The sequence below is a fragment of the Argiope bruennichi genome, chromosome 6 (assembly GCF_947563725.1).
Source record: "Argiope bruennichi chromosome 6, qqArgBrue1.1, whole genome shotgun sequence".
Classification (NCBI taxonomy): Eukaryota; Metazoa; Arthropoda; class Arachnida; order Araneae; family Araneidae; genus Argiope; species Argiope bruennichi.
In genome coordinates this window covers 103,561,077-103,633,165 of record NC_079156.1, presented here as the reverse complement: position 1 = coordinate 103,633,165, position 72,089 = coordinate 103,561,077, and the positions used below count along the sequence as shown (strand labels likewise).

The window sequence follows — 72,089 nt, the reverse complement described above, 5'->3', positions numbered from 1 at the left end:
GGTTTCTTTTATTTTGATAAATTTTTTAAAATACTTTAAGTGTGTTTTAAAACTACATTTTTCATTGTATTAATTACTGGATTTATAACCATATGCGTTTCGAAAATATTAAATATATTTTGTGTGTCTGCATCTGCACATTATCGCTAGAATGTAATGAACAGAACATTTTAAGAATAATAAAGAGACGAATCAAATCTAAAACATTACCTGCTAAGATGTTTCGACTTATGGTCTTTAAATTTTTTTAACAACTACAGTTTCGAAGATGTTATTCTTTCAATAAATTGTGCGATTTCAAAACCTTTATTAATTTATCTAATAATGGATGATAGAATCAATTCAGACGAATCAAAACTAAAACCATCATCATATTTTGATATTTCTTACTAAAGTTTGGAATCTCTTTTTTTTTATTCATTAATTCCTAGACACAGGCTTAATACCAAAAAATGCTTTATTTTATATAATAATGAAATAACTTAAAGTAAATACCGAGAAGTAAAAGCAGTATGATTAATTGAATAATAAAATGAATAAATTTATACAAATAAATTTATATAGATATTAAAAATGTTGTAGAATTATTGCAGAAAAGAATAATTAATCGATCTCAAAAAACGTTGAAATCTGCATTTCCTCGGAAATGCATCTTGCCTATTATGTGTGAATTTTTATTTTTAATAAATAAAATTTAAAATCAACCGGGAAATGGCGTGTAGTTAATGAGAAACACACACAAAAGGCACACAAGATTTTTTTAAAAAAAATTTTCAAAAAAATCATAATTATATTGGCATCATCACGAATAATAAGTCCTTGAGTTCTAGAAATCTACTGCGTACAATAATATAATATTTCAAACATAAATAATGCCTCTCATTACATTACAAAACATGAAAATTCAAGAAACAATTATTTTTTGCATTTAAACATAAAGGAACACTGCATTTGCTACAAGACCACTGTGTGGTAAATTACATAGTGTAATTTTATATCTCAATCTGTTTGAAAATATAAACCAGTGATCAGCGCCATCTTTTCGTACATCCATATACGGCAAAGTATGAGATGATCCTCTTGGTTTAGTAAACTTTTGTAGAACCGATTTTGCATATTGATGTATCTTTACATCACAAAAAAAGCTACATTTATCTTGCATAAATTTATCAGTATGCACAAGTATAAATATTCTTCATCACTTTTACCCCATTTCTATCAGAAAACAATTTTTCTTGTTATGTTTTTATTACTTTTTATATAAATAAATCTTAATTCGTAACACCCAACGAAAGGAAATTGTACTCAGATACCACACCAACAATGAAAATTGTCACAGATAAAGAAATAAACTGTCAAAGATTCTAGTAGCGTTTGAGAACGATAAAATAGTTTTGGTAAAATTAAAATTAAAAAAAAAAACTTGGGCAAAAGTTGCTATATAAAAAGATACGGGGTTTTAAACATATGATACATAGCTATGCATCAAAACGTTTACGAAAACGGTTTCATGATCTCATAAGAACCAGATTTTTTAATACGAAACTAACAACTATACTACATAGAAAGTTTCAATATTACTGAGAAATTTTAGATGAAGGAAAATATATGGATAACTCCTGCTGTTTCAAAGAATATGACATTTAACAGGCGGCAGATCGCTTCAAAATCATCCTTGAACTTTGCATTATATTACACTAAGTATCAAGTCACGGAAGATGCTAATGGCGATAATTCGAAAATGAAAAAACCCACAGACGCATACACAGAAATACTGGCTTAAAAACAACTTTCATTTCGACAACTTTCACCATTATGAGCAGAATAATAGGTCTTAAAGTTCAAGAAATCTCTAGAATTTCATCAGAATTTCTGAATTTCTTTCCTGTAGTAAATATTCTTAAAATGAAACATGAATTCGAAGTTCGTAGAAAATTCTAATGTTGCACCTGTCAAATGACGTCATTCTATTGTTAGAAATAAAAGACATATTCCACCTGTTTCATTTCAACGAATGCTTCAAAAACAATTTCCGTTGAAAACATTCCAGTGAAATGGACTGGGAAGTTCCATCCGAAGAAAATCCGACAATGTAACAATTATTCTTTTAGTTCTTATTCGGAAACGTTAATGACTTTGTAAAAATTGTTAAACCATTTGGTAAAGTTTTAATGATGGGCAAAAATTTTTACTATTATTTTTTTTATCTAGAAAAAAAATTACTGGTATCAAACGTATCATTAAATTTGTTAAATTTCTATCATTAAAGTTTTTCCACTGGCGTAGTCTTCATTTTTCATTTTTTTTTTCAATAATTACTGGCACATTATACCAAACTATTTAGAAGTAAAGCAAAAATTGTTTCTTTTCAGACAGACGATTTCCAGATAGATCCAACCAAAAATTATTAAAAGTATAAGCTATGAATTTTAATATTAGATTGTTCATTTTTAAAGAAATGTAATGCATCTAACTCATTTCAAATGAATATTGTATGTAATGCATCGTACTGATAACTACAAAAATAATCCCGTACTACATAAGTTTTTGGAAAGGAAACCAGTAATTACACAACATGTCATTTTAATTATTGACGTTCTATATCATGATCTAAGTCAAATCAGCGAGAAAGTCAAACTCGCTACTTTCTCATTTACTGAAACAATATGGGTGCATTTTACACTTTATATAGCATAATAAAAAAAACCCTAATATGAATTTCAGAGATATTCCTTTCCACTGATATTATGCTGATGACTGACAATATATTGTTACAAGTTTCTAATGTTGTTTCCCTGCGCAATAAGATACGATAACGAAAATAGTTTTACAGATAGCTCTAACGAATGTCGGAAAGATGGCGAGTCAATGAACTCCGCCCTTGACGGCCATTTGGCGACGAATTTTGCAAATTTGGCTACAAAATTGAATATTCTAGATTCTACAAGAATCTTGGAAAATAAAATTAGAACAGGAGTTTCGGCGATTACTCTAGAAACTTCTTCAAGACCAGAGATAGAGAGAGCTTAGAGTCAGTTTCTAATTAGTTGAATTGAGTACAAGTGAGATTTAAGTGAAGTAGTTCCAGCGAGTTCACTCTGAGCCCTTTGTGCTATTATGAATGTTTATTACCGAAAAGCTGCTTGTGTGCTGCTGTTTACTGCAAGTACTGTTTAGTAAAGCTTCATTTGTATTTGCTAGTGTTTATTCATGTAAAATAAAGCGTCTTTACCTGATATTAAACTTGAAGTTTTCACTCTACACCCGTCGGACGGATTCGGAATTTTCGGTATCATTATCAAATTTCATTTATCTACGCCACTGCATTTTTACTTTCTCGTATATGCAATATAGAGAAAGATAACTCAAAATCACTTTGAGCCAAGGGATTGAAATTTGGTATTCGGCCTTTACACCAAATTTGTACATTTCTCTCAAATTTTATCCGGCGTTCAGAGGAAATCCGGTTGTTCGAATATAAATTAATGCGATAATTTAAAAAACGAAGACAGGTCAATAAATAAAATTCGGTACACATATTTAACATCTATAATGTAGACATTTGCAAATTTTGAGCCAAATACAATATAAAATTGACTGTCTGTCGGTCTATACTTTCAAATGTCAACGCGATAGTTTAAAAACCCAATGACTTAAATATATCGAATTTAGTATGGGTTTTTTTGTGATTACAAGTGCAATTTTGTTGTCAAATCTTGTTTTCAATTGATTGAGAAAAACGTATCTAAAACATAAATTCGATTTTTGGATATTATTAACTCATGCCAGGGATTAATCGCGAAGTAACTCGCCAAGTATCACACAATAGATTCAGTAAAAATGCCAAATTCACACCAACAGTTAATATTTCGTAACCATCGTACGCCAATGCTATGTAAGGCGTTTTCTGGCAGGACAAGTTTGTTAGAGAGTATGCGGGAAAGTTTTGGGCAGACCACTCCCAATGGCTGAGTTATGACATTAACATAACTCCCATATGCAGATTGACAGACAATCAACTTTTTGATGGATTAGATTCAAAATTTGATAAAAAAAAAATCTACGATTCTTATGATAAACAAACGCTCATTATCAACTATCTAGTTATTTGTGCTTTTAAGTTGTAGCGGATTGTTATGAGCGAGGATAGAACCAAGGACGTTGCGGTTCACAGCCGAGTAACAAGCCCACAAGACAAAAATAACATGTCTCGTCGCTGTTATCTGGCTTATAAGGTTCACCACTGTACTCTCCCTCCAGTGAGTCGGGAATAAGACGAACGATATGGCTGTTAAGTGGTGATGTATTAGCTGTTGAGTCAAATGCGCCCGTACCCATTTAAGCATTTGAGTAACGCCAAGCATTATTGCGAGCGTGTGTGGTTGCTGTTGCGTCAAGTGAGTCTGACGACTTTGTGTTGCTGCAGGTAGATGACGCCACAAAAGCTGTACGAAGGTTGAAGATTCATAGTCCGAGGTCACCAATGTAGCGGATTGTTATGAGCGAGGATAGAACCTAGGACCTTGCTGTTCGCAGCCGAGTAACATGTCCACAAGACATAAGTAACTATCATGTCTCGTTGCTGTTATCTGGCTTATAATGTTCATCACAAAGATCGTGTTCACTAACATACCAACTTCCCATAGATGAATTTATTCGACAAATTTTATGGAAATACCAACATACCAAATTTCTTGTCGCATATTCCACTCATCAAATTTTCTAAATTTCGTGTCACAGGTCAGTATACAGGGTGATTCAAAATAAAGTATCCCATTTTGAGATGCTCTGGGGAGAGAACCAGTCGACGTAACGCTTTCATATTTGGAAGATATACATTTCAGGCAATAGGAAATCGATTGGTGCAATAAAAAAAATTAGTTCAAAGAGCGACCGCTGGTGTCATGTTTCATATTCATTATCTTAAACCGGCCATAGGGCCACTTTTCACCTAGAAGTCTTTTTCTGAACTAATTTTTTTTTATTGTACCAATCAATTTCCCATTGCTTGAAATGCATATCATCCACATGTGAAGGCGTTACGTCAACTGGTTCTCTCGCCAGATCGTCCCAAACAGGGATACTTTAATTTGAAATACCCTGTATTTACGATTCTTAACGATGTTCTCCACTTTCCTTCCTATTTTGTACGTGCAGTACCGAAATACCCTGCACATATAGGAGAATTCCATTTAAGACCATATCCGATTCTAGAAGGGGGGGGTCATAACGTATTAATAATGTTGCGAGTTATTAATCTTTTCTGTACGATAGCTAGATATAAACGGCATCCATTTGATTATCTGCGTGTATGACCATCCAATATGGACAGCATCCACTCGATCACTTACGTGTACAAGCGGTGAATGCATACAACGTTCACTTGATGACCTGTGCTTACAAGTGCTTCTAATGTTTCGAAATGAATACATTTCGCACTTTTGGACAAGAATCACTATTCAATAGTGTACTCAATAGTGAGGTCGGTATTTAAATTTTAGTGGCTGAAATTCAACTTAAGTAACAATATTGTTACAAATCTGTAATTTTGCTACTCGGCCATGAATAGTGTCATCGTGAGAAAGACCGTTGTAAGATCTGTGCTGAGCAGCTGCCGCGTAAATGACCTGAGAGCTTGGCGACCATTTGGCGACTAAATGGATAATACCGGAAAGTTCGAGAAGTTTCACGATCCATCTAGTAAGACCCGAGGTACAGCCAGGTACGCCCTGATTGGTCTGGAAGAATCTAGCCCCGCCTCCCAGAACTATAAAAGACAGGCACTCGGAAGTCGTGTGGATCGTCAGAAATGGTGTGTGCGAGTGGTCGGAGTCACCGACGAGTAAACAGATTTGAGAGGATCAGACAGCAAGCAAGCTGCTGAACTATTAGAGATTAAATGCGCTGCGTCATTACAATTGAGTGGCGGTATTTGTTGTAGAAGAAAAAATTTTGTAACAATATGCACACTTTTAGAAGCAATGCCATATTCAGTGGCATTATTTCGGCAAAGGGAACTATCGTAACGAAAGGATTAATGACTTTTGTATACTCACATCATCATCATATTTGGCTAGACAGCCCAAAGTGGACCAGTGCCTTCCTCTGAATTCTGTTCCACCGCATTCTATTTTTGACACTTGTGCGCCAGTTTCTTTCCTGGATAGCCAGGAAGTCTGTTTCCACCGACTCTATCCATCTCATTTTGGATCTACCCCTTTTCCTACTTGTTAGAGGTTTATATAAAAGAATTTTTTTTTTAATATGGAATCATCATCTATTCTAGTTCATTCCAGTTCTAGTTCCGCCCAGTTCATTCAATTTATTTTTATGAACTTTATAATATCTGGCTATCTATAGATTTTATATAGCTCAAAGCTATATCTTCTTCTCCAAACAGTGTTGATTTCTATCCCACCAAGAATGGCTTTCCGAACTTTTCTTTCGAAAATGGCTATTTTATTTTCTCCAGCTTTGGTCAGGGTCCAGGTCTCTGAGCCATGAATAAGTATTGGTCTAATTAAGGTTTTATATAGTAAAAATTTTGTATTTCTTGAAAGTAGTGAGGATTTAAAAAATCGTTTTAATCCGTAAAGGCTTTATTTGCATTCATTAGACGACCTTACTGATGACAATAGCCTTGACTATGCTATTGTCATCAGTAACTATAGAACCAAGATAAGTAAAACGTTGGACAACCTGAAATCAATTTCTAGATGGGATTCATAGGAGGTTCTATTACTTAGTACAGACATATATTTGGTCTTTTCGCTGTTTATGATAAGTTTCATGATATTAGCAGCATGCTCTAAAGAAAAAAAAAAGCATCCTTTAATGCGGAAACAGTTCTTGATGTCAATGTCGTCCGCATAGGCCAAAATTTGTGTTGATTTTGAGAATATATTGCATCTGATGTTAATTCCTGAATCTCTTATGATTTTCTCTAAAGCAACATTAAAAGGGAGACAGTATAAAGAATCATCCTGCCCGACTCCATTATGTATACTTATATACAGAATTAAAATATTGTTCAAGGCGTCCATGTGTTACTATTACAATTTTTTACCTTCTAATAGATTTTGTTTTGTTGTTTGTTTATTTTTCTCCCTCAAAGAAATCAGGAAATTTGAATGTATAGTCGAACTGTAGCTTTTTCTATATTTCGACAAAATTAAAATATTTATTGCATTAATTTTGCTAAAATTTGCATTCCGATTAATGAAATGTAATATAATAGGATTTGATAGATTTTTAGTTGCTCATTCAGCCTTTAGATGGACAGTGAATGTTATTGCCATGTCTGTCTCAAAAATATAGACAAAAAATAAATACGATTTTTCAGTAAAAATAAGAATAGGATGAGATTTTTCTTCTTAAAACTATTTAAAACACAAGCCGGGATTAATTTACTAGGAAAAAATAACAAATGCTGAATTTGTTTAGAAAAACAGAAATTAGGGTGTCCCATAACTTCAGACAATATTTGTTTAATGGATTATATTTGAGGTCCAGGAACACAGCTAGAAATGTTAATATAACTAATCGATTTTCCATTAAATTTAATAGCTTCAAATACACAGTTTTCCATCAAAAGTAATACGTTTTTCTTTACATCTGAGGACAATTTATACCATGCTTACTCTATCGTTCTTTTGTTGTTGTTGTTTCTTATGGCACTTGCCATGGACAAGCCCGCTGTTACGAAGACAGCAATTTAAGCCGGTGGGGGTGCGTCTCTTGTTCTTTTAGTAGCGCCAACTAGGGCCAAGAGCACGACTTTGCTACTGACACATCACTCATTCGCTTGCACAACCCCTTTTTACAGGAGAGCACATTCACACATCTCACAGATAGAACAACGGAAGAACAACCATGCTCAAACCGGGACTTCCCAGATAACGGGGAAGACGCGCTACCCCTATGCCAGGACGCCGGCATCGTTCTTTTAAAGTCCTTGGTCGGAAAATATTGGCATCCATTTGCGTACTAGATGACCCTACATGTTCTGCGTTGGGTTTAAGTCCGGACTAAGCCGTGACATTAATATTATTCATGCCAAACCATATATTTATAGTTAGATACACGAATGGGCGCCCTATCTTGCTGAAATACAGTTTTGTCTTGCAAGCAAATCTTATAGTGGAAAAAAATGCAATAAATAGTTAGATTGATAGCCCTAGGAGCTCATTTTCTTGATAGAAATAGCCAAAAATGATTGTTCATTAAATTCAAACCCAAGTCCACCCTCAACTTTGCTGTCTACTAAAGAAATCTTTGTTCTCTTATTAAATCATGTTGTAAAATTTGAATCCAACTAGCCCATCAAGTTTCATTTTTTCTCGTCATTAATTATTGGTGACAGCCATTTATTACCTTAAGATACCATTTTCTTTGGCCAATTTGAACGTCCAGTTTTTGTGGTGTACTTTAAAGCACTGGTTTCTTTAGCATTGCCTTGAAAGTTATTCGTTTAGATTAAAGTATTTTTTGACACTCCGAATTTGGATACAATTTGTCGAAATAACATATTTTTTTTAGATGCAATGGTTAGAATGATTCTACAGCTGCCCATAGATGTTATTCTTTGCCGACCATGTCTTTTCACTGTCATCATTATACAAAATTCTGTATACACTTATACTTTTTGTATTATTATCTTTAAATTAAAAACTTGGATGATCTCTTTTCCTCTAAGCATTTTACCGTAGTTATAAAAATATCAATTTGTTAGTCGAAAATAAGCCGAAGAATTATTCCTATCAATAAAAGCCAGACGATAAATACTTTCAAGAAATGTAAATAAATAAATAAATAGTCTGCCGAAAAAATATTTTAACTAATAATAATTTAAAGTAAAATAAGACAATGTCCATATTAATGAGATTGGTGAATTTTGATTAAAAAAATTTTTTGCACAGTTTATGATTAATTTCTAGTAATTTTTTACAATGAAACAGTATAAATCAATTAAAAAATATACCTGGAACATTTTTCAAAATACATGAAAGCTATCTTAGCTTGGTATGAAATTTTTTTTATTTGTGTCTATATTTTTGAAAGTATATTATTTCAATCTATCTCGATCCTTATATCATGGCGCCATCTACCAGCTCCAACATAAAATTTTGTAACTGACAAGATTCTAATGTGTAGGTAATTGTAACAAATGCCATCCAGAAAATATGTTTTCTTTCACCCTAAATGCCGCTTGTATTTCAGTCATTCTTAAATTTAATGGTCATCTTAAGTTGCTTTTAGGAGTGCAGAACGTGACAATAATATATTGCATCAGAAATCGCTTGAAAAAAAATTATTCCCGTCACTTTACAAAAACGAGTAAATGAATAAAGTGCATTATTGATTGCATTTTGCAAAACAGTAGTGAAATGAGTATATGCGTGGGAAATATTTGTATTCGTTCGTCATAAATAAGAAAAGTTTAGGTTATTTTCAAGATTATAGCTGGGAAAAAAAAAAAAAAAAAAAAAAAAAAAACGTAGATTATTGCTATGAGAAACGTGCAAAATGAGAAGCAGTCTTTACTTAAGTTATGTAACTGATTTTTGACTCGCTGCATATTGCCTCAAAATTTTGTACACATGACAGTTTTTGATGACAAGACACTATTTTGTTATTTCAAACATTAATTTCAATTAAATATTTATTCTGTAGTGCAAGCTAGTGGAATCTGAAAAACTTAATTGCAAGATTGTCCAGTAATTTATAACGAAAAGCAAACTAAAGCTTCAAAGGATAATTAAAAGCAATTTCTATATAGTACATTAATAAAAGAATTTGAACATTTATTTATTTTGATAAATAATTATTACTGAACTAAAAAAATATTCGAAATAAAATTCAACTTCATATTTATTAATTATAATTCCACATTTATATCTAGTAAGTAATCATGTGCTTTGCAGGCACACAAATTAGATGCAAACAATCTCTAATATGCCTTCAAAACGTCCTCTTTATTCAGGGGGGAAAAAAATCAACCCAAACTCAATTTTTATATTCCTAGCTGTACAAACATTTTAAATCCTCTATAAACTTTGAATTTAAAAAATTATTCCACCGCCCTCGAAATTCCATTTTGGTTCTCAATCATATCCATTTCAGTTTTTCACAAATAATTCAAAAATCTAACAACAAACTGTTTTGGTCCCTCTACTATGTCCAGAAACATATATTGGAAGGTAATAAAACAGAAAAAGAAATTTAATTCGTTTTATCATTCTTGATTAATTTGAAAATCCTTTGGAATTAGCAATATGAGACTAACATCTTAATATCCTTTCGATTAAATTATTACTCCGATTTCACTTTTGCATAATAGTCTTTCATTTAATGATACAGCAATTTAACTAACGCCCGAAGGGAGACAAATTCTAATACAAAATGCGAATGCAGTTTCATTTATGCAAGACAAAAATTAACACTGATGATCCACTACCAGTTAATCACCTTATTCATGATATAATATATCCAAGATTTTCCACATGCTTCCGATTAATGCACTTCAATCCCTGAAGAAATGATTCATCTTCTCGATGTAAAGCAACTAATCTTCAAATATCCAGTTTTCCAATCCAAGGCGTGGCCATTCTACTCTGTATGTAGACAATACACGGATGAAAACTACAGTTGATAAATCTTTGCGAAGTGATGCATTTCAAACACTAAGTCTTTTAAGTTGAATTAAGAGGGTTTTCGATTGAACTTATTCAGAATCTTGAATACTGAAGCTATTTGATTTAAAGTGGTTTGAGGAATTGTATTCATTTTGTAGTCTATGGATGTTTCCCAGTTTGTGGTGGACAATATTTTAGCAGCAATTACGTTATTTACGTGGTTGATATTGCAGAAGGAAAATCACATTTGATACGCACGTTTCCAGACTGGATGTTAAAATCAAAGTTCATGACAATTTCAAATGTACCATGGAGAAACATTCTTTTTAATTTTTGATCACAATGATCGGGGTTCACGCCTGCTGAAGGAATAAGGTTTTGGAACTTTTCATTCGATTTCGACAATTCATGAAGATCGCTCTTCAGAAAATTTATCACTGCTTTCCTTCTTTTCCAAGCAAATATGCAAAATTCAAAACATCCCATCAATTATTTGTATTTCCTTAAAATTTAAAATACTTATTATTTATCCGACCTTTATTTTATTTTCTAAATTGTTTCTATCTAATTTTTGGCACTTAAAAATACTGGATCTGATAGTTTAAGATAAGCTTCAAAAACAAAGAATATTTGCAAAGGTATGAAAATGCCACTAAACCTTATTAATCACAAGATTTTACATATCTGAATCCCGGCAGAAATACACTTATTCCCAAAAAGCTGCTATAAAATCCTTCAATTTTATCACAAATTGTTACTATTTCATCAAAAACACCAGCCATTTATATTGCTATTTCATCAAAAACATCAGCCATTCATACCTTACTGTAAGATTGTTCACCATAATAGACAGAAATGAGATTTCAGATTTTACAAAAAAAAAAAAGAGTCAAATACTGTTTCTGAAGCTATATTTCGAACAGAATCGGCCAGCTAATAATGTCTGCCAAGATTATTTTCCATATTCTTACACCATTATAATTATATTACTATATGGTTATCACAAAGCAAAATTTATCAGTAATTTAATATGATGATGTTTTGTAAGACCTCAAACAAGAATCAAAAGCAGGATGTCCCAAAAATTTGGGACGTAGTTGCAAACTTACGATTACATTCACCATTTGCAAATTTCTTCTATTTTTGTACAGCAATAGTTTACTATTTGCTGTTGACATCATATACTCATTTTTAATTATCGTTCTTAGTTTTTATCCTTCCCTATATCCTATTTCTAAATTATCGATTCTGCTTAATAAATGCCATCAAGACGAACGCTTATTTTCTTAAATACTGCATCTATATTTCCAACTAGAATATTTCATTAGCATTGCCTGAAAACACTACAGGGTGTGAAGTATGAAATGGGTGCATCTTGTATAAATTGCGAATAAGTAAATCTTACTAAATACGACAATTAAATCAGAACACCCACCTCAAGACAACTAGCACATAGTAAACAGTAAATAATTTTTTAAAAAATCAAGTACCTACACCAATAATTATTCAAAAATAAAGCTTAATACAGAATTCAGCACTGTGGAAGTAAAAAGAAGCTTATATTCTCAGATTAAAAATTCCTTTTTCGATTTTTTTTTTTTAAATAGAAAAGGAAATACGTTTTATTTCTTTTGAAAAAATAATCAAACAGATGGATTGAATGAAGGGACTGAAATTCATCTACGAAAATTTAGTAAATTGCTTAGATCTAATTAATTTCAAACTAAAATTTTTCCAAAAATTGCTTTTAAAATATTTTTAAAAACAACACCTTGTAGACTATTCATTTTCCTACTATCAAGCACAATATTATTTTGGAAAGAGGAAATACTGTTTTATTTCTTTCTGAATATATGAAAATGAGCATGCTTTGTACATATAACTACAAAGCAAAGTGTATACTAATAATTAATTTTCTAGTTAGTTCATACTAAAGTATGACAAACAAGTTACAAAAATACTTCTAAGCATATAAACAGTATTTACTAAAGTAACTACTATCACAGTTTCATTAGTCAATATACTTTTAAACCCCACTAAGAGACAACAGAGACTGTTAGTAAACACAGGAAGCTCGGGTTTATCAGTTTTTATTTCTCGGTCACAAGAAAACTACACTACTGAACAGGATGAGGGAAATGGTTACAGAGAAAGCTAAAAATTGCAAAAGTTAGATTACACAAGCAAGTTTAAGGATGTATATACTAGAATATCTAGTATGGCAGTTCCTCAGGAAATACAACAGAGACTAACATGAACTTTTCTAGGTAAAAAAATTCACATTATTAAACAGGAAAGAAATAAAAAAGAAAGAAATTTGTAGCAAAAGATAATGCAGACTCGTACTTGATCACATAATCAAAATGTTTTAAGACATGGAATGAAAGTCGCAGTTAATGAGACTGATGTGGATTTACAATTGGCCACAGTCAGCAACGGTGATTGTCTTGGTTGTTTTCCCACTTTGGCTTCCATAGCTTTCAATCTTCTTTACAACGTCCATTCCCTCAACAACTTGGCCAAAAACAACATGCTTTCCATCTAGCCTACAATTCAAAAATGAAATAATCAGTATCTTATCTGAATAATTAGGCTGAAGATAGAGATATTACAAATAGCTTGTATGCTTATTTCTAGATACTCAACCTGATGATTTTATTCATTACCTTTTTTAATCAGTATTCATTAACTGATTATTAACATATTGTTAGGTACAGCACTGCCAAGAATTTAAATCTTAAGACAATATGCTTCCTCCAAGAATATTTCTTTAATAATTTAACAATTTTTTAAAAATTTTACTGAATAAATTCTGTGTAGATAACTGCATAAAAACTTATAAAAACATTTTATTAAGTTAAAAGGTTACAAGTGATTCCTAATACTAAAAAGGTATATATTTATATTTACAACACTGCTACTAATAATTATCTTTGAAGCTTTTGTATCCTCATCTTTTTAAATTTATACTTAATGGCAAAATATGAAATAAGTAAACTTATAAAAGTTCTGCATTTATAACATCTATTTTAATCAAAGGTGGGTGGGGGTGGGTGGGGTATCAACTTAAGTGCAGATATCAGGCAGCATTTTACAATACTTGCCAGATTTGTTAGTTACAGCAAGTCTACCTATTTTTTTTTTTTTTTTTTTTTTTTAATACTTGCATTCACCAAACCAAGGAATTCAAAGACAAATGAGGATTGGAAAGCTGAAAATACTTCCTTCATATATCGGTAAATAATAAAAAAAAATCTACATTTCTTCGGTATAAATTAAAAATTTAAGAGACTACAATATTATCCCACAAAGAGAAATAATCCCTAGATAAAACTTAATTTCCTAATTAAGCTTTATTTATTAATATGAAGTAGCACAGCACATAGCTTTGAAAAGAAAATATAATGACTATGTTCAACTGATGCATTTGAGCTTTAATATTCCAACAAAATGGTTACGAGATAAATTTCAGAAGTAACAAGTACATAATTATATTTAACCTAATAATGCTAAGTGCCTTTTTAGTGAAAGTTAAATATTTCAACTTTAAAATTGCACTCCTTTATACCTAAACTTATTTTATTATTCACAAATAGCAGTCCATAATAATTTAAAGTCTGTTCTAAAATCACTATGTTCTATGTTCAGGAATATACTGTTTGTATTGTCAAGAATTTTTTTTTTTTTTTAAACTATGAATAATGAATAATTGTTATTTTTTATAGCAATTATCCCTTTTTAGGTATGTTTACCCTTCAATTAAATAAAATTAATATTTTTCGATTGATTAGACAATATCTGTAACAAATGCATAAAATATTTTTGAAAATGAAAGGATTAATGGAATAAGAATGGCTAATATAAATATTTAAAAGAAAATTTTCCAGGTTTTCACCTTATGGATTTTAAAAGATTTTTTTTAACTAACAAATATTATTTGAACATCAATACAGAAAAATGGATCAGATTAAGAATTAAGTGTAGCCAATTTAATTTTGCATCACTAAGACAAGACAAAAAAATTAAATTTTATTGGCAATATATATATAAAATAATTAAAAGAGCAAAAGTAGCAAACACAAAATTAATTTTTGTTCTCAAAACCATGAACAAAAATACTAGACAGATAAGTAATTTAAGGACCACTTTTTCTTAAAATAATCCTAGTTCTCTATATGTGTGTGTGTACGTTCGAGTGAGTGAGTGTACACATGTGTGTACCATTGTTATGGCTTACAATAAAAAGATGAAAACTTACCAACTAGTTTTAACTGTTGTAATGAAAAACTGGGATCCATTTGTGTTTGGTCCTGCATTAGCCATAGACAGAACACCTAAAAAAATAGGTACGGATTTATTATACATATTTTTATCAAGTAAACAATACACATAGATCGACCAAACATCTTGAAAAGGAAACTTTCAAAAACAAATTGAAGGAGAAAATTTAATACTTTATCTGGTTAATTATTTACTATATTCAAATAAAAGATGCAATACAAATTATGAATCTAACTTCAAATTTCAATTATAAGTTAGCAATCTTTGATGCACATGGAATTATTTTTATAGAGATATTTATTCTATTAGAAAATCATGTCAATTAAAAATAAATGAAGACAAGACATCTTCATAAAAAATTATATTTTTCAAAAATAAATACCTCGCAGCTGAAATATAAAATTCAAATAAAGCCTTTTGTTTACACTGCAGCAAAGCAGATAAAAAGATACCTAAATATTGTCAAGAACTGTAGTAAAAAGATGAAATGGAAAACTAAATTGAATGGGAGTTTTTACATATGTGTGCAAGATTGGTTCACGTGTAAAGAATATTTTGGTGAATTATAGTTTTTAAAATATTTTTCTGAAAATCCTGTACCTAGAATGACCATTGTACAATAATTATTATACCCGCCAATATTACCTCCGACGCGGAAACATTACTATATCCTCAACGAAACTGACAGGCACATCACCTAAATAGCACTTCCTTTTCCATACATAGTTGCAGTGCCCTATTGTGGGAGTAATCTCGAAACAAAAGGTAAATCTTCCAATATGTTAGAAACTGAACCAATTCAACTTCAGATATAATATGAAAACATTACAAGAGAAACCAACAACAAGAATTTGAATAGTTTAATTTGAGAACTGTAAATAATTTAACTATAATTGCAATCATTATGCATATTTTAAACCTTTGAAGTGCACACACAAATTTTCAGAATTTTAAAAATTATATAATTAATTTCCATACTTAAGGTATAAGGGAAGAGAAAATAACTTAAAAAAATTTTATAGCGGATTGCACATGAGAGGGGGAAGGGGCTTCATTGGAGTGCCACCACACACCTACGACATAGTCTTCTTAACACTTTTTAATTCATTTTGTAACATAATAATTCATTAGTTATGAAAATACTAAAACATATAATATTATGATTGAAACCTACTTGTACAATCTTGCAACATGAAAAAATTATAAAAGAAAAATAAACAATTTTAATAACAAGTAATCCACAAATAAAGCTAACAATGGCAAGTTCTTTATGTGACATTTAGACTTTAAATACAATCAACACTACATTCAAGTTATGAAGAAACATTTAAATTAACCTTTTAAAAATTAAGGAAATTATACTATATTAGAAAATATATTTAACATCTCTATAATATGGTTGCTTGCTAATACAATTGAACACAACTGAAAAGTGAAAATTTCAACCATCTTATTTGTATAAATCTTTCTCAAATGTAAATAAATTCCTCAACCTCAAAACCCATAAATTATTAGCCACTTGACTAAGAAAGTTAGGAGTAGGAAAACAGATCCGTTTCAAGTGGTAGAGAGTCTTGTGCTATAGGTGTTTGGTGGTATGTCTCTGAAACCACCTAAAATGTCAAGTATGAAGAACTTTTCTTTCACGATATGATGTGAGAAAAAAAAAAAAAAGTGCATGTTATAGACAGCTTTCAGACAACCAAGTTATGAATGCATTTTGAGTTTATTTTTTGCTTAATGAAAAAAAAAAAATTAAGTATTGAGAAAAAGCATTAAAAATACTTTTTTTTTAATGTAAAAGGGTATTAACTAGTGTGCTGACATTCACAGGCAATTATTAAAGTTAGAATATAATTTCAGAGCCATTGGTTTTCGATCAGAAACCACAGCACATTTATAAATAATTTTTAAAAAGTGGTGGTTTCACTGTGATACCATCGTGCGTCACAGAGGTTAACAAATAATAAGTTATGACTACTGTGTGTCCACGACAAGAACACTTCCATGTTTACGGCGGGCGTTGTAAATACAGGTTACTGTAGGAAGAATTCATTTCACAGAGGTAGAAATTAATTCAAGTTTCTTACGTTGGCACGTTCAGTGCCAAATTGACGATATTTGGTATTATTGCATTTAATTTTTGAAAACAAATTTTAAAAAAAATTCACTAAGCTGAAAATCATTTGCATACTCGGAATATTGAAAATATATATAAAGAACAAAACAAATCAAATAGAAAAACTGAATAATTATTTGTATGTCTAACAATTGCACAAGAAAAAAAATTAAAAAGTTTCTTTTAAATTTATATAAGTTATTAAAATATCAAATTCTACTCAGCAAACGCGAGGTAATCTGTCTAATTCAACATAAAAACAATAACATAATTAATCGTAATTATTTCATAATTTTTATAAAAGGTTGCTTTTATTTTCCTACAATGTTCATTGTTAAATATGCTTGAAACCTTTCCAAATTTATATTTATTTATTTTTCTGATGCATATCCCAAAACACAAAATTAATAATTACCATACTATCAATTTTCAGATTAAAAAAAAAAATCAAATCAAACTTTGATTTGTAACTTATTTTCAATATGCACAAGCTTTTTACAGCATAATTAATTTCGCAAAGTTTTTATGTAAAAGTATTTGTAAGAATTATGTATTTGTAAATATATGTGAGAATTTGAAGATAATTCAAGTGTTCATTCATGCACATGCCAGATGTCCCGGACTTAAAGGAACCCAACTAAATAAGCCGAACATCGCTTTACATTATTCTACGAAAAATGTGGCAAGTTTGTTTCTGTATTCCAGAGTACCATTTATTCATTTCCCCCAGCTTGAAAAAGAAATACAATTATTTCAAAGAAAATTTTTTTCTCACTAACTGTCAATTCAAATAATAGAGTAATAAATGAGCTTTTCCTTTCAATGTATATCAGTAGTCACGAGTTTGAAGAAATAAAGGATCCAAATTCCTGCATGCATTTTATCATTTCGGGGTTGAAAATTCTTCACTTCCAATGTTCTTCACATTTCTATTAAAAGCCCATCAATGCCATTTGAGAATACTTATGTTACTGTTTTATTATCACAATCAGTGCACTTGAATAGAAAGGAATCACATTAAATTCTTTAATCCTTCTAACTCACATTAACGTGCATAAATTTTTAGATTCTTGGAATCATAGTTAAGAAGGAAAGCTTTTGAAATAACAGGGAGGTGAGAAAACAAGCCTGAATAAATGACTATTTTTTTATTTTATTGAAAAAAAATGCACTACCTATATACGCTATTGTAATGCACTTTATGAGTATATTTTCTTCATACCATTACATAGTTGAATATTCCGCACTAAAAATTTAAATCGTTTTAATCTCTAAATATTTTCATGTATAATAGAATCAGTATTTTTAATTTCAAAGTTATTCTTTTTTATTTTAACTATAAATAAAATTTCTCATAATTATTATTTAACACTAAAAGCAAAAGGTTAAAACAACGTGTTTTTTTTCTCATCTTTCTATCTTCACAATGATTGTGATAGGAGAAATCTGAATTATACTTGCAGATTTAAGAAAATTATTCAATAATTTCGATGAAAATAAAATACTGAATTGTAAAATATACTTTAAAAAATAATGAAATTCGAAGTTCCCAGCAGGAACTTTTTTTTAACAAATTTTCAATACTCTTTTCAAATAAAGAATTCAAAATCAATAATCAATTTTACTAATACAAACAGCTGAGAATAATTTGCTTTAAAAGTTTCAATTGTTTATTTTTTTATAAATATGATCTGAAATTGATTTCTATATTTTCCAGTTCCATATATCGATCAATTCAAAAGGTGATCTTATTTATGTTAAAAAATTATGTCCTAATTTACGACAATTATTTTATTAAATTTCAGTTAATAACATTAAATAAAAGTTTTCGATCCAGAAAAAGCTATATATATGATATTTTAAACTCTAATTTCAATTTACTTAATTTCCAAGGTTTTATCTTAATTTAGCCCATAGTAACTTCATTCTAAAATATTTTTATTTTCTGATCCAATTCCACTGACACTACTTAATTCAAGATAAGCTTTGTAAAATTGCAGAATCGGTTGTATCCCTGTGTTTCCCTTGCCTCGTCAACGCATGTAACAAAAATCCTTATCAAAAATTTAATATATTAGCACTGTAAAGAAATATTTTCCCGATCAATATCTCAGGTTATACAAGACCAGGAATAGAATGTTCAAGGGCTTTTCCCTCATATCTTTCTGTGTTGCTCGTCGCTCCTGCTTGTAAATAATGCGTGCTTCTCCAAGATAAAATAAAACAACGTCACGAAATTGAAAGTCTCTTCACTGTCTTTAAAACTGCATTCTATTTCACATAAAATAATGTTTACACACACATATATATTAAAGAATGGGTCTTCAGTTTTAGTTGAAAATCGTATGAAAAATACTTTTATAATTATATTTTATGTCACTTAATGTAAATCATTAAAAATTCACTAAAAAATAGAAAAACAAGACAGAATTCCCTGAATGTAAATGAAAGAAACAGTTGATTTTGTATTTTTATTATTAAAAGAGCAATAATGATGCTTTAGAAACAGATTTATCTCCTTAACATTTTGATTTAATTATTTGTTATTGTCTATCACACTTCAAATATAAATTATGTTGAGTTTCAGTTATAAATAGAAATAATATAAATCCATATTTTCTAATATATATATATATTAAAAATCTTTTTAAGCAATTCATTTACTTTATGAGAAACCTTCATACTGTGAATATATCAAGTTTTTAAAAGAGATAATTTCAGTAAAAATATTAAAAAAATATTAGAATCTATTGTTTCTTTCTTCATTTCAATTTAAAGTATCATAAGAATTACAAAAATTAATCAGCAATTAACTAACTAAATTTCATGCTTTAAGTTTAGTAAAATCCTAAAATAAAAAACAGAGCTTAAAAAATAAAGACAATCAAAAGTATGTTAAACTGAAATTTTTGGCTATTGACACAAACATGAGAGGTAGAAATCAAGAACACATTAATGAAGAAATAGAAAATAATAAAAATGTATCGGAAACAAAATATATTAAACTAAATAAAATTCCATTCTGCTATAATCTATAATTAAACTAATAGAAATGAAATAAAAAAGCAATTTTAAAATTCACTTTTTATTTATAAAATATATTAATTATGATTAAAAGAATGTAAAATTATCTTATTTTAAAATGTCAAAACTAGCAGAGATCGAGTGACAGTTGTGCAGTTTCTTTAAAAAATTCTGAATCGCTGCCGCAAGATTTCGTTTCTTCTTAATCAGAATCTGATTCAGTACTTCCAATTTGAACTACCAGTTTGTCAACTACTTCCTCTAAAATTCCATCTTTTTCCCAATAAGAATTTTTAAGTTTTTCCGCATGACTGCAATGTGCCTCCCATTCCTTGAAAGACACTCCGCCTATAGCTTCGCACAACAGATTCTGTAAGTTTTCTAAACTTAAATCTCCTGTTACATTTCTCTCTTTGATGAGTTTTTTTTAACTAAAGACCAAATGTATTCAATAGCATTTAAATTGCAATGGCAGGGGGGAGTCGCAAGACATAATGCCCATTTTCTTTTATTATGCTGTCAATTTTATATATGATTTCTTTAGGGCGATTGCTATCAATTAGCGATTACAGTTCTGCTTTCCTCATTTTCACATCGCATTCTATTCCGTTATTAATCAGCACGTCGGTCATTTCTTTCTATGTACTGTAGCTGGTAGGTGTCGGATTTGCAACTTTTGTGCGATATGGAGCATCGTCCATGCACACAACACTTTTTCAGTTCAAATTTGGAATGAGTTTTTCCAACATCCATTTCTCAAAATTTTCATAATTCATTTGGCCATTATAATCACCAGTTTTAGTTGGCGCTTTGTAAATTAATTAAGCGCCAGGAATAAATCCCGTGGACGAGCCAGTATGCACAACGATCAATTGATTTTTTTTAATTTACATTTATTTCGGCTCCTGAAATTGCATCACTTTGCCAGCAATTTCTAAACGTTAGATTACTATCTACCCACGTTTCATCAATAAAAACTATCCGACAATTACTTTTTCTGTACTGCCTCATTTTTCGCATGTAATTATTCCTCCAAAACACAATATCAGGTCTTTCAATGAGAAATTTTCTTTTAGTCATGCATTTCTTCCAGTGAAAATTCCCTAAATATAAAACTTCTAACGATTCCTTATTCCAATGAAAATTTTACTTCTCTCATTGCGGAAAGTAATTTTCTTAAAGAAGGCACTTTCTTTTGCTGGACGTAAAAATCGCGAATTGTTTGCCGAATTACACATTTGTCGAAGTAGTCAATTTCACAATTTCGGTGAATAGGCCTTTTACGGTGCTTTCCAGGAGTACTCAAAACTTCCGTTTTGTCCAGTGTCGAAACTTCATTTTTAATTTTCCTAATAGTGAATTCCGACACTCCAGTCAACTGAGCAGCTCATTTCATGGCTTGTGGAAGAGGAACTTTCAAAGATATTGCTGCAGCTTCATCGGAGGAAAACTCTGCACAATTTTACATGCTTGTGATTCTAGTCTCTCCTTTCTTAAATCAAAAAGGCAAAGGATGTCAAAATTTAAGAGACAAAAAAAAATTATTAAATAATGAAATGCAGTTAATATTAACCAAAGAAAAGATTAATAAAATATAAAAGAAGTAAGCTAAGCGAATATAAAGATATGTGTAACTGCGACTAAAGCGAGAAGACGAATAAGCAACAGGTTTTCTTTTAACGCCAAGAAAAATAATAACCCCCAGATTTCTGTCCAATTCCACCCATTCAAAATGGATTTTTCCTACCGAAACCTGCTTCTACAACACTCGCCATAAACATAGACAATTGTCTGGAAGTGTTCTTGTTGTGGACAGACAATACACAAGTTTCTTAGAAACATCATTGAAATGTAATGGAAAATCATTGGAAATTCAGCAGCATTTTAAAAGAATAACTTTCTGAATTACATTATCTAAATTAATGTCAAATAATCTAAATAAAGTACATGAATTTGCTTTTGATAACAAATACAAGATATAATATAAGAATACCCAACATTTTATAAATACTTGAATATTAACTGCATGTTACTTTTATCATTGAAACATTTCATTCCAGAAATATTGCTGTTTAGCAGAACTTTTATATCTAATTTTTCTTTCATTTGATAAATTACTCAAAGTAACAACAATTAAGCAATTACAATTGGTTGTATTTATACTAATATTTAATCAAGCACAACTTTTCAAATGCATACATTTTGCATCAAAAAGCAAAAGAATGTACATAATTAACTATATACAGCAGTTACAATTGACATGACTGTGTTTGTCCAGAATATGGAGTTGAGCTTAAAATTTGTAATGCTTTGTGATTAAAACACTTATAATTCTTTTAAAAATGAAAAATTTCTTTTCAATAAGACTCCGAAATAAAAGACTTTACAATAAAATTTCATTTATAGGTTTTATTTTTTACATCAACATTAAATGAACAATTTTTGTGGTTTACACAATTTAATAGATGAAAGGTAGATAGTTTTTTTTAAACAAACAGATTGTGTAAGGAGAAAATAGCTTAGAAGCATTAAACACCCATAAAATCATCTTTAACTCTGGACACTACATTTCAACAAAGACATTAGCAATCTTGTATAAGCAATTTTGTACCTTTTTAAGATGAGAAATTCTACTACTTAAATTTAACTTGTACAATATTACAAGAATAACTGCTTTCTTTGTATTTTACAAACTACTTTTTTAAAAAAATTACATTACTGACAAATTAAAGTAATATTTAAAAGTTCATGCAATCTAAACATTGAGAGCTATATCTTTAAAAATTTTATTCCAACATGCATATACAATTCTACAAGATATTATTCTTAGTTATGACAAAAACAGTTTCAACCTAAATATCTGAAAGTATTTTAATTATTCATATGCTATGAATAATATGAAATAGACATTTATAGTATTTAGATTATCATAAGAGGTATTAGTAATCGGGTACAATTCGGTTTTAATGGTGATCAAAATCGGCCAATAAATTTTTTTCTCCAAATTATAAAAATTTACTCAAGTGCAATATTATTCATTATGGAAAATTTTGACCATGTGAATCTAATGCTATATAGTTTGACGATTAAAATCGCAAATTTTTTTCTTGCTCTTTTTGGTTACCATTACTACTGATAAATATCATTTATTGTATGTTAAGTTTTGAACAGATAAAGTAGTTTACCTGGTCCAGTGTGTTTCAGTTCAAAGTTTTCATCTTCAAATCGATCTCCATAAATAGATCGTCCTCCGGTGCCATTATGATGAGTAAAATCACCAGCTTGACACATGAAGTTGGGGATTACCCTGTGGAAAATGCTGCCCTTGTATCCAAATCCCTTTTCGCCAGTACACAAGGCTCTGAAGTTTTCTATAAGATATAATATCCTATATGTTACTAGAAAATATAACAAGAATACAATAAATTTTGATCAAAGATAGTACAACAAATCTTTTAAATCATCACATTTTAAAGAAATGAAAGCATTTATGTGAAAATATAAAATAATACAGATACAGAGGAATTATGAACAATTTTATGAAATATAATGTGCATTAGGAGAAAATGCTCTGGCCTGGACTTCTTTCAGCATGCATTCATCTCAAAGGATTAAGGATTACAGATATAATTTCAATGATAGAATAAAGACTTAAGACAATTTAAAAAAATAAAAAGGCATGTAAAAGAAGCTTGCTTTAATTGTTCCCTAGTAAACAATGGTAAAAATTAAATGATATGCAACTTACCAGCAGTTTTGGGAACAACATCACTTCGAAGCTAAAAAAAATAAATAAAAATATTAAATTTAAGAATCAAGTTATAAATTTTTGCAATCCAAAGACAAACTTATAAGATGGCACTTTCTCAAATTTATGAAGAATTCATTATGATATGTCAACATGGTTCCTATGCTTCAACAGAAATTTCAGGGATGTTTTCATTGACAGTATCAATTGGCACTCGGTTAACACAACTAGGATTTAATTCCTTAAAAAAAAAAAATGATCTAATTTTCTACACATGCTGATCAAGCATATCAGGAAATCCTCAGAAAATAGCAAAGCTATAACATAATGAAAATAGAAATATTTGCCAAATTAAAGAACTAAAGCCAGCAAATTCTTGTTCTTTAATTATCACCAAAGTAAAATATTAACTACTGAAAAATCATTAAAACGCTTATACTAAATAACACTATATAATCAAAAAAATTTTGTAACAACCCCACAGAAAGATCAAAATTTTCCTAACATTACATTTCCATCAAATCTGAATCTCCAATGTCACCAAATACCTCATAGAAGAACCATGTATCCAAAATGAAACCCAAAAATTATAAAATTTATAACTAAAAATAAAGCAGTTTTGGTTTAAAATATTTTAACTTGTCCCTCAGAATAACACACCACAGCTAGGAGTCTTGACTTGACCTTTTATGGCAACATTCCCAGAATTACGCAAGCTGCATGACGGACGGAACTTTTTTGCAACTTTAAAAGATGAACAAATATTCCATTTTGACTTTTCTCTTTCTTAGTTATAATTGTGATCAGCCAATCTAGAGGAAGATATTTTCATTAAAAATTAATAGGAAGAAAATAAACCAATTAAAAAATACTTAAGATTAATACATGAATATTTATTGTATAAAAAATTCGAGATAATTTTAAATACTAATTCTAACTAAAGTAATGGAATTATATGGCCGTCCTATCTTCTACTAATAATTAAACTCATTTTTAGAAATCAATTACCCTATTTACAATGTTTTATTTGCTTCAGAAAAAAAGCAAATTCTAATGAAGCTGATAAGCCAAGTTAAAAAATGATATAGAGAAATTTAAGATTATCCCTGGTTTCCTAGATATTTTACTATAATGGAAATAGAGCTATAAAAGTTATGATTATAAGCTATTTTTAACACAAATTAACAAAATTATCTCTCAATTAGAAGCACATTACTAAATGCATTTCTTTACTGACTGCTTTTCTCAGCCATCTGTTGGCATCAACAAGTCATTTTTCTCTGCAATTTCTAATCATAAAAAATTTTTAAAAAATTAAAAAAAACTATGGCATTATACTGCATTGCTTCTAATTGAGATTCTTGGACTAGTTTATTGTAAAACTACATGAAGCTGCTAAAAGAATTTTATTTATTGAAATACGAATAAATACAGGAATAAAAGCAAACAAATGCCATACTTTTAAAAACTAAAATTAAAATTAGATTATATAAAGTAAAAACTCTTATTTCTGAAAAATAAGAGACAAATTAGTTTTAAATTCAGCACCTCACTTAGAAATGTTTGACTACTTAGGTTCTTGATGCTTTAGAGTCCTATAGTACAGTACACAATACAAACCATAAAAATTTACTAATTTTTAAAAAAATAAAAAACCAGTTGTCAAAATGTCCACAATAATTCAAGGAGATAATCACCTAGCAGTATTAACTCAGAAAACTTCTTTAAAAAATCAAAATAATGGGCTAAAATAAAGCAAGTATTTTTAAATAAAAACTAAAATTAATACTTCATGAGCTATTGAAAATTTTTTAAATATTATCTTCCTGTTATTATTTAAGTTTACCATTCAAATCTCAGAAAAATAAAGAATTCGAATGCAATGACTAATATGTAAAGTTTGGCAAAATACAAAAGCATTCACTAAAGAAAATTTCTTTATAAATTTAGGTCTAATTTTATATATATGATCAAAGGCAGAAACAGCTTCACTTTCTTTTTATTGTAATATTAGAAATTCTTTATTAGTAATTAAATCACAGAAGAATTCTACACAACTTTAATTAGTAAAAAAGATTATTTTAGTGGAAAATGAGCGATTTGATTTTAAACCACGTTAATGAGAAGCTAACAGCACAATTCCAATGAAGTGAGAATTTGAAATGCAAATAAGAATGCAGTTGCAACAGAAATGACTATTTTCTTTACCATTAATAGGATCCAAACTAAGACAACGAACAAAAATAATATCCAATTCTATTTAGGCTGTACAAAAAGAATACAACTGCTCCACTTCAAATAACGGGATATGATATTTTTTCCCTTCCCATTTTAAAATATCCTCTCGGATGAACATACATTAGATATAACAAATTTCGAACAAATAAAAACCGTTTCGGTTTAATTGCTGTGACTATTAAGTTACAAAAGTGTAACGTCGTATCTAATATGACATTAACATTAATAAAAAAACTCAAAGAAAATTTCAAATGTTTATAATAAGGCAATGGACTGTTATAATTTAATAAGCATCCACCGTAGAAATTATAAACCCTAACTACTGATTCACGCACCCGCCATATTGGATACCGGCGAAAATAACCTTGCAATTTAATTCTTCTTCATCTGATTTTAAAACACGTACAAATAGAGAAAAGCATATAAATTAAAATTCAAATAATTTAGCATCTTCAGAACTAATGAATAATCAATATCATTCATAGCTTCATGTTCAAAGCTACTTTCACGCGCTTTAGAAAACCTCACCCAAGCATCAACTTTTCCCGCGAAAAACTAATTCCAAAGAAATAATATCAAAAGAACGATTTTCATTATTAAATAAAGATTAGTAAATTACAAAGAGTTAATTTAAAATCGCAAGAACGGGCTCGCCGATTCAAATGATGATTTCCCATTTAATGCAGATATAATTGATTTACAGACGCTAGAAAATAAGAGGCTGAAAATTTATACTTACTTCAAATACAATTCGTCCCAACGCCTCTCCATCAGCACTCATATCAAAATAGCACCTTGGTAAAGCCATTTTTAAGTCTGAAACAAAAAAGGCGAGAAAAAATTGCTACAAAAAGAAATATTCGAAATTCCAACTGCAACAAACACTGCAACGTCTTCTCGCAGTGAGCTCTCGAGCGGCGAAATAGCGCATGCGTCAGTTATTCGTTCTGCTAGAATTAAATAAAAAAACAAAAAGCGAATTCTAGAATTTTCACGCGTTGCCATTATTTTCGAATTTTTTAAAAAAGTTTGACAAATAAGAGAACGCTAAGATTTTTTTAGAAAAGCAATTTAGAACTTTTTTAAAAATAAGAATGTTTACTCACTTCGAGGCAACATTAAATTTTAATTGTTTTACATTTACTTCCGTATTAGTTTCTATGCCATGAAATTGACGTAATATCGTATAGCTCTAGAGCAAATCGAACAAGTTTTTGTTTTAAAATCTGAAGTAAGAATATTCGAGAGCAGAAAAAGGATCAATAAAGAAAACTTAAATGTATTGGAGACAGTTAGTTCTGTGAATAAGAACACAAAATCATTTTTGTACATTTTTAATGGATATATTTTCAATTACAGTCGCATATGATATAGCTCTAGTGTGATAGAAATAGAAACACGTATTGTAAAAATTAATTTCCTTGTGTATCAATACAATGCTCCTCCCCCGAAATGAATTTATAGGAATAATTTTAAGTTATTATAAAGTGTCACAATTACTTTTTAGCAAATTAGGGAACAAACTTAATTTTAAATCGCGTTCTCCCTCCTTCTCCCAATTATAACATTAAAAAAAATTGAATGAATTAGAAGTTATACATAAAATTTAGTGCAATGTTTTTTACTTTAAATGTATTAAATCTTTTTAAGTGCATATTTTAAACACTTTTAATAGCAATATCCAAATTTTAATTTTCATGAAAGAATTTATAACCTTAGACTTTTTGAAGTAATTGGTGTAAATCTCATTGATTTTTTTTTTTTAATTTTTACTCTTTTTTCAGAAATTAAAAATGAACTTCTTTTTTCAAACAAATCTTAACATAATTAATTCACTTTTTTTTACTTAAATATGGCCTTTAAAATCAAAAAAGTTTAGTAAAGGGAAAAGAAAACCAAAAGAATATAATAATAGGAATAAAAAAATGCAGCCATTTTTTTTGGATATTTTATTTATGGATATTTTTTTTTCTTTTTCTGCTTTTAAGATCATTATGGGTAACTGGAACTTAAATTGTTTCCTTGCGGAATTTATTTAATACAATCAGGAAACTTTTATGAAATATTTAAGGAAAAATCTCATTTATAGTAAGAATTATTTGACCAATTATCGAATAGTTAATTTTTAAAGTAAGTATCAACATCATTAATATTGCTAGCTTTACTGCATTGGAAAAGAATAACTGAGTACCAATGAAATTATATTGTTCAACAGGGTTTACAAAACTAAATATGAACGTTGCAAAAACTATCTAAAAAATAAATCAATTTAAGATATTATTCACTTCTAATTTAAGTAAATATTTAGAAGTAGTTATAAAATAAGTTTTTTTGTTAAGGAATAATTTCATGGGTTCACGGACATCAGTGGAAGAGAAAATTATTTTCATTTGACATCCTCTTTTCACGAAATTCACGAATGTTAATTTGAAAAGTAGAACAATACATCGTTCAAACCATATATTAGAGTTATTATTATGTGTCAATAGAATAGTGCTTTGAATTTATCGACTACCTCAACAAAAATGCATTAAAACAAATGAATTGAGGTATCTTCAAATTAGAGTAACGTTAGACACCTGCCATGAGTACGTTTAGAGGAAATAAAAATTAAATTTTATTATTTATTGCAATTTGAATAAAAGCAAATTATAAAAGAATAGTAATATTAAAAGTAGTATAATTCATAGGAAATTATATGTTCTGTTTGTTAAAAAAAAATTAAAGCTTTACTTTGGACGTTTTCGTTAACAAAAAACATTTTACTAATTTCAGATACTTTTCTCAAAACATGATTTGAGATTATTCTTAATTATTTTTTCATAAATGCTGATTTATTACAATCAACAAAGATAAATTTGAATTCGCAGTTATGGACTTTAAAGGTTTTACATGAATGTGTGACATAATATGAATGTGGCATGATTTGTATGAACATGTGACATGGTATAAATGAAAGCATGGTTTTAGATAAATGTATGACAATCGAAATTAGTACATCTAAAAAATCATTCAGGCATACGCTAATTTGATATTGTTTCAGCCAATTCAATCTTTAAAAAGTTTTAAAATCATAGATTGTACATAAGACTAGTACAAACTATATTCACTTTCAGAAGAATGTGATTAAATAATTGGCAGTAATAAATATTCACATGAGCATATATTTTTTTTTTCAAAACAGTTAATTCATGTCTCTTATTTGCAATTTTTAAAAATTTTTTAAATAATATCAAGAATATTTTAAAAATAGGATCACCATGATCATTGTTATATGATCGTAGCTATGCTCATAGAAAAAAAGTATTAAATAAAACATTGAAGCTCCAAAAATTGTTTATTCTATAATTTTTTAGGTATCATTAATTGTTCGAAATCATACAATCATTTTATCAAATTATTTAAAAATGTATGAAATTGTTATCTATGAGAAATTACATGCATCTGTTCCCAAATATTGCTTCTAACGTATTTGCTGTTTCATATTCTTTTATAGAGCCTTTTATACTTTCAAGTATCCTATGAGTCAGAGTTGACTGATAAATTTATTTTAGACTAGCCACCTTTGGCGATCAGCCGGTTCGCCAATCTTAATGCACGTTAAAATTTTAATAATTAAATATTTTATGGAACCCCCATTTTAATTGCTTCTTTATTAAAATATTTTAAAATTTCAAATTTTAATAGTCATATAATTCATTCATAATATTATAAAGTCCTTCAGCCATAACGTAATATGTATCTCTCTAATTTTCTGTTAGCTCCAGTAGAATTTATGCTTCAAATTAAAGTGGAAATGATTAAACTGCAATAAATATAATATTTTTTTTACTGAAACGAAGCATTTTTTAAAAATATGAGTACTGAAAACAGAGTCGCTGAATATTTAAACCTTATGGGCACTAAAGAATATTTTTCTTAATTTACACAATATCTCAAGAAGTTTTCAACAAAATTTTCTCAGAATCATCATGAACAGATCGATAAATTAACAATGTTTAGTTTTAAATGCATCAAACACTAAATAAATAAACAGAATCGTTTGAAATAATCTGTCGAAAACATATTAAACCTTTAAAACCAAGTCCGTATCCGTTGTCAACAATCAGAACACAATGGGCATGCGTGAATTTTCAACGCCAATTATAGTAACGCAAATGCATGAATTTTCTACGCCAGTTGGGGTAACGCTATACGGATTAGAAATTTTTAATTTCCTTTATTCTGTTTTATTTTAATTCAAAAGTACTTCAGAATGAATCTCAAAGGTCGATTAATCAACAATGTTTAATTTTAAATGCATCAAACATTAAGAAAATAAACAGAATCGTTTGAAATAATCGGCGGAAAAATCTTAAGCCTAGCCTCATTAGAGTGGGGAAAAAAACTGAAGCCTTACTCATTTGGCGGTTGGGAAATGAAAAGATTTTTTGGCGGGAAAGTTAGTTTTTAATCAATAATTAAAATTCTAATTAAAAATTCAAAAAAGGGACCCCAGGTGCACATTCCCGACCTTTAAGGTATACATGTACCAAATTTGGTAGCTGTAGGTCAAACAGTCTGGCCTGTAGAGCGCCAACACACACACACACACACACACAAACACACACACACACACACACACACACACACACACACACACACACACACACACACACACATTGAGCTTTATATAAGTACTAGCCGCCTTTGGCGACCAGCCGGTTCGCCAATCTTAATGTTCGTTTAAATTTTAATAATTAAATAGGTTGAACCGGAGTTTAACCCCCTTCTTCGCCAAGTTGCGATAATGCACCAAAGCTGGCAATCTTTATTATGCACTATAATTGAACATCTGCTTCTTTGCTTTTGAACATTTCGCAAGGCCGTTGTTTGCGATTTTTAAAAATTTCGCCAAGCAGGGGATAAAACTCCGGTCGTACCATTAATAATTTTACTCAATTCCAACTTTAATAGATTCTTCAGCAAAATATTTTAAAACTTCAAATTTTGATAGTCATTTAATTCACTCATAATATTATAAAGGCCTTCAGTTATAGCGTGATATGTATCTCTCTAATTTTCTGTTACCCCTCGTAGAAATTATGCTTTAAATTAAAGTGTAAATGATTAATCTGCAATTAATATAATAATATTTTTTACTGAAACAAAGCATTTTTTTTAATAATATGATTACTGATAATTGAGTCACTGAGCGTTTAAACTTTATGGTCACTAAAGAATATCTTTCTTAATTTATGTAATATCTCAAGAATTTGTCAACAAAAATTTCTCAGATTCATCATGAACAGATCGATTCATTAACAATGTTTAATTTTAAATGCATCAAACACTAAGAAAATAAAAGGAATCGTTTAAAATAATCGGTTGAAAACAGGTTTAAAAATAACTACTTAAAAAACGATGTACTTAAAACTATAAGCATATACAAAAAATATATAACTAACATAAATACATTTTACTTACAAAAGCATGCAACTAACCTAAAAATAATTGAAATCGTCCGTTGGTTGTCATGCCAACAATCAGAACACAGTGCGCATGCGTGAATTTTCTTCGCCAGTTACGTTAACGCAAATGCGTGAATTTTTCTACGCCAGTTGGGGTAACGCTATGCAGATTATACATTTTTAATTTCTTTTATTCTGTGTTATTTTAATTCAAAAGTACTTCAGAATGAATCTGAAACATGGATTAATTAACAATGTTTAATTTTAAATGCATAAAACATTAAGAATATAAACAGAATCGTTTGAAATAATCCGTCGAAAAATGTTAACCCTAGCCTCATTACTGTTGGGAGAAAAAAACAATTGATGCCTTGCTTATTTGGCGGTGGGGAAAATGGAAGATTTTTTTGGCGGGAAAGTTAGTTTTTAATTAATAATTAAAATTCTAATTAAAATTTCAAAAAAAGGGACCGCAGGTGCACATTCCCGACCTCTAAGGTATACATGTACCAAATTTGATAGCTGTATGTCAAATGACCTGACCTGTAGAGCACCAACACACACACACACACACACACATTGAGCTTTATTATAAGTATAGATAGATAAAAATATCTTCGACATGGTTTAAACTATTGCAATTTAACTTTTCTCCTACAAATTTCTTGATGTGCAATGACTTACAAATTAACGAAAGAATATGATTACGAATAAATTTATCAAAAATTATATTCGGATAGTGAACACCTAACAGTATTACGATAGTCAAAAAACAAGCATGTTGTTAAAGATACTTTTTCTCGAAATATATTTCATTATCTTTTTCTTATTGTTGCACCACCGTGGAACAGATGAAAATGAGATGTTAAAGAATTTCCTAAGGCAACAATTAACTGGCTGGAATAACAAATGAAAAGAAAATCGAAACAAATCTGAAAATAATAACTTTTTATGCTGTTATGAACGGTTTCTGCAATGAGATTCTGACAGTTGCCATTATTAACTTTTCTGCATTAATTAGTAGTTTCCATTATCTAAATTTTTTAATGCTTTTTCTAAAATTTTATTAAAACTAAAATAAGAAGGTTGAAAATATTTTGAAGCTTAAATAAAATGGAATAATAATATCAGCTGTCATTTTAGAAATCAGATAAGAAATAAATATTATTGTAATTATATTAAAAAAAAAGACAATAAGAGATTATACGACAATTTGTATGGAAGATTCTCTTAATCTAAAATGACTCCTTTCGATAAGCTTCTCTGTTGAGGCTTCTAGATTCTGCGATTTTACAAGCTTACCACCTTTCTGGAAACTGATATAGCTGTGTAATATAAGATAAAGATATGAAATCAAAAGTACATCTTTTTTGCTATGTTTAGATATACGGACGTTATAATTTTTTTTTCTTTTAGAAATGCAACAAATTTTTGAAATATCAACAACATCATATTAAAGATTGATAAATCCTGATAAGGATAATATTAGACTGAATGGCGTATACTTTTTCACAGGTCATATTATACAATATAGACAAAAATATTTAAATTTAAGAGTAATAAAAAATTCTAAATTTAAATGTTTATAAAGAAGTGAAATATTTTGTTAATTCTAAATCAAATGAAGATTATTAAAAATTGAAACTTAATTTCTATATTTTCTATGCCGCTTTATTTTATATGTTACAATCATTTCAAACTGTTAACAAAAATTGTCTGCAATTTTGTGATTAACTTTATGGGCTATTGTAGAATTTTTCTTTTTGTATTCTTGTTCTTGATGCGTTAAAAATTCGACCAGAATTTTATGTGTCACTGTATTCTTATTCGTATTTATTTACCAATTTAATCTTCATATAAATAAAAATCTATCTACCTATAATTCATATAAATATAAATATAAATCAATCTAAAAAGTATGCTCCATATCTCTTAAATAACGGAGCTAATTTCAACTAAACTTTGCACACTTCTTTATTAAGACAAGAAAAGGAATAATGTAAACTTTCCAAAGTGCAAAAATCAATTAAATATTCAATTAATTAGAAATTACCAGAAATTTTACTTTTTTTTCTACAGTAAATTCAGACTATATAATCTCACAAAAAATTTTAATACTATCTTAAAAGTCAAAAATTTTACTATTTTAATGATATCAAATTCATTTCTTTCAATTGTTATTCCAAAAATTTTATGCTAACTTCGATTTATTCGACTACTACTTTTTAATTTCTATTTTATTTTAATAAGTATCTTTTTGCCAATTTTCCATTTGCTTCAACATATTGGTTGAACATTGTATAAAAGGAAGCATAAATTGAAAGCTGAAATGGAGGCAAGAAATGTAAAAGTCTTCAGAGAAAATAAAACAATTGTATGTCGATAGCAGAAATTTCTGGATATGAGAAATTAATCCGCAAACAATTTAAGCCACAAAAAATTAATTCCCATATTCAATAGCACCAGTTTCATATTTGCCTAATTTTAATTTATATTTTTTTATTAATTTTTTTTAGAAAATTTAACATACATAATTTTGAAACCAGGAAATTTGTAGGTAGGTACTCCTTTGCAGGACAGCGTTAAGACCACAGAGAAAGACTTTGGACTAAACTATTACACCTATTTTTAAAAATTTGCATTTTATTTCTATACATGATCTTAAAAAGTGATTTGAATATTATATTTTATATAAAAAGAGTTCCGCTTTTAGCATTATGCATAAAGGGATTTTAAACCCTAGCAGCACCAGGTATATCAGCTAGTGTGAAAATAAAAATGACGGTTGATCATAAATAAAGAGTTATTACTTGTTGACATCTGTTTCTTAAGCTTAATTTTTTTGCAAATATTATCCGCCGTAATTACAATAGTGATTTAGGATCATTGCAGTAATTCTAGTTTTCAATTAAATCGATTTCGATTAATTTAAGTTTGTATATATATTTATCGGCACCCATTATTTTATTTTAGACTAAGAAGATCGATATCTACTTTAACAGAGATCATTAAATTTTTATCTTGTCCTTTATACATTTTATTTTTATTATTATTCTGCATTTGTAATTTTTAAATTAATACTATTTTGATGATATTTTAGATAGTAATATTCCTTACCTAAAAAAAGCATCTTAGAAGTTTCGTATCTAGACACTTTTATGTTTGGATATTGAGCCCTAAAAAGGTAAACCCATAATACTCTGCATTTTGCCAGTCATCCACTGATTTTTAAGTTTTACTGTAAAATTCTATGCTTAACAGATAATTTTAAATATTATGCATTACAAGTAGTTTTATTACATTACACTGTTCTCATGTAATATAGGAAACTAATGCTTATTAATTACTAGCCGCCTTTGGCGACCAGCCGGTTCGCCAATCTTAATGTTCGTTAAAATTTTAATAATTAAATATTTTATGCAATTTCTACTTTAATAGCTTCTTCATCAAAATATTTTAAAACTTCAAATTTTGATTATCATATAATTCATTCATAATATTATAAAGGCCTTCAGTCATAACGTAATATGTATCTCTCTCATTTTCTGTTAGCACCCGTAGAATTTATGCTTAAAATTAAAGTGGAAAGAATTTATCTTCAATTAATATAATAATATTTTTTACTGAAACAAAGCATTTTTTTATAATCTGATTACTGAAAATAGAGTCACTCAGCGTTTAAACTTTATGGGCACTAAAGAATATCTTTTTTAATTTATGTAATATCTCAAGAGTTGGTCAACAAAATTCTCTTAGATTCATTATGAGCAGATCGATTAATTAACAATGTTTAAATTTAAATGCATCAAACACTAAGAAAATAAAACGAATCGTTTAAAATAAACGGTTGAAAACAGGTTTTAAAAAAACTACTTAAAAAACGATGTACTTAAAACTATAAGCATATACAAAAAATATATAACTAACATAAATACAATTTACTTACAAAAGCATGCAACTAACCCAAAAATAATTTAAATCATCCATTGATAACGTTGTCATGGCAACAATCAGAAAAGAATGCGCATGCGTGAATTTTCTTCGCCGGTTACGTAACGCAAATACGTGATTTTTTCTACGCCAGTTGGGGTAACGCTATGCGGATTAGAAATTTTTAATTTCCTTTATTCTGTGTTATTTTAATTCAAAAGTACTTCAGAATGAATCTGAAAGATTGATTCATTAACAATGTTTAATTTTAAATGCATCAAACATTAAGAAAATAAACAGAACCGATTGAAATAATCCGTCGAAAAATGTTAACCCTAGCCTCATTACTGTTGGGAGAAAAAAAAACTGAAGCCTTTCTCGTTTGGCGCTGGGGATAATGGAAGATTTTTTTGGCGGAAAAGTTGGCGGTGGGGAAAATGGAAGATTTTTTTGGCGGGAAAGTTAGTTTTTAAATAATAATTAAAATTCTAATTAAAAATTCGAAAAAAGAAACCCCAGGTGCACATTCCCAAACTCCAAGGTATACATGTACCAAATTTGGTAGCTGTATGTCAAACGGTCTGGCCTGTAGAGCGCCAACACACACACACACACACACACACACACACACACACACACACACACACAGACACACACACACACACACACACACACACACATTGAGCTTTATTATAAGTATAGATAAAGAATTATAATTTTTTAAATATAATTTACAAAATTCAGGAAATAATTAAGTTCAATTTAATTAGATTTTAATGAATCCAATAGTAACTTAATTAACCATTATCTTCTATTTCAAAAAAAAGTAAATATCGCAATTAGCTCTCCTCATTAATTTTAAATCAGTTTTATTCTGTTAATTAATGCTAGTATAATTAAAAAGAAAATTCGTCATTAGTTAGGGAGATACAAATACAAATTTTATTGAGCAATGTGCCATAATTAAAACACCGCTACATTTCTGAATAATTCATTACTTCCTTATGTAATTCCAAAACGCAAGCTCAAAAAGAAAAATTATCGATTAAAATGTTTTAAAAATATGCCAGTTTAATTTAATGGAATGTGGAAACGATTTTTTTTCTTTCTCTCTAAGCAAGAGCAGAATCGTTTTGCATTTTATTTTTTATATTCATTCTAAAGTTTTAATTTTCTGTTATGATTCTTGTTATTTTAAGCAATTATCTGCAGAATTTTTCTTTTTCTTCTTTCCATTTTTCTTCATGTGGGATCATGCATGATGATACAGTACAGTTTTATTGTTTTGCTGTTAGATTTTTTTATATTCTTTTCTGCGAATCATAAAAAGAAAAATGTTATAATTATTAAAAAAATTCGACCCAGAGATCTGGGCGAAATTTCACGGTCTGAAATAAAAAAAAAAATTGTAGTATATATTTTTGTATGCAACTATGATATCTCATAAACACAGCCAGACATCATGCCAGTCCGAAGGATAAAATTTGATATGCTATTTTAATAGCAATATTCTGTTAAAGTTTGCATGAAATTTGTCTTCGTGAAGCTTATTCGTCTGCATATACGTGTATTTGATAAAACAAATATTGTATACATTGAGTTAGCTAAAATTCTAAAAGATTAGATCTAGAATTTTGTGAAAGATTTCATTCTAGATTGTAGAGTTGTAGATCTGTTTCAAATTTTGAGTTAAATCGAATAAAAGTCTTTGATTGCTTGTCTATTTGCTTACACATACAGAAGCTAATGCCAAAGAGTATATGATATATTGAAAGAATTGAACGAGTAAAGAGTATGTGATTTAAATTGAAAATTCGAGATGTATGGCTAATTTTGGAGAGAACCTTGAAAAGGTAGGTTTATTGGCCTAAACTATTTCTTTGAATGTACATAAACATCATAACTTAAAAATAAAATAAAATGTGTTATGTTGCCTAGATACAAAAATTTAAGATTCATATTTTATTTTATAAATAATCTGATCTTTTCATTATGCTAGGAAAATTAATATAAACTCGCTATGTTGTCAAATTATACTAAAGGCCATCGAGTCATTTTATGAACAAAATGTAGAAAATTGGTCTTTTTACAAGAGTAGATATTTTTATTTGGCCTTACATTTATTTTTGGTCTATTTAAGTTTGATTTCTTTAATAAGTTTTAGAATTTTTATGAAATAAAATCAAGATTCCCAATTTTTTGATATTGCACAAATTAAATATCTTGCACTTAGCCATCTCTTCAGACAAAGCATGTCTTTTAGATAACCAGATTTCCTGAAATTATGATTCCTACAATGTATCTTGGATGATATACATTTTGTTTCTGCATTTTATTCACACTAATGGAAGAAGAATTACGTGCAATATAGTTCTTCAAAAAAGCATGGCTTACTGAGATCAGAGCTATGACTAACGTGATCTACATTCCGTTTCTGTAGATCATATCAACTTAATGAAAAGAAAGTTGAATTTTATTCAAAATAGATCGTCAGAAGAACAAAATTCAATTCTGTTTTTCATAGAGTTTGATGTCTAGACCAGGGATGGCGAACCATTGGCACGTGTGCCATTGATGGCACCGGACATAATATTTTGGGCACGCCGCCCATCAAAACGGTTTGCATTTTAGTTCAAAATAACAAAGTTCTCTATGAAGTATTACAAACGAACGCGGGTGTTCCCATTCCATTTAAAAAAGGACACAGATATTTGTACAGCTGTTAAAAATTCGCTTGCTAAGAAAGAAATTGATTCGAAAAGAATTGTTTCAGTAATTAATGGTGCTCCAAATATAGTGGGCAAAAAATTGGTTTCATTAGTTTATTTCAAATAGCCGTAGGACATTCGATTCTTGAACCCCACTTCATTATACATCAATAAGACTTGTGTTCTAAGAGTGGTTTAACATCATTTGATAATGTAAAGGTGTTAGTCACAAAAATAATCAACCTCATATCGTCGTAGACTTTAAATAAACGAAAGTATGATGCTTTGTTGGATGAAGTCAACTCCGTGTATAATGACTTGCTAATGTATAATAATGTATCGCTGGTTGAACCACGAGAACGTATTTCAAAGATTTGTTGACTGCTTGGAAGAAATCAGACTGTTTCTGCAAAATGTGGGGGAAATTGAACAATATCCACAGTTGTTGGATGTTATGTAGCTCTCAAAATTGATGTTTTTTACAGACATATGCCAACATTTCAATGAATTGAACGTAAAGCTTCAAGGCACAAATAAAACAGTTATCATCATGATGGATCTCATTCGCGCTTTTGACGCTGGACTGCACGTTTTCAAGAACGATATTATTAAAAACGATATTCCTAAATTTATATATATATATATCAAAAATTTATATGTACATGAGAAACCAGACGAAAAAAAAAGTTATTGAAGAATTTATTTCCGTAATTGATTCGTCAATCAAGGAATTCTCAACCAGATTTTCTCAGTTCAAAGAATCATCGGAAATGCTCATGTTTATTATGTACCCTCATGTGATTTCATTTGATAAACTGAACTTGTCCCAATTCTATTAGTTGTAAATTGAAGAATTTGAAATGCAACTGATTGATCTCCAGTCTAGATCAATATGGATTCAAAAATTTATTGAAACTAGGGAAAAGTTGGAATTGATTGAAACAGAAAGATTAACAAGTAATATACGTAAAAATGCAAGAAACAAAATTTTGGAAACATGGAATTCGATTCCAGGCACATTTAACTATTTAGAGAAGCTGGCTCGTGCTATTTTAAGCATATTCATCTACCTATGCCCGTGAGTCATTATTTACAGAGATGAATAAAATAAAGAGTCTCTTAGAAACCGTTTGGCAGATGACTCCAATTCAGCGTGCATTCTGCCAAAAGTTACATCTTGCAATCTTAATATAAATTATTTGTCATCTAATCTGCAACAAAAGAAGTCACATTAATGTTACTTTAATTTGAATTACACGTACAACTAAAACCTTTCTACTATACAGTTCAAAATGTATTTTTTCGCAGTAAATAAAAAGTTTTGAGTTGTTAGCATTTAGTTTTATTATTATCACAATAATCACAAGTCAAAATTATTTTGCGGCACGTCTATACCTCATTAAACACTTCTTTAGAAAAAATGGCACGTTGATCCATAAAGGTTTGCCATCCCTGGTCTAGACAGACTCGATAGCGCGATCTACATTCTGTTTCTGTAGATCATATCAAATTAATGAAAAGATAGTTGAATCGTATTCAAAATAGCTCGTCGAAAGAACAATATTTCATTCTACGATTACAATTTGCCTTCCACGGATTGTGATTTCTGGACTGTTTCCAGCGTAATCTACATTCCGTTTCTTCAAATCATATGGAAGAAGAATTGAATTGTATGCAAAATGGCTCATCAGAAGAATAAGATTTTAGTCTGCTTTCTTCAGATTGCAATTCCTATAATGTATCTAACATGATTTACTATTTATTTCTACAAATTATATTAAGATAATTAAGGAAAAAGGGAAGAATCTTTTTCTCTGATATAATGCCCTATTCTTTTCTGGTCGAATTCTAATACGAATAACTATAAATTTTATAAAAAACCGAACATAATTTCTTTTTTCAAATTCGAGAACAGTAAATGACCTTTCGCAATATTTGTTAAAAAAAATGAAAAAAAAAATTCTTTCAGTATCTTAAGAATTTAATCGAATTTTTTCTTATTTTTGCTATTAGTTAACAATTATTTTAATATTAAATTTACTAATAACAAGAGATATCACTTATGAATTTGGAATAATTTTTATACATCAAAATCAAACTGAAGGAAGTCAACTTAAATATTTTTTACAAAAGTTAAAGAAGTTCATTTAAATGAAAGCATATCAAAAATTTAAAAGCAATAATTGTCGAAGGATCGAATCATCCTCTGCATGACACTAATTGCTTTAATAAAGATTGAGATCACATTTAATACCGTCGCTATTTTTAGCAATTAGAAAAACTATTTTTCACCCACTCACTACTGTTAGTCCCAATTTACTGTCGTTAATTGACATTTATATGCTATTTCTTTCCTTTGTATAAATTCCTAAGAAACAAATGGAATGCACAAATAATTAACCGAACTGAAAGCGTCTGGATGTTTTAGCTTTTGAACATGTAAGTACAACTCCTTTATTTTTTTATTTTTACTCCCTTTTCACTGAATAATTTAAAAGAAAACCGGTCTCGGAATGCTGAATTAATCAGGAAATTAGTTGTAATCCCAATATAATGGAATGAATTGATCATTAAAGAAAAAATCCTCGCAGGCCGAATTTTCAACGACTAGCTAATTCCATAATTCTTTTTTTACTGTCTCGTATACTACATATACGAAAAGAAAGTATAGTAAATATAGTCAAAAAATTCAAACTCGAGATTTTGACGAATCTCCACATTTTAGACTCCTTGAGTTCAAAAATCTCGTTTGGAAAATGTCCGTCTGTCTGTCTGTCTGTCTGTGACAAAGATCTGTCTGTCAAAGGTCTGTTCAAAACGCCTTGAGCTAGACGGCTGAAGTTTAATATATATAGTCTTTACACCAAATTTGCAGATTATTTTCAAATTTTCAATAAAATCAATAGATTTTACAGAAAGAGACAGTCCGTCTGTCTGAATATATTATAAGTTAACATGATGTCCACATACACACGATACTATTAACCGCATGTCAAGGGTTAATAGCCCCCCCCCCCAAAAAAAAATCGGCAAGGTTGACCTGATATATTCAGTAAAAATGCTAAATTCACGCCAAAAGTTAATATTTCGTGACCTATGCACACCAATGCCATCCAAGCATTTTCTGAGGTAACAGATTTATTATAGAGTATGCGAGAAATTTTTGGAGTAACTGTTTCCACTAGTTTATCTTGTACTCCACAGTAACATATATACCTATATGCATCACATTTTGCATTGTTACTCAAAATTTACACAGTCTTAAGAGAAGAAGTTCTTGTTCATAAAAAAGCCAATTTTCACTGTAACCGTCGAATTGAAACACAAATAATGTTTTGTAAATTGTGTCATGCGACATATGAGAAGAAAAAAAAGGTCTGCAGGGCCGGCCATTGGTTCTAAAGCTACGAAATTTGGTACATTGTTACTTTTTAAATAGTAGATATTCAATAAGAATGATTAAAATTTCAAAATTGAGTTAGACTATTAATTACAAATGAATAAAAAAATTTAACGCTTCTTCTAATATTTTTTGAAAATATTAATGTACAAAAAATAAAGAATGATTAGTCATTCCAAATTCAATTAGATGTTAATTAAGTATTGATTAAAATTTCAATGTTTCACTCTTTAACTTTGGTGCATATTATAATGAAAAACGGAAAAGGGAAGATTAGAAAATTAAAACAAAATTAGATTTTTAATAAATAATTAATCAAAATTTCAAAATTTTCTCTTAATAACCTTGAAACATGATTAAAAAATCATTTTTACTCCCCTTTAAATTTCAAAATATAAGTTTTTTTTTTGTGATGTTAATTTTAGATCGGCATTTTTTTTTCTTTAAAGGTAATAAATATTTAACAACGTTTTAAGTGTATTTTACATGGATACTTTTTTAATAACTGGATATATATAAAAGAAGCCCATGTACGCGGTAATGATAATAAGGTAAATGACTACGTTCGGCACGAATTTTTTGAAAAATGCTCTAAAGTAGTTATATTTTTGAACTTTTGCTTTAAAAAGATTGAAAAAACACCTATGAAACCAAAATATACCAGTTAAATATCTAAATTATTTTTAAAAAATTGAAAAAAGGTTCTTTCTTGGCTATAAAGAGTTATAAAGCAAAAATCTTTTAGTTCAGAGGTTTATCAAACGATTTCCTTAACATTTTGCTGATGGTTTAAGAAATATACTAAGTAATTCCTGAAGTAAAAAGTAAAATGTTTTTCTATTCATTCTTAAATATTAGGGTTCGACTGATAAATAATAAGAAATGTTCTATTTTTTTTTCATTGTGAAGTATTAAAACAACTATAAAATATTTCTAAATTAACATATTATTTATTATCTTGTTCAAGATCAGCAAAAATTGAAAATTGACATTGAAAAATTTATTCTGCTGTTTTATGCCAAATTTGAACAAAAAATATTATTAGATTTTAATTTATGAAATTTTTTGTAAGAAAATTCTACCAGGGATTAAAATTTGAGAAAATCACATTTAAAGATGTAAAATAGCTTTAAAACGTGTGTGCACACAAATATAAAAAACAATGCAACTTCTCAAAAATTGGACTTTGAAATAAAATTCAAACTTTATTTTTTTATAAAGAAAAGTGTTCAAACATTAAAAATATTAAATAAAAAAAATTCTTACTTCCTAAAAAAAAAAAAAGTCGACCTTTTAACTTAGTTACCTACCTTAAATAGACTTTTTGTGTGTGTGCACATTATCGCTGCAATATAATTAAGTGTTAACTTTAAAAATAAAAAAATAAAATTGAGAAAGACGAATCAATGTTTGTTTGTCTTTGACTAAGCTTCTAAATGAAATGTTGTTTATGTGTGTCCTAAAATAACATTAGCCTCGAAATTGCTCTCGAGAATTCACACCGAACGAAATTAAAGCAAACAGCAAGATATTGACAATCTGCAATGCACAAAAAATTTAAAACAAAAGATATAAACATCAATAGCATATTTATAAAAATATGTTATTAATTTTTAGAAATATCCTAAAATTTGGAAATGAAAATAAAATATAAAAAAAGGCTAAAATTAAATTTATGGGGGAAAATGAATTCCAAATCTTGCAAAAAAGGCCATCATTTTTAAATTTGGCTTTAAGAGTGCAGTGTGACAATTTATTTGTGCAAAGGTAACTAACTATCTTTGAATATTGAACAAAGATCTTTGTTCAAAAGCTTTTTTTTTTCTCTTATTTATTCTTATCCTGAATAGAACTTTAGATTGTGCACAACAAAATAAATTGCAATCAGTGTTTTTTGTCTGATTGCTCAAAATAAATGTAATAAATAGTTTCCTAATTATCTTGATGCTAGTATGATTAGGTACTAAATATATTTTGCCAATAAATGAAATGAGCGCATGTAAAATAAAGGCTTAATTTTTCAGCTTTTTTTTAGTGCGGAAAAATAAAATATCACTTTAAAAAATGCAAATCAATAACAAATATGACGCTTAGTTTATTTTTAAAAGATTACTAGGAAAACATTTATTTCATGACAGATTTCATAATTTTTTTGTGCAATCTTTTCGAAAATTTCCATCAGATGATGAAGATATGGGTATCTGATTATTCAGTGATGAATAATTTCCCTCTCTGATGATGGAATTACTTGTATCCAAAGAGTTCCAAAATGACAAATAATCCTCAAGGTTATTAAATCTGTTGTAATGGCTCGGGAAAAACAAACATCAGTAAACTCTTGAATACCCTTGATTCTCAATCATCAATTTATTGTTAAAATTTTTTAATTACAAATAAAAAAGGAAATGTTTTAATATATTTCAAAACATAAATTGACTTTTTTTTTCTTAAAAAAGGTAATTAACAACCGAACAATTAAAGAAATCTATTGTTCATTCAGTCGTAATTATATGTGTTGATCTCATAATGTAACCACAACCACAAACTAGCTACTCCTACCCGCCGGAAGGCACACGGAAAGACTTGTATGACCGGACCGCCACAATAGCAACACTGGTGGAAACCATGGTTGAGTATCAAGGGCCATCACCGGCAAAGATACAACCCTTCCCTAAGGAAGTACGACCCGTCATCGATGGGAGGAGCCAGACTTTCACTTTTTCGTGTACCTACAAGTTGGCGAGAACCAACCACCATGCTGGAAGCTTCTCATCCTCAATTAAAGATGTCCCTCCCCAGTGGGACAATCTCATATTCTAAATAAGCAAAAATTTCAAAAGCATTTTCATATTGATTTGAGTAATTTTTTTAACCATAATCGTATTATCTGTAATTTCTATGTCATGCATTTCCACGGTAATTTGCGATCAATGTGGACAGATTTACTTGCAATCAATAAAGTTTAATGAACATTTTGTTAATATACAATTTTTGAATACGATAATGGCGCCAGCATTTCTTGCTCTGATGTCGATCAAAATGACCGTCATATTGATTCAAATACGATATGATTATAAAAATATTTATGACAAGCAAGCAAGATTTTACAGCAATCACGCCTGCTATTGTCATATCACTAATATCTTACCTTTATCACTAATATCTGCGTCAGACGAACTCATAAATTTTCATCTGACGGTTTGATATTTTTTAACATAAATAAATTCTTGCATTCTTAATTAGGGAAATTGCAACATTCTTACTATATTGTTATCGGAAATTGTCCAGGTGGATGTGTGGTCCAAGAAGTCCAGCAAGCTCGACAACTAATTTTATCCCACGGAAAAAAAAATCCCACGAAACACAGATAGGAAAACATAGCTGGCGTTTACACAAAGACAGCACTTGCAAAAATTAATAAAGCACTAGCAAACAGCTAATTGCCGGCGTCATGGCCTAGGGGTAGCCCGTCTTCCCAGTGACATGGACTTTCCGGGTTCGAGTCCCGATTCGGGCATGGTTGTTCTTCTTCTGTGTTCTATCTGGGAGGTGTGTGAATGTGCCCACCTGCAAAAAAGGGTTGTACAAGCTAATGTGACGCATAAAGTAGCTAAGTCGTGCTCTTGGTCTAGCTGGCGCTACTGAAAAAGCAAGAGACGCTCACTCGGCTTAAATAGCTGACAGATAACGGTCAGCGGGCTTGTATAGTGACATTAAGTCATAACAACAACAAACAGCTAGAGAGCTCGCTTTGCAATCTACCTCCAAAGAGAAGATACTTGTCTGCTTCGCCATAACTCTGTCGCTGCTTATAAGGTTTTTTTTACAGGATATGGAATTTTCTATATGAAATTTTAGATCTCGAGTCCTAATACAGATATCACCTAAATCTCTGCGTTTTTAGAATCTACAATTTTGCTTCCAAATTTGTCACCAAGATCAGGAGTCATGGTATGGAGTCCATTAAATATATCAGAAAAATTCTCTTTATCAATGACGAGATTCACATTGCAGAAAATTAATATTACAGATTAATAACAATATTAATCGAAGAAGACACTCGGTTTATATTTTTAATTAATTGTTTTATAAGGAAGAGATATAGTCCATCAAATAAGCATCCGGGCATTAATCCTTATTCCCAAATTAATTATTCCACAATAAAACTGTAAATGCATGCCGTTGTTAAAATACGTGTTCTATTGATAATGTCGTGTCCGCGTTACCACAGAAAGAGGTTGCAATAGCTTCTGAGGGTAAAGACCCCTGAGCAGAAGTCTGACTTCTAGCTCATATGAAGATGAAACTCACACATTCGCTTGAATAACTCCTGTTTACATGGGGGCACATTCACATACTTCACAGATAGAACACATATGAAGAACAACCATACCCAATCCGGGATTCGAACCCGGGACGCCCAGATAACGGGGAAGATGCGCTACCCCTATGCAAGGAAGCCGTCATGTTTTCTATTTATGAATGAAGTAATTTTTAAAGGCACTCTTCATATTTAGATTTATACAAACTCAATTTTTTCATATGGCAACACCCAATTTCGAATGCATATCCACATTCTTCAGATCAAAACAACTCTAGAAAGTATAACATTTTGTAATTTTGTGTAAACGGTTGATGAATTAGAAACAATTGAAACTTTCAGCTCCTAATATTAAATAAAAGAAATATTTCAGAAAAAAGCATTCTTTTTTATTTTTCATTCTGCCCAGAAATTTTTTCAAATTACGTTTGCTTTATTAATATTAATTGTTAAACTCCTTCAAATTTTTTACTTATGAGAACGGTATGCTTTGAGAATATTATTAAAAATATTAATAAATAATTAAATATTCAAATAAAAGCTTGAATTTCTTATACTTAATTAGTTGTTTTTCATCGTTCCTAACAGTAAATTTTAAATAAAAAAATTTTAGAACAAAATTATTCTATTGACTGACGACTGAATGAAAACTTGAATGAAGAGAAGTATTAGAAGGGAGACCTATTTGTTACATTTACACAAATTGAAAAAAGCCTCTAAATCATTTTTCTTGAATACTTCCGGTTATTTTGAACCAATTTGTCTAATATTTATATCTCAGGGTAGGGGGTTTCTCATTATTCAGAATGATTTGAAAGACAAAAAATTAAGGCCCCAATTGAAAAATTTAATGATGATAGAAATATAAATATATTGGTGGCCCCTTCTTCAGTTTACATATTTTTAAAAAGGACATGCTTCCAAGTTAAATGATATTTTCTCCGTGTTATTTGACTTTTATTAACAATAACCAGTGTCCAAATATCTTTTTGATGGATTGCATATAAATGTAAACTCTGTTAATCAAACATTATTTTCCCCGTTTTTTTGGAATGAAAGATTTTATACAACAGAAGTAGACGACGTATAAAAAGATATCAGTGTTAGAGGGTGCCGTAAAGGCTAAACATAAATATGTTTATGCCACTTGTCAACAAATATGTTGAGGAAAGGGACATATAATACCATACCTCTGATATCATATAAATTTATGTACGCTGATGTCCGAGGGAGATGAAATTTTATTATGCCCAAGGCGCCATAAACACTTCCTATACTACTGATCCTGAGGCGGAGAAAAAGTAAAGTGAAATTTGCAGAGTTCTTAGTTATTGGGAATCAATGAAGAAGATTCGTTTTCTTTTTTATGTATGATTGCAAAGCGATTTTGTTTTGAAATTTACAAAAAAGCAAAACTAATTAGGTTATTTTAAGAATGAACAAATTTTATGAAGGAATATGCGGCGGCTAGTAAACCGTTTAGAAGGTAAAGTAACGTTTTATCCCTTAATTAAATAATAATTCCTGGTTTATTCAGTTTTAAATGCGGCACAATTGAAAAAAAAATGTACAAAGTGATACTTTCAAACCACATTTATACTTTCTTGTATACTAAATATACTAAACACACACACACACACACACACACACACACACACACACACACACACACACACACACACACACACACACACACACACACAAACAAACAAACAAAAACAAACAAAACAAAACAAAACAAAAAACGCATTTATAATCGCTAAAAATTTGAACTCGAGAGTTTGAACTCGAGATAGAATTCGTGCGAACGGATTTTGTTCAAAATTTAATAGAAATCTACGAATTTTGTGTAAATAATCAATAACAAATTTCATTCTTGTATCTCAAAATGTTCTTGAGTGATCTGTACCACAGACGGACGGACATTTTCCAGAAATGTGTTTTTCGAACTCAAAGAGGTCGAAACCATAGAGATTCGTCAAAATCTCTAGTTCGAATTTTTACGATTATGATATTTTCTCTATACTACGTATGACAGAAAGTAAAAACGTGGTGATAAGCAAACATACTTATTCATTTGTCACTGCTACTTAGTGTCAATTTTGTTGGATAATATTATTAACCGAACTACAAACATTAATTTGTCATCTAATCAATTCAAAAGCATTTTAGTTGTCTTAATATCACCAATTTAAGTTAACTAAAAAGTCAGGGAGAAAGGTTTGAAAGAAAAACTGGAAATGAGAAATATCCTTCGCATGCAACTAAATGAAATGCATTGATTTTTTAAAACTGCGGCGCGGCCGCTGTCCAGTTAGCTTAATGGACCTGTCCGCGGGTCTGCGAACCCGAAGGTTGTGTGTTCGAATCCGTGGCATGTCTTTCGCTATACTGTTCTGGTACTCGTCATATGATTTTCTTATCCAAGTAACTGACAAATGATGATAAATATGTATGATGACGACAGCTTTATTTTCTTATAAAAGTTAAGTTTGGTTATGAATTTTCGGTACACAAAGTCTTTTACGGCTTTATAAAAAAATATTGTAACCGTCTAAGCCTTTTGCGCCTCAAAATCTTGATGAATCTCAATGTTTTATACATTCCAGAGTCAGATTTATTTTTTGGAATCATATTTGTATTTTCGGCAACACAGGAGCCTCAGTAGCCCAGCAGGCAACACGCTAGTCTCATAAAGTCTCTCTTTCAGCAATCAAAATGTGTAAAAACAGAAAAGTTTTTAAAAAAGTGGGAGTGGTCTTTCCAAACCTTTCTCATATATTCTCTAATAAAGATGAGATCCCAGAGAATGTCTTGAATAACTCTGGCTTACAATAGTTACGAAATATTAACTTTTAGCATGCATTTAGCACTTTTATTTAATCTATCATGTAATCTTTGGCGAATTATTTGAAGATAAATCCCTGGCATTAGGTTAATTGCACCCGAAATCCGAATTTGTGTTTCAAATACGTTTTTATTAATCGATTGAAACAAAGATTCGACACAAAACTACACTTGTAGACATAAAATCCCACATCAAATTTGATATAATTAAGTCATTGCGTCTTTGAGTTGTCACATTTATATGTTTCTGAACGTACAGACCGACAGACAATCAACCCTTTGTTGGATCTGGCTTAAAATTTGACATGTATCTATATTATAGATGTTATATGCATGCACCTAATCTTATTTATCTAGCTCTCTTCGTTTTCTAGATATCGTCTTAACTTATATTCGAATAGCCAGACAGAGGAGCTTTTTCTGAACCGATTTTACCCCAAATTTGATAAAAATCTACAAATTTGGTACAAATAAAGAATTTTAACCCTGTAGCTCAGAGCTCTTTTCAATTATCTTTGTCACAAATAGACAAACGGATATTTCTCAAAAATATGTTGTTCTATCTTAAGAGTCAGAAACGTGGAAATTCGTCAATACAAAGTATAGAAAAAGTAGTGAAATTTTTTTAAAAATTTCGAATTCGAGATGTTAACGAATCTCCATGTTTTAGACCTTCCTGAGCTCGGAAAAACACATTTTTGGAAAACTGGCTGATTGTCTTTCCGTCTGTTTGTGACAAAGATGACTCAAAAATGCTTTGAACAAGACAGATGAAATTTGGTATATGGTTTTTATACCAAATTTGTAGATTTCTATCAAATTTTGAGCAAAATTCGTTCTGAGGAAATCCGGCTGCCTGGCTTGTCGAATATAAAATAACAGGATGACTACAAAACGAATATAGCTAGATGGTAATATAACAGCTGTTTAACATCTATTGTGTAGATACCTATCCAATTTTGAGCCAAATTCAATCAGTGAATGTCATCTGTCGCTCTGTAATTTCAGAAGCATCTAAATACAATGCAATGACTTAAATGTATCAAATTTCGTATGATATTTTGTAAATAGGGATAAGAACAAAAATGCAATGAAAATTTTTGAAGATATTTAGAGGGGAAGTTGCTTTTGAGAATTGTATTTTAACTGTTTTTTCTTTTTCTTTTGTAGCACTGCGCTTCTTTGACGAGCTTCCGTTGCAAAAAGCTGGTACATTACGATGGCGCTTCCGACTCTGTATCGATGCACAAAAGCTGAACAATTTAGCAATTCTACAGCTTTTTGAAGTTTGCTTATAGTATTTTGAAACACCCTGTATAAAAGTGAGAATGAAAATTAAAAGGCAGTTTAATTTATATAAAATTTTTATTTTCCGAGATTAAAGCACAATAGCTGAAATATAGTCCATATCATCTTACTGTCTTTCAATTAGAAAAATGAGTTCCAAGTTCATACTTACTTACAAACAAATATACAAACTTACTATTCTATACAAACTTGCAATAATAGCATAAAAATCTCATGCCAAATTTCGTTTGGTTATTCGTTTCTAATATTTGTTATCGTATAAACAAACAGAAAAACATAATTGCATAATTTTTTCTGACTCAAAGAGGTCTAAAGTATAGGACTTTATAAAAATCTCCAAGCTGAGTTTTCGTAGATTATTTTTCTTTTTTTACTAGCAATTTTAGCAATTTTTCTTTCTATGAGTTATAATAGTAAAATATTAATACTGTATTTTACAAATGAACAGAAACAAGTAATTTATCAAATGCCATTGCTTATCATGACGTTTAATAATGATGTTTTTAATCAACGTATTTTTACAAATTATTCTGAGAACAAACTGAGGGAAATTTTTTTAGGGTTTGAAATTCGAAATTCAAATGCTGTCTAACTTCAAGAGCAATATATTATTCACCCATCACATGATTAAATCAATCGGTATCTGATCACCTGATGTAGATCACGACGGTATGATGATGGGTTTGAAAAATGCAGTGATGTTTACTGAAGAAATAAAAATCCTTCGCAGCAGAGCTTATGTCAACGGAATGAATTCTTTCGAAACAAGCATGAAAGCAATTTGACAGCAATGGTTCCGGAATGCATTTAAAGACTTTTTTAACCAATATTTGAAAGAACTAGAATTCGTTAATATATTATTTTCTTTGTTTCAATCGATATTTTTAATATATAAGTTTTTAATTACATGTGTATCAAATAAAATGTGATTTTAATACTGAGCTATTTATTCTTGAGGTTTTTTTTTAAATACAAGAATAAATAATGTATTCATTATGAAAAAGATGCACTTAACAATAACATAACAAAACGAAAATAACAAAATTGAAATAGAGACATAAATGAGATAAATAGAAGAAAGATGAAAAATAGTTTTTAAAAGACAATTTAAAACAGACGATTAATTAAATCAAAAACTGTGTCAACCTAAAAAAATCGTCTGAAAGAAAAAGAATAAAATGCAAAACAATTCATCAAAACATGAATGGGTTAAAGTTACAGTGGTGTAAGTCATATATTCTTTGATTTCCAGATATTAAGGTATTGCAAAAAGTACTGCATTATTTTCGACAAAAATTATTGAATTGATACCATTTTAGGTACCTTTTAGATCGAAATTTAACAACGAATTGAACTGAATTTTGTAATTTTTAAAAGTGACTTTTACCACTATGATTTGACGACATTATTAAAATAATTAATAAAAGAGCACATTTATTTTTAATTATTAATTATTTAATCGTTTCTAGTTAATTTTGAAAACTAATCGTTACTAGTAATTGAGTGACAAATAATTGAGACAAAAATAATAAAGAATTAAAAATATCAGGTGAAAAGATTTAATGCAAACGATAGATTAAAATAAAAATTCAAGTAAATAAATTTTAACTGAAAATGTGACAGTAAAAGATATAATGATCAATCAAAATAAAAACGAAATCCACATCTAAGTACATAATTTTTTTTTCGTGATTGCAAATTAACTAAATATAATTAAATGTTTAACAGCTTAATTATTCTATGACACTTAGTCATTATAAATAACATCCAGATTTTTCGCCTAGACGACATATGCATAAAATATGCTTTATATTAAAAAATAATAAAATCTTATTTATGAAATCAGTAATATTCAGTTCATTGTGAAATTCAAGTCAAAATATTTAATTTCATGCGTGGCAAAAAACTTATCATGTACATTAAAGTTACGATGATATAAAAAAAAAGTTCTTTGGTTTCTTTTTTGGCATGCTTTTTTCTTGTCGATATAATTGATTTTTTTAAAGCTATCGTAATATAAATGGTTTTAATCTACATATGTCCATGTTCTGAAATCGTATTTATTATCCACTTTTTTAGCTTCAAATTAGTCTTCATTGATGAAAAAAAAAAAAAAAAACAGTTCTCTTATTTGTTCAACGAAACCATTTTTTTTTTTTTTATGGAATTGATCCTTAGTTTTTCCTTTTATCACTGGGAAAGTTAATTTATAATTTAATTTAAAATTTATCTCCATATATTTCTAAGATTTTCCAACAAAAAGACTATTACTAAAAGGAACTCGAAACTACCATACTTGTTCACTGTATTTGTAACTTGCTATTTGCTTTTGTTTATCGTTTCTGTATAAGCCAAGCATTATTTATCTTACATTTCTATCTCTACCACTAATAAAAGAGAATGTGTTATGTCTCTGGGTCTGTTGGCACTTTACAGGATAGACCTTTTGACTTAGAGCTACCGAATTTGGCAAAAATGTATTTTAAATGACGGAAATAGAGCATCAAAAATCAAAATTTAAAAAAATTCTAATTAATTCAAGATTATACTAGATTGTGGCATTTTCCAATATTTCCTCTGAAAACACTAGGGGTTTCACAAGCTTGTTTTTTATATGAAATTAATGCATATTTGTTGTTTAACGCTGATTTGTTGCATTATATATGAACCGCTTTTCTATGCCATCTGTTAGAAGGCCTCACTTTTTTTCTTTTCCAAAATTTTTGGTTTTAATGATTTAGCGAGGAGCATTACTGTTTCGTTTGAGGATTGGAACTATTTATCACGGAGAGAATTTTCTAATGATAGTACGTAGGATGCAATAGAACATCCAAGTAAAATTGTTATAATTTTTATTTTATAGCCATGTAGCATGCATTTTTACATTGCCGTGATAAAAAAATGATCCCTTCTCTGTTCGCCAATTCTGAATTTTTTTTTCTGCTATAGTGATCTTCTATTTATCAAGTTGAATTTAGTATTTGGTAGAATTAATGGTTTCACTTTGAGAAAGGGATTCGTAGTAAATAACATCCTTCCAGTTCCATCAAAAGGACAAAAGAACTTTCTTTGTTCGAATTCCAAGATTTGTGGCAGTTGAAATTCTATTGTCCTTAGACCAAGAGCGTTCTTGTTGCACACATTGATACAAAATCTTCTCCAATGTCAAGATCCACATTGTTGAGGTTCAACTATTGTAAAAGATTTTGAAAAATTCGAAGGCAGTCAGAATGGTTTTCATTTCTATCTTCCTAAAAAGGGAACTTGTTTGAAAGCAAGTAAAAGACGAGGACGCTAGAATTATTCATCTACGACCAGCAAAAAAAAAAAAAAAAAAAAAAAACCCGAGGAAAAAAAAAAGTAATCATTTTAATATTCCAGAAGAAAATCTTACCGAAATCTTATTTTAGGAAAACACCTTTTAGTCAGTTTTTGAATGCTGTAATTTTACATCTTAAAGGAAAATCCACAAAACATCGAATCATTACTAATTAATTAAATATTTTAAATATATCGGAGAATAATCTCTCTCTCTCTCTCTCTCTCACACACACACACACACACACACACACACACACACACACACACACACACACACACACACACACACACACACACATACACACACACACACACACGCATATGGTTGAAAGTTAATTAGAAATACTGAAGGAAATATATACAGGGTGGTCAAAAAAAAAACTTCCCCTATATATGAAACCCTAGCGGCGTATCCACTGAACCAAAATTTCAGACATGGTTGTTTGAAGATATGCGCTGGAGATTGTGATAATTCTAAACAACGTGGAGCTCACGGTTACTGTTGCAGTGAGAGAATTTCGAAATTTTCGAATGGCAACACCCACTTTTTCCTTGGCAAATTGATCAGCATATTGAAAAACCCCAAATGAAGTTGGAACGATTAACGTGTGACGAAAATTGCCGGCGTAAAGTGTTTGCAAAGAAGAGCATTATAAAGGACTAATGACAATACAGAGAGGAAAGAAGAAAAAAAAAGCTTTTATTGGAGTGGAAAGTTATAATTACAGGTTTTCAACGTGTTCGCCTTCGCAGGCGACAACGCATTGCATTCGGAAGATTGTGGACAACAATGTCGAACGTAACATGAAAGAAGGAATCTGCATAACTTCACACGTGTTATGATATCTTGTAATTCTGACACATCTCATGGACCAGGCGTGTACACCTAAGATTTCAGATAACCCCAGAAGCAGAAATCCATAGAAGTGTGGTCGGGGGATCGGGGTGGCCACGGAACCGCAAAGTTATGAGAGATGACTCTATCACCAAAGTGTTGTTGCAGCACTGATCGAACACATTGGGTGACGTATGCAGGAGCCCCATCTTGCATCCATACAATGTCACTAATGACATTTCGTTGCTAATGTTTAACCCTGTGAATTATGCAAAGTGCGTCAATGCTGCTCCTCTCTGTGTTGTCATTAGTCCTTTATAATGCTCTTCTTTGTAAATGATTTACGCCGCTAATTTTCGTCACACGCCAATCGTTCCAACCCCATTTGAGGTTTTTCAATACGCTGATCAATTTGCGCAAGGAAAAAGTGGGTGTTGCCATTCGAAAATTTCGAAATTCTCTCACTGTAACCGTAACTGTGAGCTCTACGTTGTTTAGAATCCTCACAATCTCCAGCGCATACCTTCAAACAACCATGTCTGAAATTTTGGTTCGATTGGTTGAGCGGATAGGCCGCTAGGGTTTCGTATATAGGGGAAGTTTTTTTTTTGACCACCCTGTACTTCAGATATTTCGGATTGATCATTATTTTGATAGCAGAATATTAGCTATAAAAAAGAAATTTCTGGCACAATAGACTAGTTTAATTACTACGTATAAAAGCTTTATAAGAATTCATTGTAAATATTTTCGCGAAAATGTTTACTTTAAATTATATTAGTAATTTACGATATTAAGTAATATCGTAAATATTTACTTTATATGAGCTTTTGGAAACTTTAAGTCGCCTGTAACAAAATGTACTGCTGGATGATCATTTTCAACTATGAAATATTTTAGAAAAAAACGATTTAAGAAACAGTACATCTGAAATGCGTTTTAAATGGACTCTGTTTATTATACAATATATCTGTTGGCAGAATTCTTAAATACTTTGCAAAATCAAAAAGAGGAATAAATATAAGTTTGTATGTTATTAAAATTAATATGAATGCACAGAATCTTTCATTTCATTATTCTCGCACTTCTTAAACGACTTTTACTTTCTCGTATGCGAAGAATAGTTAAATTATTGTAATCGTCTAAAAAAAATCGTCTATGAAATCGAGATTTTGAAGAAACTCAACACTTTATGCCTCCTTGAGTTTGAAAAATGAAGTTTTGGCATAAATGTCCGTCATGTGTTTGTCTGTCTGTGAACTTGACAACGCAAAAACGCCTTGAATTATACTGGTGAAATTTGATAAATTGTCTTTAACTCAAATCTGTAAAGGTTTATAGAATTTGGAAGGAAATCCATCTGTCTGGTTGTTCAAGTACAAATGTATATGATAAAGGCAAAACGTAAAGAACTAGATAAATAAAATTTGGCCCACTTGTTTAGCATTTAAAATGTAGATTCTAACCGAATTTTGAATCAAATCTCATATGCCGTCCTCGTCATCTGACCGCGGTTCAAAATTACGAGGTCCGTACCAAAATATCCCTAGTGTTGCTTTAAAAAACGCGGGACGTTAATATAATTAAACTAAACTAGAAGAGCATAGTACATAGGCGTATCTAGAAGGTCATAATACAACAGATTTGGTGCAGCAGGTGAGCGATATGATTTCCAAGAATCACAGATTGATTGCCACCCACAGGTGTTGTGAATATCTTATTTGTATTATTTATTTCACTATACAGTACAAAATGGATTGCCCCAATTGTTTTCAAGATGCGTTTCTCCGAATGAGCCCAAAGGAGCAAGTTTTCAGGCAGCCCTGACTTCTTATAAACGAAGGTAATGATTCCCTAAGCCGCATCATTACAGATGATGCTTTTAAGTAATTATCTTTCTTCAAATGGTTTCATGAAAAAAATGGATAAGCGCAGGTTGTAACGATTCATGCTAACAATCCAGGAGAAGGCAAGTGAATCAAATCAAAATATATATATCATGCAATACAATATTTTGGACAAGAGGTTTGAATTTTCTTTCTCTCTCTCTCTCTTTTCTTTGACACAAATGTGGGCTAGTTTCCGTCAAGTGATGAAACTGCGGATATATGATCCTTTAATGATTACATATTTCCCTCACTGATGATGAAAATTTTTTGAGTAAACTATTTATTTAAAAAAAAATTCAAAGTATTCAATTTGCAAGGAAATCGTACATTAGAATTGATTATTTTTTAAAGGAATCATCTCCAATTTTATAAATTTTACAACTGATTAAAAAAAATCCATTTTTTTCCATAATATTTCAAGAAAACTTCAATCAGTAATTTTCTATCATTGCAAAATACATCCTCATTTTACATCATTTACACATGATGTTAAAATACCTGCATAATTATGATCCTATGATTCGGTACAATCCTTCATCTAGAAGACACATATCATCATTGTTAGGGGGGGGCACCATGATAGGACAGGGATAAGTAACTGTCTTGACAACGTTGTCTCAATTGTTTACGTTAGGCTAATAGAGAGACAAGAGCAGAGAAACAACTGTTGTGAGCAACAGTTGGTCTTGTGTAAACAATCATTCAGTACTATCAAAAGCATTAATTTGACAAATGCGAGTGTCCCACCTGAAAGAACACCTGCATCGAATGGTGAGAATTTTGATGAGTAACAATGAGCTGGAAACGAGGTAATGGGCTTTTATTGAAAGCTGTAAAAACTAAATTTATTAATGGTTAAAAGATACCATGACTTTTTGCCTATTTTTTCTGCATTTGTATTAAGTGAATATTAGGGTTTGACGGTTTTTCAAACCCAGTTTTAAAAACCGGTTTTTTAAAATAAATTTGTCCCATTTGAAAACCGGTTTTTAAATTAATAAAACTGGTTTTCCGGTACGCCTAGATATTCCTCCTCTTCTTCTTCTTCTTCGAAAAAAAATTTTAAAAAATGAATTTTATCGGTTAGGACCGATTCGTCTAGCAGCTGAAGGCTTAGGGCGACGAGATGCCAATTTATTTACAAGTGAAGGTATATTTGAATTTCTGTTAAATGAACTAAAAACTTTAAACACTGAAATAAGCTTGAAATTATTATAAGCTTTAGAAGAACGAATTCAAGAAAGAAGACAAGTGGAATTAGCAACTCTTTTGCTGCATTTGCACATTTCTAATTCATCGAAGAAATCTAGTGTACTTTCTTTAGTTTCAAAAACCGAAATTATTGAATTAGGTGTAAAGATATTGTATAGATTATTTCCAAATTCTTATGTGAAACCGATTCTGATGAAGAGCAAATCAAAGAAACTTCTCATCAGAGTAATGTTTTTTTAAATAAAGCCATGGAAAAAATCAATTCATAAATTTCTTGAAGACCCTGAAGAAGTACTTACAAATCCAAAGATACTGGAAGTTGAATTTTCATTATTTGAAGCAACGAATAAAGGAAGCAACGAAAAACTTAGATTTGTTATTTAATACCATGGGAACTATAAAACCAAGCTAGTGAACGGGTATTTTCAATTTCAGACAATATTGTGCCCAAAATAAGAACAAGACTTAGCCTCCGGTCAGTGGATATCTTATGTTTTTTTTTAAATCCTATTTTCTTTGGAGATATTAAAATTATTACCATTTAAAGGACCAAAAACATGTTAAAAATCTGTATAAACACAAATTTAGTTTTAAATACGGAACATTTTTTTTAACTGCAAAATGAAAAATGCCAATGAGAATTTTAACGGTGTTTTGTGGAAATGTGTACTAAAGATGTCTTTGTTGAGCTCCGTACCCTCAGATTAGGGGCATTTATGTCTGTAATACATTTTTACGAAGGTTTTATTGGATTACTGAATGTTCTTAAGGTTAATGGGTGTATAATAGTGAAAATGCAATTAAAGCATTTGCTGAGCTCGACAAAAACAGAATATACGAATTTAGCCGGCATTCACTGCCAAACAGAAAAATTGTCAGATAAAAATAAAATGGTTAAAAAAGAGAAATTATGGAATGCTGAGGAGGAAGAAGGTATAACTTATAAATGTGGTGAATTTTAAGTACGTACACACATAATTTATTGTTAAAACATGTTAGTGTATACTTTAAATGCATTTTTCTCAAAATTGATTTTTTTTCTTATTTTTTGCTCACTTCAAATCAAATAAATCAAAATATAATTATCATATTACTATGAAATTTGGCGGAATTTGTCTGTATACTATTTTCTAGGGAATGAATTAAAAGAATTTAGATTGAGGAAATACTTTTTAATTTATAGCCTATTGTTTGAACAATAACGTCATAAATTTACTAAAAATTTCATGATAAATTTTTCGACCGGTTCTAAAATTTTTATTTATAATTATAAACATATGATTGTACTTCATTCCCTAGAGAAAACTATATGGTTTATTTTGGTATAAGTTTTGTTCGGATGAGAGTAATAGTTTTTGGTGTAGCCAATTTGAAGTTTTTAAAGAATTTGCTTTAATTTATGCTTTTAAATGGCAATTTTCAAAAAATTTTGATATTTATTTCAAATATTGACATCCTATTACTAATTTTGAATAGTCTTAAACCCAGAAATATGGTTAAAGTATGTCTACACCATGTTTTTCTAAAAAAGTGCTCCGAACGTGTTCGGATACCTTAAATAAAGAATTGTGATTCTCCAAGCCTTAGTTAAGAGTTTTATAAAATTATATAACTTTTGTTTAAAATAAACCTTATATTATCCACAAAATTTAATTAAATCTGTTTAAATAAACGTAAGGAATCCAAGAATTTTTTTTAAAGATTAGAGTTGATTTTTAATTTTTAAGTATAGTCTGTTTGTAATAAATGTTCTTCTATAAAGACAAATAATATTAAGATATTTTTTAATTAATTATTAATTTTTTCGAATCATTTGAAAAATTAAAATGATGCAAATATGAATCGTTGAGCAGTGTATGATTTAATTCATATGAATCTTTTTTTTCCGGATCTATATTTTTTTGAGTAATGATATTCACATGTCATTGACTTTTATATTTTTTCTCATTGTTTAGAATTTGGTTAAAATATGAGTTGAGGATTATATAATAAACTGAATGCATGAATGATTTTATTCTTTTCCTTCATTAATTCATTGTTTTCTTTAAATTGATCGAATTTAAATTCAGCAGCATGAAGGTTTCTTTTAGTTTACTTTAATTCTATTCTCAAGTAACCCTGAATGATATCATCATTTCTACTTCAGTTGTCATGGTGAAAAAAAATCATCTGCCATAAGTTAAAAAAACAACAACATAAAAATCATAATCTGAATCATCTTAAAATCATTTCTTTGCTTTTCTTGTCAAAAGAAAAATAAATTAAAAAGTGTCAAATATGAAATAAATTGGAAACAATTTTAATCTTTATTTTTGATGAATAGAGTAAAGGAATAAAGCTCATAGCAGATGCCAAATAATTTCATTAAAAAATCGTTTGCATTAAAAAAAATATTGAATATAAAATTGAGTAGTTTGTTCACCATTATATTTTCATGCAATTTTTATTAAAAAAATTACAATTTCAAAAATTAAACATTTTTTTTACTCATTTAATTTTATGTTTTAAACTTATTGACTTTTTCAATTTTTTCAAAATTTAAATCATTGGAGGCTGAAAATATTACACAAATTTTTAACAGATCAAATCACCATGTGCTCTGGAAATAGAATAATGCCCAATTATATTTGAGAGTACCTAACAATGACCTTCATGGCTGACTCACTCTTTTCCAGTCAATATAAAAATGCTGAAATCGTTTAGATCGATAAATGTCTCCTCATAGCTCTTTTGATTCCGTCTGATGGACATGAATTGGAAGACTGGATCTAGGAGGGTGGTAATGGGATGATGACGCTTGACTTATATATTTTTAGTAGCGAATTAGGACATTTTGCAGCCCAATGCAGTGCCATTATGAAATTCTTTTTTAATCATCTGGTCAATTTAGTTTTATAATCCGTTGCATTTTTTTTACTTTATCAATTTATTAATGATTTATTTACTTTAATTTTTATTTAAGTAACTTTGTGAAAATGTGAGTTTTTATTCATTTATGATGACTCGTGTATGATCGAGCGGTATTTATAAATAATAATATTTAATTAGTTGTTTAAGATTTACAGTTAAATTACAGTTAAGTTGAAACAAATAGGAATCGAATCGATTACACTTAACGGAATGTTGATATTATTAAAATATTTTATATTTTATAAAATTTGTATTTTTTAATTTTTTATATGGCAACTGGGATAATAACATTTTCTAAATCAATCTGTCTAAGGTCCCTTTTCACTTCAGTGGTCTAGGTAGTTTCAGGTCATATATCCGAACGCGCGCACAAAGCAATATTTGCGCGAAAGTTTTGAAAATTTTGAAGTGAGAATAGTTCATTATTTCAACAAGTTTAAAATTTCATTTAACAAAGGAATCGTGGGCTTTGAAGTACTCGTTAGCTCACAGAATACTTATTAGATTTTAAAACATTAATGTGATTCAGCTCAAAATTTATATATGCGTGGAAGAAAACATTTTAGAAATTTATGAACTGTGTTAATTAATTCAGGGAATTGATTCTGTGCTCATTTGGAAAAATATGATAAATCACTACTTTTGACGAAAATTTGGTGACTTAAAATTTTATTTCACAGCGATTTTAAGATATCTCGAACAATCCCTTAAGTTGTTTTATATAAACAAGCGGGCTATGAATTATATTTAGGATATTTTGTCACCTTCTCAATATTTGCAGTTAGTCTCAGGATCCAGAGACTAAAATTTTGGAGCGATTGTACTTTGCTGAGCGGCTTATCTCAATTCAACCTATTGCTAAATGTAAGCATCTTCTTTTTAAGTCTTTCTTTTCTTTAAGTCTTATTAAGCGTAACCATAATTTGGAGTGATGATAAAATGACTATTATGTACTTTATAAAAAATGGATGCAAAATTACGTTGGAAAGTTAAGTTCTGCTATAAGCAGGTAAAAGAATGGATGGATGAAATTTGACTGCATTCTTAATCATACAATTTCTCTAATTTCCCAATGAACGAAACATAAATATGGACCGCTTACTCCTTTGTTCATCAATTATAAAAGCGAATTTCGAAATATGTTTTTCATTTTTATTATTTTATATAAATTTATTAATAATTGTGACTTATGTTCTAGTTTATATTTTCAGAAAGTTTTACAAATTTTGTGGTCCAAACAAATATTTAGGCATTTAATGAAAAGAATTATTCTTCTATCAGTTATAAAATTTTATTTAAAAAAATCTTATACATTAAATATTAATTACTTAAAAATGGCCGATTATTTGTTGCACGATTAAACGAACGATTACAAAAATTGTTTCAAAAATTGCCAGATCTAAACTGTAAAAAAAATTGTTTAAAGAACTTCTGGATAATTTTGGAATGCTTAGGCTGATTTTTTTTATTTGAGTTTCAGACTTTTACCGGCAAGGTAGGTGCATTTTCTGCTTTTAGAAAGATTTACACGTTTTCTTTTTGTAAACAGCGAAGCTGATCTCTTGCCAAGTCAGTGACTTCAACATAGAAAGCGATGTTTTCTTATCTTTTTGCTATCTCTCAGTAAATAATTTCTAGTCTTCCGGTTATCGCATTACTCGAGTAAGAGCACTTTGCTTATCCTTTCTTTCTGGAAAGCTTTAAATAATTTAGAACTCGGAAAACTTCCACAAAGAAAGCGGTTAAAAAATTTATTACTCTTAGAGCGAAGTGAAAATATCAATTACCAGAAAATGGCGGAAGCACGAGTTTTGGGGTGAATCTGCAGATGATTTTACAACCGCTGAACAAACAATAACTAAACATATCTATAATATAAAGATAACAAACGATATCTTCGAAAAGCGTAGGTGTAATTTTTTTTCTGGAACTCTCTATTAAAAGCTACTTAAACAAATAAAGATAATCTGTTATCAATTTCGATTTCAAGATTATTTTGAGCCTGCAAAGGAAGTCTATCCGTTGATATTAAAGATATTTATAAGTAACGATAATTTTATGTTATTTCAGATATGTTCAGTATTTCCACTAAAGGATAAATGATTAAATTCTCTATTCAGAAAGTCAAATAGTTCAAACGGAAACGATTGAGAAACAATTGAATTCGATGTTATTTTAAATTTTGGGTGGAAGTAAATAATATACAAAACAATTTATTAACTTTTTTTAATACCAACGAAAATAATTTTTAAATAAATTTTCATTTTTTTTTTTCGAAAATTGGCAATTTTTAAAAACATTATTTAGAAACAAAGAACAAATTCAAAACATTATTTAGGTTTTATACGAATTTTCATAAACAGAATTGTTCTGGTAGAACATATTTTAATTAAAAAGTACTATTAAATATAATGAAAATATCTACAATTTTTCACGCCTCAGAGGAGATAATATATGAAAGAAATGTCAATGACAAGGACTACATACGAATTTTTGATGTGGTGCTTACTATTGCAGAAAAAAAAATATTTGTGGACAAGATTGAGATTTTGCCTTTTCTGATAATTATAGCATTTAATTAAGTACGAAACGGTTGAATGATGTTTTTAACGTTTCTGGAAAAATTTACCATGGAATCTCATCGATTTTTATAAAAACTTTTAGTTTGTATACTGCTATAGAAATTCTATATTTATCATTACTGAAAGTCTACCAACTGCTCACATTTGGATTAAATTCAATTCTGAAGATTATAAATAGATATTCCTCATAAAAATTAGAACTGACTTCAAAATGATGTGTTTTAATATATGAACATATTTCTAGCATCTTGTTATGAGTGATTTTTTCAATGATATTTTATTCCATAAAAGATATTTTCACTACAATTACATTTCCAGAATCACAGTACCACAGCGACATTTCATCATTTAGCAAAAAAGTTCACGGAACTTATTATCATATTGAGTTTCAAATGAGAACATCATTATTTATTTTATTGTGTAAAAGAAGACGGTTTTCCTAAACAGAAAAACAACCGGAAAATTCCTATGTAATCATATGAACAATGGAAAGTATTCGAGTAAATATCACATGACTTTGAATGACTTGCTTAATCTTTTCCTGCTTAGACAACAACAGACAAAATGTATCATAAGAGGGAAAAAAAATGGGGACACGCCCAGGAAGGAAATATCCTTTCTGAAACTTGTTAATTAGAATGAAAATAAAATTCTTTTTAACGAGTGATTTGCTTAATTTGGGTAGGAAAAGAAAAGTTATGCGAATTTAATAGTCTGCTGTTTTTCTTGGTTTTGTAGAAATGATCTTTGCTTGAAATTTTCTTTATATTGGAATAAGTTAATGTAAATTCGCATATAAAATTTCAATAAGAATTCAAACCATGTGCATAAAAATGAATAATATACGGCAAACGCTTTTTCTTATTTCTTTCTACAATATCTATTTTTAACTTAAATTTAACAAAAAATCCGTCAAAGTCAAACCCATAAAAAGCAAAGCACTGGTTATTTGACAAGCAGTGACCAATTTATGATCTTATAAAATACGAAGAGAATTCTGTTTTTTTATTTATAACTCGAATTTTGAGAAATAAATAAACTTAATCTTCGGCAGAAATATTGTATATAATTGGATCAAAAATAAGGATTCAACTATTAAATTCAACAAATTTATCATTCATATTCGAGACTACAAAAATATAAAAAGATAATATTTTCCCAAGCGATTTTTTTAAAGTTATTTCTTAACACAAAGAGCAAGCGCTATGGTATACATTTCGCGTTCATTATCATAAACAATATTAATATTAAAAAAAAAGAGAACTCTAAGTGTTGCAGTTCGAATATGAAATCCCGAACAAAAAATCTTTTTAAGAACAAAATAAAAAAAGTTGGAAATGTGTTGATAATATCTTTCGATTTTGTAGCTATCATACAACATTGTTATAATTCATCTGTCTTGAAAGTACATATAGTTTGCATTCAACTGTAAGTGAAAATTCAATTTATTCGTGCCTTTAAAATAAATTTTTAAATTCTGCTTACTTTTTAAAAATAATTTAATTATACTACTTTTCAAAGATGACAGTATTTCTACTTGAACGAATGAGACGTACAATTATTAAGTAGTCTCGTTTTTAGAATTCTAATTCACTTTAGTGTTTTTACTCCTACTAATACAATTTACTTATTAAAAACAGGTATTAGAAGTTTAATGCTTATTAACAAGTACTAGACAATCTTATTTAAAAAGTGAGGAATAAAAAAAGACATCCAGCAAACAGCGAAAATAGAATAATGGTATATAATATTCTCCACCAAACCTGAAGCTAAAAAAAAAATCATGCATTTTTGTTTATCTTCTGTTTTTTTTAAATATTATTTTGTAATTGTCAAAAGAAAATTAAAGAACGAATATTAGAGAAATTTTGTAAAATAAAAGCATATTTTAAATTTAAAAAAACCCAAGTAATTTATGTTGTAATAAAATCTTCCTTCGATATCCAAAATTCCGCAATTGTGGAAAATTTTTATCTTATGTCAGGAAAATAGAAGATGTTGCAATGAAGCAGCCATGCAAATGTAATTAGTAATTACACCTTAATTCTATGCCATTTTTACGAGAGTTTAATAAGCTTTTTCTGTTCAATCTGAAAAAAAAAAAATCCTCGACAGGAAGAAAAAGAAAAAAGGTCATTGCTTTATAATAACCATGCCTCATCAACCGGTTCAATAACAATGATATTAAGAAAACAAAATAAATAAAATTATAATCTTCTCATTTCGATTCACAGATACATAAAGCAAGCAAAACAATGCTAACTTTGCATAAATTTCTATAATTTTTTTTCTTTCAAACTTGTCATTCTGTTATAGGAAAAAAAAATGAGTATTTATTGAATGATAGCATTGCGGATTGTCTTCGAATAATTTCAACATCGAACCCTAACGTCTGCTTTACGTGGTACCTCTACAGAAAAAGATGACGTTTTGTGTCCTTGAAATGGAAACTATTAAAGCAGCTGAAATAGTGTGTTCGTTTCGTTTGTTTTTAAATCAGTTTCTCGCAATCGTACTGACGATTTTTAAATCGCACAGCTTCGAGAATACACTGCAATAAATTTTATTTATTAAAACTGTGAAAGTTTGAATAGAGTTGCACAACTTTTTTTTTCAATGGTTTCATTCGTTTGGAATGATTTCTTATCATCGATAAATGAATGAAAGAAAGGATGACGTTTTTATACTTTTACATTTGTTCAGAGATATCGTTGATTCCCGAAAAATACCTACACGTGTGTCTACATTTTTAACGTGTTAGAATCAGCAGCGGTTAAAAAAAGACTTTTTAAAAGCACGCCTGAATACTGGCAACATTTAAACCCATACTTTTCTTTTTTTCCTTTTTCTTTCTTACTTTCTCCCCTCCACCGTCACACACGCATCTTTTTTATTTTTTTTAACTTATTTTTTTAGCATCTTCTGGTTTGAAAATAAAGCGCTTTAGTTTGAAATTCTTATGACATATCTAATAACCGTTTATTAAGTTTTATCAATGTTAGATTTCGTTTAAAAATGATGAATGATTTATAACTGATGGAATTTTTTTTAAATCAGTGGTATTATAAAATTAATAACTAATATAAATAAAATTGAAAATTAAACCCTGAAGTTTGAACTATTTAGTGAGTTTGTCAACTTTTCTAAAACATTTAATACGTTTAAACCTACAAATTAATCTACATTGCGGACATTTTAAATCATATTCGTGGTCTCAATTGTTAGATAAACACTTTTTATGTGCTATTAAAAGACGTGAAGCATTTTAAAATTCTTATTTCGAATCTTTAATTTTTTTTATCTGTATCAAAAGAATCTGAAATAATATCTTCTTTTTTTTTTCTTGGTAAATTTCAGAAATTAAGAGAAAAAAATCGTTTGCGAAATGCTGTCTTATTGAATTTATAAATATACAATTTATCAAAAAAGAATTGTATATGAAAGAACAGGAAAAGAAATTCATTCTTACCTTGAGGCTCTTCTTTTTTGATGGGTATTTGAGTTTTCGAATAATGCAGAGCGTAGTATAGTGTGAATATGACAAATAAGCAGAGTAGAGGTAGCAATGATAATCTGATACAGTGAAACAGTCTAAAAATGCAGGGAACGCCCGGATCTTTTGACATTATTCTTTCAATTTCAGCCAGGTACTATTACACATTGAAACTTGTAGAACAACTTTCATACACTGCTTCTGTTCAAACATCTGTGTTTATGAGGCGCGTTTCGCTCGACAGTAATGTAGAGTACACGATAAAGCGAAGAATAAAGTAGCACCTCGGAAAAGTTCACTGTTAAGGCTTACACAGGAAATGTTTGCAAATTAAATCCAGTATAAAATTGAATATAAATGTAATAAATAGAAGTCACTGTAATATCAAGGCTTATTCTTTTTCTTTTTTATGCTATATGAGAAGAAGAAGAAAAAAAAAAGCTATAAATATAAAGTGGCCAGATTTTTTTAGCTTTAACCTGAAATGCTTCATCTATGAAGAAGAGGAAGTAGCGTCAAAAACCGGAAATTCAGGTAAATGTGAGATGTCATCCATTTTACCATTTACGTTAAGGACCGCTATGATAACACGAATCTATTCGTGGAAGTTAAAAGTCTGCAAAGGAAGCTTATTTAAAATTTGGATTATTCGGTACGATATGATGAGTGTATACTAATCAAAAGAACTATTATGCAATAATTCATTATTAAGCACTGTAATTAATCTGTTATTGAACTTTTATTTAACATGATTTGTTCCATGTTTGAAAAGATGGAATTTTGTAATCGAGTTTTCATTCACTTTCTGATATGCTTATGTTTTGAAATTTCGTACACTTGTGTATTCTAGATAACAATGCACTACTTTATTTTTTTTTTCAAATCTTAAATGTTAGTTAATCAATAGGAGTGGCGAAATGTTGGCTCATACTTGTGTTGTTGTCTGGTAGTGAATTTGAACTTAAACAATATTTATGATGATGATGAATAAATTCAATATTAAAAAATAGGAAATATTTAAATATAAAATCTTGTTTTCAGCACATTAATTGAAATAAGTTTTAAAAATCCATATTTATTAAATTTATTTTCAATAGTTCGATCAAATGAAAATTCTATGTTCTTTAATAGTTGCTAACAAATAAATATAGAAACAATTAAAAAAAATTAGGGATATTTTCTTTTTCAAATTTAGATAAATAATCATAAAAGGGTATCATTCTTTTTATACGGAATGCATCGGCACTGCATTAAAGAATATAATTGACTATATGTGAAATTTTTGCTTGAAATGTTTACTGAATCAAAATTTCTTTTTTTAGGAAAAGAAAAGAATTAAGTAAAAATGCATATTATTTCAATAATTATTTTTTGTATAATGAATATTCTTTTATACAACCAAAATACAAAGCAATAAAGAAAAAAAAATTATATTAAATATAATATCTTCTCAAATATTTACTGCTTATATTAACCTCTTGAACTGATTTTATTTTTAATCATCGCTACTCAAACAGACAATTTAATTTTAGTTTTAAGAAGAGGAATTGATTGAGAAACTTACGGATATTTTTTTCCATTAAAAGAAACTTTTTTATAGAAACTATCAGCCCTCAATAATTTCTGGCTAGAGTAACACATTATTGACAGGCTGGACTCATCATTTAAGTTCAAATGGTTAACTACAAATGAAACTATCTTATTAGATCAGGGACACATGTATTATTAAAAAAAAAACTTTAACACGCTTGATTACGAAATACTGAAATTACTCTCTCGCCAACTACTATCTTTTTCTAAACAATAATAGTTACACTTTTGTTATTGATATTCTTAATTTTCTTAGATATATTTTTAATCCTAAATTACTAAGCCGACCAGACCACAAGATCTCATGCTCTAGATTATTCTATGATATTTCCTGATTCACTTTTAGCTAAACTTAAAAATTGAATTTTGCTATAATTCATAAAATTAAGTAAAACATGAAATTTTAATTGTGTAAAAGTTGTTTTTATTTAATTTTCAAAAGTAATTTATAAGTTTACTAAGTAATATAATTTTTCGATTTAATTGCGTTTAATTGTGATAATTTATTTAATTTTTATAAATCATCGATCAATTTGTGAAAAACGATTAAAGAACAAAATGTTAATTATTAAATTACATTAGTCTGTTCCAAGCTGTTTTTTTACTATAAATTAAAGAACTTGAAAGAAACATTTGTTCTGAACCAGAATCGGTTAATTTAATAATAATGTGCCAAATTTTTCCATTTAATCCACCGAAAAAGTGGATTGTAAATCAAATCACCTCCGCCCCCCAAATAGCTAAAAAATAGCTTCCTAAAATCATTATTCAAAGCTCAGCTCTATGCTCAAAGCCAAATGATAAATCATTTTCCTTAACGTTTTTTATGTTTCGCCGTATCCGTTTGCTGTTCATATTTCTATATTTAGTCTGCTTTATCTTTATTATTTGAATCGCTTCATTTTTTATTTGTTCTTCAAGCATTATTAACAGAGAGAGAGAGGGGGGGGGGAATCTCCGCTGACCTAAAGGAATTTTATGATAGTAAATTTAATAATAATTTTTTTTCACTGACTAGTTTTCAATATTCATTAAAAGAAAGAATTAAGTGACATATGAGAACAATTCTTTTTTGTCCAACCAGTTATTTTTCTCAAAATTATTAACTTTCTAAAAAGTATAATTATGCGATATTATCTTCTATGACGGATAATTCTGCGCATTTAGTGGATGTGGGATTCCGCCGATGCGATTAAAAGCTTAAATTTTGTAAATGAGGAGTAAAAGTTTTTTTTTTTTTTGGACTCTATAAGCATGAATATAAATATCAACCCAATTTGATCTAAAATAAAGAACAAATTGTTGAAATAACAAACATTATAAAATAAATTTAAAACAACAAAATTAAAATTCTCATAGCTGTCTCGATAGCAACAACCTTTATGAATTCCATCAGAATAAGAAGAAAAATTTAATTCGTTACCAATTTTCAAACCTTAGATTCTGGCAACATTATAAGCAAAACGTTATTTAAAGTTTTCCAGGATTCTAAAGTGCAGAATTGTTTTGTTCTTCCTTATTTGTTCTAATACTTTCGCACGCTTTTACATCGTTGTTATTCGGTTTCTTCTAAACAATAAATTCGTTTTCCGATTAATTTGTAATTTTCAAAAGTCGCTTGTAAATTTTTGAATTATTTTTCAATTTTCTTCTTCATCAAAACAACGATTTGGCTTATGATTTTCGGTTTGGGTTCTTTTTAATGGCATGGATCTCTTATAGAATTTCCTTTTTTAAGTATGAAGTTTATAATTTCAAGATATATTCATACATAAATATTTTATGCACGGAATAATACAGCGTACCAATTTCCATTCTGCGCGTAATTATCTCATTCATCTGCGCGTAATTATCTCATTCAAATTACTGCTAATTTGAAACAGAAACAACAACCAGTATATCATCACAAGCGCTCTGCTTATAAGTCTTGCTGTGCATTAAGTAGAATTGGTACAAATTCCAAAATTATTTCACGCGGTTTCGAATTACAGAAATGATTTTATTTCGTCTGTGAGAAACAGTAAAAATTCCCAATTAATGATTCGTTATAGTATTTTCATCTTTTTAAATCACGAAATTGCATTTTAATGCTCATACTTTTATTTTCAATGAAAACAATTTCTGGTTCTTCTCTTTTTGATTAGCTTTGACAATTCCAAATATGTTCCTGAATTCAAATTTGATTCACTTCTTGAGAATACTATTAGTTTTTTTTTTTTTTTTTTTTTTTTTTGCTGTTTAAGAAAAATTTTTAACGAATGAAAATAAGTAACATAATGTTTTGACCTTTATTTATATCCAATCAGGAGACGAGATTTTGTTTGTTCGTTTATTACTTTTTTTCTGTTTGTATTCTATAAGCAAACCCTAAGCAAGTCTTTTCAAAACTTTTTCGAATACTCTTTAATAAGATATTATCCCAGTGTACGTACAATAGTTACGAGATATTAACTTTTTCTGTGAATTTAGCATTTTTACTGAATATATTTTGTGGTCCTTGGCGAGTGTTTTGGCGATTAATCCCTGGCATGTTGTTAATAGCACCAGAAAATCGAATTTGTGCTTTAGAATGTTTTTACCAGCCGAATGAAACAAAACTTTGACATAAAACTGCATTTGCCGTCATAAAATCCCATACCAAATTTGATATATTTAAGTCAATGCGTTTTTGAGTTATCGCGCTTATATGTTTCTAAAAGTACGGATCGACAGACGGTCAAACTATTGTTGAGTTTGTCTCAGAATTTGATAAGTGTCTATACATGTTAAATCTGTGTATCGAATATTGTTTGTCTAGCTCTTTTTATTTTGTAGTTATTGCGTTAACTTATATTCAAACAGCCAGATAGACAGACTTTCCCTGAACGGATTTTAAACAAAATTTGATAGAAATCTACAAATGTGATATAAAGATTATATATCAAATTTCAACAGTTAATCTTAAAGCGTTTTTCAGTTATCTTTGTAACAAACAGACAGACATTTTCCAAAAACGTGGACATTCTTCCAAATCTCGAATTCGAACTTTTCGACAATTACTATACTTTTTCTACACTACTTATACGAGAAAGTAAAAAGTTGGAAAATTCAGTTTTATTATGAATATTTGTTGCTAAGAAGAGGCTTTTGAATTTTCCTTTGGTTTGCAAAGTAAATATTAAGAAACGCTCATTTCTCAGCCAAATATTTTATATAACAATTAAAAGCTAATTTAGTGTTTAATTTTGCTGTCGTCGGATGTTCGATGCATTTAAGAAATTTGGAAGAAAAAAATATTTCTTTTCATTAATTTTCGAAAGATGCTGATACTATCGAAGATACTGATGTCTTGTAACATGTGAAAATATGTTTTGCAAACTCTGAGTAAGCCATCACCCTTGAAACAGAAATTTCAGGCGAGTGTTTCAATGAAAAAATATAAAAAGTATCAACAGAAAATTTTAAAAAGTATCAAAAGAGTTTCGGAAAAATTATTTCCTTAAAATCAAATCAAATGCTCATTGAAGAAAAAGAAAAAAAAATGTGGAAAATGAGCAAAAACTGATATTTGTAGAATTATTAATTCTAAAAGCTGCTTCCAAAAGTTGCCACAATTATTTCAGAAATAATAATCTGAACGAAAAGTCATTTTTTGAATTATGCATGTGATACTTGCATAAACAATTTAGTTACAAAACGTGCTCCAATATTAAAAAATATTTTTTTAAATGTATTACTATGGTTTATGTTTATTCAAAATTAAAATCCGTCAAAAATATAAACTTCCTCTTTAAGTCTGAAAACGGAATAGTTGATTTTATTTTTAATTAGGTGAAATAATTGAAACACTGTTATTTAAATTAATGTGTATCTTATCATTTCAAGTAAAATTATTCCTAATAGTTCTTTTTCTTCATAATTATCCACTGTTTAAACTAAAGGTGTTTTTGATTTAACTATTTCCTGTTTTCTTTGAAAATCATGCAAGATAAATAAATTTCTATTTTAATTTTTTTTTTTATATTTCATAATGTGTGAATCTTTAACAACTTTTCAATAACAAAAAAAAATGGCTTAAAAAAGTTTCTGTTGTTGAAACAGCTGTCGAACAATTCATTTATTTTGTTACTTCGCCCTAGGATGAAAAATTGTGCTGCTCAGCTGACGTCATCCATGCATCAGCTTTCTGAGAGCCAACCTTACTACTCTTAAGTAACCTTGGTCTGTACATATATTACAAAATAAAAAATAAAAATAAACTAAACGTAAA

At 29.2% G+C, this 72,089-nt stretch overlaps 1 protein-coding gene across 1 annotated transcript; it reads right to left on the bottom strand.

Annotated features, from left to right (window-relative positions):
* Positions 1 to 12,708: 12,708 nt before the first annotated feature.
* LOC129971356 (peptidyl-prolyl cis-trans isomerase-like) lies at positions 12,709 to 66,462 on the bottom strand. Its single transcript, XM_056085041.1, has 6 exons — positions 66,227 to 66,462; positions 26,784 to 26,860; positions 23,807 to 23,837; positions 23,244 to 23,429; positions 14,893 to 14,968; positions 12,709 to 13,180 (listed from the first exon to the last, which is right to left on the bottom strand). Exons 1-6 carry the CDS (start codon positions 66,381 to 66,383, stop codon positions 13,048 to 13,050), a joined length of 660 nt encoding a protein of 219 aa, XP_055941016.1. The 5' UTR covers positions 66,384 to 66,462; the 3' UTR covers positions 12,709 to 13,047.
* Between the last annotated feature and the right edge of the window lie 5,627 nt (positions 66,463 to 72,089).

What these genes read in the sequence shown, in the direction of transcription:
- LOC129971356 (XM_056085041.1), bottom strand. Translation starts at nt 66,383, where the DNA reads ATGTCAAAAGATCCGGGCGTTCCCTGCATTTTTAGACTGTTTCACTGT. An exon ending in TGTTGTTCCCAAAACTGCTG is followed by an intron (nt 23,430 to 23,806) that starts GTAAGTTGCATA and finishes TATATCTTATAG; the next exon opens with AAAACTTCAGAGCCTTGTGT. An exon ending in ACAACAGTTAAAACTAGTTG is followed by an intron (nt 13,181 to 14,892) that starts GTAAGTTTTCAT and finishes TTTGAATTGTAG; the next exon opens with GCTAGATGGAAAGCATGTTG.